We start from the raw sequence: 71435 nt of genomic DNA on the forward strand, positions 1-71435 counted from the left end.
ACTTTGCAAGGTCCATCCTCTCATCAAGGTGGGATTCATTCTCAACACACCCCCTCACGTGTGGTGAAATTTCAAGTCTAACACGTGGACAACACAACTCAAGTGGCATGGAGTATGTGTGGCCGTTAAGCTTCACACGTGACAATCTACTCTGTAACCATGGAAAAAAAAGTCACCGGAATTGTTTAGTAAAAGATTTGTATTTAATTTGTAATTCCTTTTTTTTGTTGTGAGCCTTATTAGGTTAGAGATTTACTATGAGAATGCTCCCGTGTATATTGTACTATTCAGATCAATGAAATTCATTCATTCTCAACAATGTTCTAGTCCAATAATACAAATATTATTTGCAAATCTTTTAATTCTCAATTCTCATTACATAATATATATTATTGAACCGAAATGTCGCCGTCCCTTCCATATAAATTGCTTCTTTTCAGTTTCAATGATAATTCATTAATACAGTGAGCAGTTAAAAAGATCCAAAGACAATTGTCCCAACTCACAAGGGAGCAATTGTTTGATACTTTTGCATGAATGCAAAGTGGAATAAATCACAACCGTGCCTCTCTGTCGACCAATAAAAACAGAATAATGCTTTCACTAACAGATAAATATTTTGGTACATTCATGCAATACTCCAAATTCAGAGGGCCTTGGACGCTCAACCACTCTTTCACAAGGTGGGATCCATCTCACGGGAGGCCCTCCAACAATTTCCAAGCCAACTGTTTATAACTGAAAACGAAAACAATTCAATTAACTTGTGTAGTACCATATGCAGCCAGAAGGAGCCATTCTTCCTAACACATGTGCACATTTTCCACTTTGTGCTCATGATCTACAGGTAAAAAAGAATGGCTCCTTACAGGCTTAAGCAAAAGCCGAGCTAATCTCAGCATTCGGGTGTTTGTGTATGGTCTCTCTTTGGATCATGGCAATAGTCATAGACCAAGTAGTTCCGCTGCACCCACTCCATGGCCGAGTACTGCTGCTGACTCAGCCCCGATGAGCCGAACGGTGAGGCGGAGGGCGGTCGGCATAACGTAGGGCTATCGGATTTACACCCACCAAGCTTGAAATTGTTGTACTTGCCAATAAATGGTTGGTACTTGTAGTCGGCTTTGTATTTTCCATCCTCTGTGGCCCATGATGATGCATCCCATATCGATCCATATGCCCACATCGGCCTCAATGGAAATGTGGCATCACTGTCTCTCTGGTACCTTCTTATGGGCACATCATCCACCAGGAATCTGCAAATTAATTACATCATGTAAATATCTATAGAACATATTTAAGTCAAATGAAATTTTATGCCGCCTCACAGTTTAACATTGATTCTTGTACTATATGTATCAAACAATTTGGATTTGATGTAACAAACTCAATGAATATGAAAGATTTTAAGCCAAAAGGAAAACAAAAGGGTAATGCTAGGGAGACTATATAAATTTGTGGATTAAATGTTGCAAACTAAATGACATGAAAATTGATGATTGAATTATTACTTAAGTGTTAATTAACGTGTTTATTTCTATTGGTGATGCATCGTTTAGTTTACAAATTTAGTTTACAAATTAGTCTATCTAGTATTACCCAAAACAAAAACAAGAATATAAAGCGGGCCGAGTTTGATAATTATTTAGTTTTTTTTTTTTTTTGGATAGAAGTTTGATAATTATTTAGTTTTGTTTTACCTTTTGTGCATGAAATGTAAAAAAAAATGATTAAATACAAAAATGCATAATACAGAAAAAGAAAACTGAAAACAAAAAATCAAATAGATATGAGAGGAAATAATTGTGGTTCACAGATTCCCCTTCTAAACTACAGTGGACAAGACACTAGACAGTTTGGCTTGATGTTTACCATACCTAAAAACACATGTGACATGCCATGTACAAAGGTACAAGATTCAAGAATTTTGTGGCACTACTCTATACTCACATGATCTCAGTAGGGTTCCATAATATAGCGTAGTTGTGAAAGTCCTGTGTTGGATCAAACCAGAGATGAAATCTCTTCTCTCTTCCAATGATGTTTCCATCTCCACTTCCTCTAATGTACACATTGGTTTGCAGAGTATAGGGCTTATCAGGAGTTGTACCAAGGAACTCAATATCGATTTCATCGTGGTTCCCCGGATGTTCTTCGTTGTTGGAGAGCTATTAAAACAATTTAAAAAGTTAGACTTAAACACAATTTTCACTTTTGTATTCAATATAAGAATTTAACAATCCAATATTAACGTGTGCACAAGAAGTGATATCGATACACCCATTTTCTCCTCTACATACATGTTTATTCTACCCTTTGAATAGTATAAATGAGAGAAAGTAAGTGACAAATATAAGTAAGGTTGCACAGAAGGGAAAAAAATGTGTAGAAATCGTTTTGAATGTGCACTTATGCAAGCAACGTCTCACATACATAGAATGAAGTAATTACTCCAGCAGTGTAACCAGGTTGGAGCTTAACGGCTGCACCAAAATATCCAGAACGGTACGGATGAAGTGACTTGAACCCACTTCCTGAAATATGTCAAAAAAGTAGCAGAGAATAAAACAATCTGAGAAAATAAGCACAGAAAACACTTAAACTGCAGTACAAAAAAGCAAGAAAATATGCTGAAAAAAAAAAAAAAACAATTGAGGTATGGAGTGAAATCTTCTAATTTGATGAGAAGCCAAATCAAAACTCAAAAGCACTTGATGAAGGTATAAAAAAGCATGAAGCTTTGCTTAAAAACTAATGAGAAATGAAGTGAATCTTATAGGGTTGAGTACCTGAGCTACTGTCAAGCCAGAGTGTTAAAGTACCATGGTCTAAATTTTGATGTTGAGGACCCCAAAGGGTTCTAAAGCCCTGATCAAACCCTAGAGTGCTAATTTTAAAACTAGGGTTATAGCCAGGTGAGGGGGGACCCTGAGCAATGCTTGAAGAAATCATTAGGAAAAGAAGGATTAGGAAGATGAGAGGAGCCATGAAGATTGAATTAAGAAAAGGATAGAAGGAAATGCAGCGAAAAACAGAGGGGTGGGGTATGAGAATTTTGAAGTTAGGTAGGCATATGAAATGAGTATGGGATTACATTTGGGTATAAATAGAGTTATCTATAGGCTTCACATTGCAAAGGTGATAAGTTGGTTGATGGGGAAGTTATGCCTGTAGACAAAAAGTTTACCTAAAAGGATAAAACAATAAAGATAATAAAAGAAAAGAGGGTAAATTGACATTTGACTTCTGAACTATTATTCTAGTGAAAATTGACGCCATAAACTTTTTTTTTTTTTTGGGTAAATTAACCCTGAACTAATTGAAATCAACCAATTAATCTCTCGTCGTCGGATTCTATGAAATTTGATCCACTTTGCCGTCAAATATTGATAGAACTTTACCCTCAAGAGTGAATCACAAGTTGGTCACGTGCTAGTATTTGATGGCAAGGTAGATGAAATTTCATCGAATTTGACAATGAGAGGTTAATTGGCTAATTTCAAATAGTTCAGGAGGTTAATTTATCAAAAAAGAAAGTTCAGGGGGATCAATTCAACTAGAGTAATAAATTAGAGGGTCAAACGATAATTTACTCAAGAGAAAAATAGTTCAACATGTGGGATAGGGTTTTTGACTTTTCTCTCCTTTCCCCTCAAATAGATGTAACGAAAAAACTTCCATTTATGTCAGAAAATATTGTTAGTTGTAAGTCATTGTTGTTCCCTGAGAGAATCAAAGATTAACTGTTTAATTTGTTTGCTTCATGACAAGACTGCTTACCTTATAATTATGTCATAGATTTCGGAGAGAAATTTCCCAAAATAGCTTAAAGCTTGGACATGTATATATGTACATTCTTTGTGATCCTGACCAAGTATGACGGAGCTTTGTGGATGTGCATAAAAAGTGAAAGAGTGGGTGTGACATCCCACATCGTCCAGGAGAGTGATCCTTAAATGTATATTATCATCCCTACATAGCACGTGGCCTTTTGGAAGCTCACTGGCTTCGGGTTCCGTAGGAACTCTGAGGTTAAGCGAGAAAGGGGCTAGAGCAATCCCATGATGGGTGACCCACTGGAAAGTTGCTCGTGAGTTTCCAAAAACAAAACCGTGAGGGCGTGGTCAGGGCCCAAAGCGGACAATATCGTGCTACGGTGGTAGAGCGGGCCCGGGAAGTGACAATTTGGTATCAGAGCCTAACCCTGACCGCGTATGTGCCGACGAGGACGTCGGGCCCCTAAGGGGGGTGGATTGTGACATCCCACATCGCCCAGGGGAGTGATCCTTAAATGTATATTCTCATCCGTACATAGCACGAGGCTTTTTGGGAGCTCACTGGCTTCGGGTTCCGTAGGAACTCCAAGGTTAAGCGAGAAAGGGGCTAGAGCAATCCCATGATGGGTGACCCATTGGGAAGTTGCTCGTGAGTTCCCAAAAAAAAAATCGTGAGGGCGTGGTCGGGGCCCAAAGCGGACAATATCGTGCTACGGTGGTAGAGCGGGCCCGGGAAGTGATCCGTCCCGGGCGGGGATGTGACAGTGGGAAGTTATGCATCCCCGTGCTTTGGAAACTATACATTTTCAGGAAAAATGTATCGGGCAAGTTTACCTATTGAAATCTTGTTTGATCTTAGTTTTTGGTTTAAAACCAATTTTCTTTTGTCTTGAGGTCTCCAAAAATGGATAATACTTCGTTCATTCATTTGGAAGTAAGAATTTTACGTTTCTCTTAATTACAGTTTGATGACATGCGTCAAAAAGAAAATTTTTTGAGGTAGGAAATTCTTGTTTTGCGAAAGAGCCAAGTAATTTCTTCAAAAACTTTACTTGGATATTACATTCTGCAAAAGAAATGAAATATTTTTTAGCTTAATTAGTTAACAATTATTCCGTAGTAAGTACGTGTATCAAAATTTATTTGTATAAAAAGACAAAGAGGTTGGCTTTATCCAAAAAATAAACACTAACCTGCCAACAAAAAATAAACCCGCCAACAAAAAATAAACACTAATCTGCACTAGCCCTCTTTGTCCAAAATATCTCTTACCTTTATTAGGAAATGCATGCTTGTATGTATATATATCTCTCTGTGTGTGTGTAGGTCATGTTCTTTATTCATGTTGTCATGATGTTGATGTGGCCAAACATTGGATTCCGGAAAAGTGGCTATAGGTTTCGGAAAAGGATGCTCGCAGAATCCTTTTTTTGGAATCCTAGAAATTTTGTGATCGTAATCGTTCATCGTGTGGTAAAAAATTATTTTAAAATTTAAAATTTAAAATTAAATATAAATAGTACCTAACGAAAATTAATCACGCGATGTACGATGAACGATCACAATTATGATCATGAAATCTCTAGAATTCTTAGAAAAATGATCATTTTCCATAGGTTTCTATCGTCAAATCAATGTTTAGGTGATATGATCTTTAATTAGTGTTATTTTCAATAAACGTCTAGTTTGTGTAAGTTTCAATAAGCAAGTGAAGTAATCACTTTTATAATTTTGGAGAACCTACTCTAAACCCTAAACCCGATATATATAGAGATATACACACACAACTAAATGTCATTTTATATTGGTGCGATGGACTTTTGGAGAGCTTGCAGAGGTCAAGGCAGTTCATAAATCGTGGAAGTAGGTACTCCGATTCAGTATTTGATGAACAAACTGCCCTTTACAAGGAGACTTGACCAACGGCCACATCTCAGATATGCAACTTCCTTTGACTTGAAAGTTTATTCTGGAACAAAAACGTTGAAAATCAAATTGTTCGGTTGAATATCGCGTGGATAAACAGAAAAATGGCCACGGGTCGACTCCTTTCGCGTCAAATAGGGGTCATGCAGCATAGTAAGTTAACTACCAAGAAACTATACTTAGTAGAGAACAAAATATAATTATCGTTATGTAGGCACAAAGCAAGAAAACTGTATACCATACAATGACCCTAATCACTGCAGCTTAACAACGAATTACAAGTTAAAATAACGAACAAGTATTTAAAAAAAGCACTAAAATGACAATTATTAGACTTGATCAGTCCATCTATAGTTCGTTGGTTGACGACAACAAAGATGCTAATGCTTTGGCGCATAGATTGGTCAAGTTGACCTTGTATTTTGATTTAGATTTCTTTTAGATTTGGGAAACCTGAATTTAATCCGTGATACTTTATCAGTTGATTGTGTACTCATTAATCATCAATAAAATGCTACCATTTCGGTTTTCAAAAAAAAAAAAAACAAAACAAAACAAAAAACCCGTTTGAATTATCTAGCTATAATGTGGTTGGTCCCACAAATCACATTTTTTTGTTGTTAATGGATTGAAGCTCGCTACAATATCTTAAAACAATAAGAAAAATAAAATCGTAGAGGGTAAATAGTAAAAACTATGTAACTCATGTAAATTCATGCAGGCATGTGGCATAACAGTCTTACTCTCCTAAGGTCCTTATTTTGAGGATGTTAGAGTAATGTTAGAAAATATAAAAAATAGCAATATAATTCCAATGAAAATAATCACAAAGAAAATTACATCAATAGTATACAAGATTAATATAAACAACTAGGGAGAAAGTTAGAAATACTGATAAACTTGGAGATTAAGGCTTGCATAAATTCAATGTCCTAAAGACAGAATTTCGCCCATACTCTTGTGCTTGTAGTTCGGTAGGCGTCGGTTTCCCAGGATTCAACAATCTATAATCCGAAGTCAAAGCACTTCAATCTTCGAACTCTAGCAAACTTCATATATTCCGTACTTTCAAGACACGATTCGAAATTTGACTAACAAAAATTGAAAGACCTTGAAGAAAACTCTTCTCTTCATTCTATAAGTATACATCATTCGACAAGGGAATGCACCTAAATAACATAACCCTTCTAAGAAATATGGTTAACACTATTTTTCATTCAATTATTAAAATTATATATTACAATATTTTATACTATAATTGTTGACCCTAAAATCTACTAAGCCTACGTGGCGCGCAGGTCGAGTAAGTAATGAGCTAACTACGTCCTTCGGTTGATGCGGGGCGTGCTAACTCGTCGGCCGAGCTCGGCTGAGGAGTAAAATTTGTTGATGTTGCGTTGAACGCGCTACTGACTTCTTGATCTTGCAACTGGAGTTAAGGAAGGAACACGTCTCGGCCTTCGGGTTCTCAAGCCTGAAGACAAGGTTGCTAGTTTTGCGAAGTTCAATATCAAATTCGGCTTTCAATGTGCCGAATGTAGTAACTTGTAACACCTCACTTCGCCGAGATGGCTAATGAGATGACCTCTGCCAATAAGGATTCAAAAATCCTTCTCGATCGAGACTTGGATAGATAATCAGTCAGCCTCGACGCAATGCTATTTATCCAAACTGAAGGTGCTCCGGGAACGGCTGATTCTACGTGCTGTTTATCCAAATTGAAGATGTCACCGGTTGCCTTCACAATATTGTTTATCCAAACTGAAGGTGTAATGGCGGAAAAAGAAAATAAAAAATCTCAAGATGTTTGAGAGGTTTGCGCAGGGCAATTTGTGTGTTGAATTGGAGAGGGCTTCTACGGCGACTGCCGCTTGGTATTTATAGAGACCTGCATACCTAAGTCATGGAAAACAATCCCAATTGCACTGTGACTCTAAATCTTTAATTGTTGCTACTGGCCACACACTTATCCCATGCATAATCACAATAAATGAAACTCTAAAAACTTATCTTTAGGCCACACCTTAGGCCTTATCACATCAATCAAAGTTTAATCCCATCCTTATCATGACCTTCCTTTTCAAAGATCCAATCTAATTACGTCTTTACTATCATTCAAAATGGCCGAGATGATTTGTAGCAACCCGACGCAATCTGTGTGACTAGATTATGCCAAGGATATTTGGTGGTGCTACTTATCCCATCATCTCTTCATAAGCTTTATCCATGCATGCATATTAATTAAAATATCATGGTTGATAGTTTCGCATTATTTGCAAAACCAACTGATTTCATCACATCACCTCATTTTGATTACTCCAAATGGCATATCTACATACTGATCATCCAATATTAATTTCATTCTTGTAGTATTGTTCCCCATGGTTCGCATGCGGATAGGACTCTAATGTTGCACGGCATTTCACGCTTTAAGGATATGATCAAGATAATTACTATGATAAAAAACAATAGTAATATCAAGAAAAACCTCTAATCATCCGACGGCCTTGATTAATTGGGCCAATGGTGTAAATTCAGGTGTAAACAATAATATATAATTTCCAATAGAGGACTTGTGAGGTTCAAATGCATATTAGCCGCAAGATTATATGGTTTAGATCTAAAAACTTAAAATATTTGACTACCTAATAAAGCAAAACCAAATTAAATTCTATCAATCATAGAAAACTTATTTTCTTGTTTTGCTTTGTTAAATGATCAAATATTTTAAGACTTTAGATCTAAACTAATATAATTTTATAGCTGATATGCATTTAGTCATCAGAAATCATCAAAATGAAGATCTTAGAAGAGCAGCACTGTGTGGCATAAAATCGTGGAGCCTGGGATCCATGATTGAAAAGTGGAGTGGGCTGAACTTCTAAGCTAATTTGATTCTCAATCAAATTTTCAGCCTTCGTCTCTTTGTTTTTACAAATTTTACATATATAACCGAAGAAGCATAGGATATGTCATTTCATAACATCTATAATAAGATACGTCATTACAAATTAAAATGATTACAGTAATCCAGACTACTATTTTTTTTTGGACAAACGATATCATCTACATTAAAAGAGTGAGGAAGTGGACTAAGCGTCTTTCATATTCTTATTCCGACACTCTAATTTTGAGCCGTAAATCACAACATTAAATCCAATAAATTCAAAAAAGGAAACGCAGCGTTTTGACTATAGCTGCAGCCTTATAGTTACAGGTCGTCTTCTTTGTTAGGAAAAATATACGTTTGAAACCCTAATCATATTGCCCCGCTGTCCACTGAAGGCAGCGGCAGCGGCAGCTGTGAGGATTGGCTAATGGGTGAAGAGTGAGAAGACTAAATGGGAGCTGGGGTGGGCTGGAATTGTCTGCACAAATAGATTTTTTCTTTGTATCTGTTTTCGGGTGGGGTGTAGGGTCCGTGCCATTGCATGCTACATATGTAAGATATATATTTAGGTGGTGTTGATGTGGGGTTTTTGAACATTAGTCCTTGTAAAAGATTAAAATTTTATAAATATTTGGTGCTAGATTACATATTTAATTTAATCTCTTGAAGTGTACTTTTATCAAAATTTATATTAAATTTTGTTATTTAATGTGTATTTTTATTTGATCTCTCCACATTAAATTTTAATTTTATTAATATGCACATATTTAGTTCTTTAATTATAAATGAACATAAATGAGACAAAAATATATTAATACATAAGCGTACAAAAATGATTATGTCGAAATATATAAAATTGATTTTTTTGTACCGAAATATTTGTACATAAATGTATGTACCGAAATGTATTATATTGAATTAATGTACCTAAATGTCAATACCAAAATGTATGTACTGAAATGTATGTACCGAAATATAGTATACTGAATTAATGTACCTAAAAGAGTCAATACTCAAATGAGAGGTATTAAGTTCGAATGTTGTGGATGACGAATTCGATACCAAATTACCATTGTGTGGCTTAGCACATAACGAAATGCATGTATATGTTTGTATCGATAAATTAATGTACATATATGTTTGTATCGATGGATATACTGAACTATTCAAATGTATTAATGTACCTAAATGAAGAACATACAAAATTGTTATCGGACTATATATTATAAAAAAAAATTAGTTGCCTAAATGTAGACATAAAATATATTATGATAAATTAAATAAAAATTAAATTTAAATGTAATTAATACATTAAAATAGGAATAAAAAGATAAATAAAACATCATAATATAACTAATAAATGAGATGATTAAATGTACTAAGGACTAAAATTGAATTTTAATCTTACAGAAGATTATAGTCTAAAACTCATCTTTTTTAAAGATTGAAATGAAATTTTCTATATAATTTTATAGGAGGCAAGTATTTTCACAACGAATCATTTCAATCATTAATTTGGAGCACAGCAACTTTCAGAACCATGAATATATATTTTTCGCATTGATAACTTGCATGAGATTGGACAAATGAAAAGGGTGTGTTTGATTATTTTGGCCTCAGTGACCTACGTGATTGAATGCATGGCCCCAGTTGGCCGACAAATCCACAGCCTCTTATTATGTACGGTCGATAATCTTTGTTGTAATAAAATTACAGTATAGTCGTCAAAATATATTATTTTTCATAAGCGTAATATTATGTAATGTTCAAAAATAAATTTATTGTGCGACCTTTCCTTCGAAACCCTTTGGACTTAGTTTCTCAACTTTAATTCGAAGTTATACAATTTCTTGTGATTTTGGATGATCATCCGTTTTCAACCTTTTAGCAATACTAGGCTGAGCCGCTCATTCTATTAATTCAAGTTCCTGCAAATTATTTTCATGTTCTTTAATTAATTGCTTCAGTTTTAATGATTATATTTTTTGTAAGAAAAAAAAACTTACAACATGTCGATTATATGTGAGCCCAAGTTCAATATTGTGTGGAATTTGTTTAAGTTTGCTATACTGAATAAAAGATTAATCGTATGTGAGGATATTTCCTGCTGCTTTTGGTGGTAAATTTTCGCCATATATAATCCATCTAACTCGATTTACATAATGAAATCACTTACTCCTTAATTATCCATTTTTTAAGCTTAATGAGTTCTTTGTATTTGAATCGTCATCCGAATCTTCATTAATTTTATATTCTGTAGTTAAATATTTTGTTTATTAATATGTCTCTGGAAAGCTATCATTGTAGAAATTATATCAGGATTAGGACAAGATAAGGAGGTTTGGCCACCAATACTCTACTTTTCACGGGAATGAATTCAAGGGAAATCTTATACCAATCCCAGATAGGTAATTACATAAGTCGAAAAGTACATATATTGAGGTTCACTCTCATGGTTTATCTAACATTACTCTTTAAAGCTTGGCACAATTTAAAAACATCATATCAAATATTCTTGGTTTTTTTTTTTGTATTTTTTTTATCCTCATACCCTTAGGATGGCTGAATTAGACGTACTCCCCAACTAAAATGGATCCTTGATTTTTGTGATAATCATTTTTCATCGAGTCACAATTTTTCATAACTTTGAATGTGTGTGATTATGGACTCGTTGGAAATGTTTTAAAAACAACTAAAAGTGCCTTCAGTGAAAATATTTTTGGAAACAAACATTAGTAAAAATGTCAAGTAAATTCTGAAAAAGAAAAAATTTTTGAAGTGCTTTTCCTGAAAAAACACACTTCAAGTGCTTTTAGAATCCAAAAATGTTTTTTAAAAGTGATTCCCATCATTTTAAATATACTTCTAAACGAGTTCTAAGTCCACCAAGAAAAATCAAATGCAAAAATTGTCATGGAATTTTCCACACGCCAAATTTACAATCCATTATTTCTTTTAAGAAATCACTAACGTAGAGTCCGTTTGTAGCAAGCTAGAAATTAATGGAAATTTTTTTTTTCAACTAATACTAACATGGTGTTAAAGAATGCAATCACACATTAGAATTTGACCAAAAAAAAAAAAAAAAATTACAATTTAAGAATGACTCAACATCTGTCGGTCTATTTAAATGGTTAATTAAGAAAATATCGATTTGATTAATAGTGGACCACTGACTTGACTCTAAAATCTTGACAAGATTAATTATATAATAGATCCCACAAGATATGCGAATCAGATAAACAATGAGATAGGTCTTTGTATTTTTGCTTCCCTAAACGAACTTGCAATTCCACCACGTATTAAAACCAGTTTTGAGCTCTATCATATTAATGTTTAATCCATAATTTGGTTCACTATATTATTTTTTGAGTTGATTTGTGATCGATTTTTCTTGCTAAATACTTCGCTTTCACGTTATATTTTCTCCAGATTTTGTTATACAACCAGTTTAACATATAAGACAGACTCCGAATCTATAAACACAATATCCTACCTGCCCTATATGTCATATCTTAAATACTACAACTACATGCACACAGTTCACACACAACATATTGTATGGAAATAATTCGTTGGATTTTCCTAATCAAATATGCTCGTCAGCAGTCATTAGTCAGACATTTCTGCAAGACCAAAATTTTTCTATGGCACTGGAGTGGGAGGACGGGAGGGGCACGTGCTGATGTCTTGCAAGCAATCGCTTGCACGAGAAATAAATTAAGACCAACATAATTTCCACGACGTAGAAAAAGTGAAAAACTTGCGATATTAAGACCAACATTATGTCTCTTTAATATTTTGAATGAAATTTGGAATAAGACTAATATAGGAATAATTGAATTTGAAATTATAATACAACACTCAACTCATCGAATAGGGAACGTCCTACCGACAATATATATGCTCAATTGCCGGTGCCCTTCACTACAACGTGGTAGTGGTTACTCGATCGCATTCGAACTTTGTGGGGGCCTGCCTTTCATTTTCATCACACAATATAAACTTTTGAAACAATGAAGCCGTAGCATCAACCATTAGGGGAGTAGCTTTTCACGTATCATTTTTCTCTTCTTAAATATTTTTGATATTTTTAGTCATTGAATTAATGAATTCAAACAGAATCAACAGTTGAAAATAAAGGGTTTATAACAAATTGTTGACCCTCAAAACTACCAAGCCTACGTGGCACGCAAGCCGAGTAACTAATGAGCTAACTACGTCATTCGGTTGATGTGGGGTGTGCCAACTCGTCGGCCGAGCTCGGCCAAGGAGTAAAATTTGTTGATGTTGCGTTGAACGCGCTACTGACTTCTTGATCTTGCAACTGCGATCGAGGAAAGAACATGTCTCGGCCTTCGGGTTCTCGAGCCTGAAGACAAGGCTGCTAGTTCTGTGAAGTTCACAAATCGTCGGCACCGGGTTCGATCACGGTGATTATATTCGTAAGAGTATAAGCACATCAAACTGGCTCCAAACTATACGGACACAGGTACTCAAAAGAGATGTATGTCTTGATGGTAAATGTGGTTCGGCCGTCAGAATGCCGAATTCTAAAACTCACTTATGAGTATCCAATCATAAAATCACTCGGCGTTCAATGTGCCGAATGTAGTAACTTGTAACACCTTACTTCGCCGAGAAGGCTAACAAGATGACCTCTGCTAATAAGGATTCGGAAACCCTTTTCGACCAAGACTTGGATAGGCAATTAGTCGACCTCGACGCAGCGCTGTTTATCCAAACTAAAGGTGTTCCTCGATCGGCTAATTCTACGGCAACGTAGATGTTTGCGCAGGGCAATTTGTGTGTTGAATTGGAGGGAGCTTCTATGGCGACTGCCGCTTGGTATTTATAGAGACCTGCATACCTAAGTCGTGGAAAACAATCCCAATTGCATTGTGACTCCAAATCTTTAATTGTTGCTGCTAACCACACACTTATCCCATGCATAATCACAATAAATGAAACTCTGAAAACTTATCTTTTATGCACCTAAGCCCACACCTTAGGCTTTTATCACATCAATCAAAGTTTAATCCCATCCTTATCATGATCTTCCTTTTCAAAGATCCAATCTAATCATGTCTCTACCATCGTTCAAAATGGCTGAGATGATTTGTAGCAACCCAACGCAATATGTGTGACTAGATTATGCCAAGGATATTCAGTGGTGCTACTTATCCCATCATCTCTTCATAAGCTTTATCCATGCATGCATGGTAATTAAAATATCATGGTTGATAGTTTTGCATTATCTGCAAAACCAACTGATTCCATCACATCACCTCATTTTGATTACTCCAAATGGCATATCTACGTACTGATCATCCAATATGAATTGCATTCTTGTAGTATTGTTCCCTGGGGTTCGCATGCGGATAGCACTTTAATGCTACATGGCATTTCACACTTTAAGGATACGTTCAAGATAATTACTATGATAAAAAAAAAAAAAAACAATAGTAATATCAAGAAAAACCTCTAATCATCAGACGGCCTTGATTAATTGGGCTGATAGTGTAAATTCGGGTGTAACCATTGCCCCCCAATTTCCTTGAACTTCGGTTCGTAAGCCGAATGGTTAAGGAAATTAATTGTTCCTAGCCAACAACATTTTGTTGTGTTGCCGAAACAAATTTTGTTTCTCGATATTAAAATCACCTCTGTTCTGCCAATATTGTGATCTATCGCAGCTCTCAACTCCCGGGTGGAGAAAAAATTTAGAGTATCGATCGAAAAAACTAGGGTCTAGGATAAAGTGGGGCCGAGACTGAGAAGAACTGGAGTCAAGATCGATACAAACTGTTCATGGTGCTCGGCCTGCCTATATATACATATCTATATATAAAAGCAGCCTGATTGTCTGATGTGATCTGTCGGCCATGCAGTTGGCATATATATACAACATCCTGATGTAAGGCTACTCATTTTTCCTAGATTCCTCTGTCATGTAATTGCATATATACACAGCTGCCATGCACATACTTCTGAGCCTTCATTAATAATGTAGCCTTTTATTTTATTTTTTAACATCCGAGGCCAGAAAGGAAACAGGAATTCAGCCTTGCTGAGTACTAGCGCACTTGTCCCTTCCATGCACATGCATACTTGCATGCATTCTATTTAATGTAGAAAATGAGAGAGCTGCTGCAACTCTCAATTGCCAAAGTTGAGAAAAAATAAAAATTTGGAGGTCGAGAAAAATGTGGGCCGAGGTTGGGAAACAAACCATTCTTGGCAGCTCAGCTATCATCATTCAAAGTCACCGCCTGCTAATAATGTTGCCCCCTTATTTTCTTATGCATGAAAGGCCGAATGGTTAAGAAAATAATGTATTCATCCTTCTCTCTTTTTTTTTTTTTTTTTTTTTTTTTTTTTAGCAAAAGAGAATGAAAATAGCTAAATCATAATCAGGACGAGGCCAACGATGCTTTATTCCAAGCCGAGATCTTTTTACATCAAAATTTTCACTTGGAGATTTTCCAAAGTCGAATAAAAGATCATCTCCAAATATGTTCGGCTTAATGAAAGATTTTTTATCATCGGCTGTCGAATGTGTTGAACAATTATTATGCCCCCCAGGCATAATAATTTTGCCAATTTCGGCTTTTAGCTCAAACAACTTAGCCGAACTGGATTTCTCCATATCAGCTTTATCACCAATAATCATATCGATTGGCATGGCTTTTCCGACTAGGCCTATGTCTTTGCCTTGTTCGTCATTGGAGCACTCATCTGACGAATCATTTTCTAAGTCGATTTGTGGCTCAGAAACTTGAACTTTTTCTTCTAGGCCCACAATTTCAGTCTCAACCGAACAAACAAGTGGCCTAGGTTCTTCTTCGGACGTCTCGACAATCTTCTTAGGTTGAATTTTAATTGTGGCCGGAGAAAAAATTGCCCCCCTAAGTCTTTTGAGCCAACCATTCTTTAAATGGAATTGATTTGAACCCAAATGACGTTTTCTTATCGAGCCACTCATAAAATCGAGCTCTATCTTCATTTAACCATTGATCTTGTAAGCTGTGATAAACCTTCACCTTTATCATTTGAGAGAAATATTTTTGCCTTTCTTCATTCGCTTCAACGATCCGGTCAAGGAGTTTTTGTTGCTCGACAATTTCCTTGAATAGGCGATGGATCTCATCCTGATCGTGATCTTGATATATTATGTGAACTTCGTAGTTTTAGCATTGGGTCCCACTGGGGGTGCCAAAATGTTGACCCTAAAAACTACCAAGCCTACATGGCGTGCAAGCCGAGTAACTAATGAGCTAACTACGTCATTCGGTTGATGTAAGGCGTGCCAACTCGTCGATCGAGCTCGGTCGAGGAGTAAAATTTGTTGATGTTACGTTGAACGTGCTACTAACTTCTTGATCTTACAACTACGACCAAGGGAGGAACACGTCTCGGCCTTCGGGTTCTTGAGCTTGAAGACAAGGCTGCTAGTTCTGCGAAGTTTACGAATCGTCAGCGTCGGGTTCGGTCACGGTGATTATATTCATAAGAGTATAAACACGTCGAGTCGGCTCCAAACTATACAAACATAGGTACTCAAAGGAGATGTATGTCATGATGGTAAATGTGGTTCGGCCGTCAGAATGCCGAACTCTAAAACTCACTTGTGAGTATCCAATCATAAAATCACTCGGCATTCAATGTGCCGAATGTAGTAACTTGTAACACCTTACTTCGCCGAGAAGGCTAACAAGATGACCTCTGCCAATAAGGATTCAGAAATCGAGAGAGCTTCTATGGCGACTACCGCTTGGTATTTATAGAGACCTGCATACCTAAGTCGTGGAAAACAATCCCAATTACATTGTGACTCCAAATCTTTAATTGTTGCTACTGGCCACGCACTTATCCCATGCATAATCATAATAAATGTAACTCTGAAAACTTATCTTTTATGCACCTAAGCCCACACCTTAGGCCTTATCACATCAATCAAAGTTTAATCGCATCCTTATCATGACCTTCCTTTTCAAAGATCCAATCTAATTATGTCTTTACCATTGTTCAAAATGGCCGAGATGATTTGTAGCAACCCGACGCAATCTGTGTGACTAGATTATACCAAGGATATTCGGTGGTGCTACTTTTCCCATCATCTCTTGATAAGCTTTATCCATGCATGGTAATTAAAATATCATGGTTGATAGTTTTGTATTATCTGCAAAACCAACTGATTCCATCACATCACCTCATTTTGATTACTCCAAATGGCATATATACATACTGATCATCCAATATTAATTGCATTCTTGTAGTATTGTTCCCTGTGGTTCGCATGCAGATAGGACTCTAATGTTGGATGGCATTTCACACTTTAAGGATATGTTCAAGATAATTACTATGATAAAAAAAAACAATAGTAATATCAAGAAAAACCTCTAATCATTCGACGACCTTGATTAATTGGGCCGATAGTGTAAATTCGGGTGTAAACAAAAATATAAGAATTCTCTGCAATCTCACAATTCTCAAATACTACTTCAATACTTTATTCTTCTCCATAAGGAGGTACTTAATTATAAGATTACAAAGGAGCAATACTAGGAAATAAATCAAAACAATCATTTGTCAACAAGACAAGAAAATCTAGACCAAATCAAATCATATCAAACCTAATTAAGTAATACAAAATCACTAATTAAATCATATCCCTAAAATACTTTCCCTTTTATTTTCCAAACTCCCCCCCCCCTTTTCAAATTCATGGTGTGGAATCATGAGTTAGTCAAGAAGGAAATCTTCATTGATACGCTAAAACTAACGCCAATCTTTTTGAAAGCTCAGGAAATCGCAATTGGTCAGAACTAACGCCTCTTTTCGAATGCTCAGTTGAAACTAGCGCCAATTTTTTCGAAAACCCAACTAGAACAAACCTTTTCGAAAGTTCAACGAACAAATCATAATTCTTGAAACTAACACCTATTTTCAAAAGCCCAACTGGAACTCATGCTAATCTTTTCGAAAGCCCAATTGGAACTAACGTCTTTTTTCGAAAGCCCGATACATAAATCTCTTGATGTTGGAACCAATGCCTCTTTTTTAGAGTCTAATTGAAACAAACACTAATATTTTTGAAAGCTCAACTGAAGCTAACAACTCTTTTCGGAAGCCTCAACCACCAAATCTCTTTTTTCCTGCAATTCTTTTTTCATTCTTCTTGTTTTTTTTCTTCTTCGTTTTCTTCCCCAAACTCATAACTAAACTAAATTAAAAAATAAAATAAATAACACAAAACCCAAAAGCCTTCATGATAGGAAACGGATCCGATCTTGACAAAACTTTTTATTTTTTCTTTCTTCTAATCTCTTCTACAAGGTAGCGAAACCACAACTTTTTTCTTTCTTCTTTTTTTTCTTCATGGCAATAGAAACCATTCTTCTTCGTTTAGCAATAGTAGATAATCTTCACCCTCAAGTTCATGGCATATGGGTGAATGAAGAAAATTAGCTTCATGCACCCATAGGGAAGTGCTAACAACAAAGTTCAACCAAGAATCGAACTTTGATCTGAGTTGAAAACAAAGGGTTTATGACAAATTTAAGAATTCTCTACAATCTCACAATTCTCAAATACTACTTTAATACTTTATTCTTCTCCATAAGGAGGTACTTAATTATAAGATTACAAAAGAGCAATACTAGGAAATAAATCAAAACAATCATTTGTCAACAAGACAAGAAAACCTAGACCAAATCAAATCATATCAAATCTAATTAAAACATATCAAATCACTAATTAAATCATATTCCTAAAATACTTTCTCTTTTTATTTTTCAACATCAACGACAGTAGTGGAGGCAAAATGAAGTCAATGATTGTGCATGACCTCAACAAATTCATAATGTTTCTTGTGTATTTTGTCCTTGACCTTAATAATAACTTATTAAGAACCCAAAATTATCATACATACATACATACATATATATATATATATATATATGAGTTTCTATCGCAAATGGTCAATGAAATTGGACCACCCCATCAACATGGTCATTGAAATTGAAAATCGATAAATGTACATAGTTCCTGAAAATGGGTGTTCTGTTATGTGCTAATGTGGCACGTAAATGAGTCCCACAAATTTAAATATTATTATGTGAATTCAAAATATTTAAATAATAATAATTTTTTTATTTTTTTATTTTTTTATAACTAAAAACTTAAAAATAAAAAATAAGAAAAGAAGAAGAAGATGATTAAACAATGTTCATCATCTTTTTCCCCACCCTCCCTCCCACTACAGCCCCTACCATATTCCCCCCCTCCCGCCGCCCCCGAGTCTCCCACGAAGTTGTGTGTATCTTTAGAGTGCCATCATCAGACTTGTGGCCAAGTTCCCGGATCAGTTGAAAAATCTTGGCCGCACACATGGACATGGTGGGCATTGGATCCTCCCACCCCACCCCTCAACCTTCATGTGACGATCCTAAAAAATATAAACTTAAAAAATTAAATATTGTCATGGGAAAAAGATGATGAACAGTTTCCAATCATCTTTTTCTTCTTTTATTTTTTATTATTCAAATATTTTTATTTTTTATTTTTATTATTTAAATATTTCTGATCACATAATAATATATAATTAAATTTGCAGGACTCATTTAAGTGCTACATCAGCACATAATATAATTTTTTATGGAATTGTGATGGAAGGAATTGATTTGCGACACTCATTTCAAGGACTACATTGATCGATTTTCAATTTCAGGGACCATCTTGATGGGGTGGGCAATTTCAAAGACCACTTGTTCTACATATATTTGAAGTGTGTTGATACTTCCAAGACTACACCCAACCCTGGGCTAAAAGTCAAAATACCCCACTTATTCCCCCATCCCCCAAACCCAACCCAATCTAAGCAAAATCTTTGGGCTAAACGTCAAATGTCAAACCAAGGCCAAATACCCCCAAGATTTAGCCCACAAACGCGTGGACTCGCAGAAAGTCCCCACTCTCGGCCCGTTCACTCTCCCACTCGCCCCACGCGGCCCATGAGCCTTCAACACTCGACAAGGGGGGCCCACTGTCAGGGCCGCTGTCAGCCACAACCCAGAGCCCAACGACTCTTTTCTGCATCCAATCGTTGGTTGATCCAGTGGTCCAGATTCAAATTTTGTTTTTTAAAAAAAATGTTATTTTAAAATACATTGAATCCAACAGCTGAGATCGAATATAATCAAATCTAACAGTTAAAAAAAAAAAAAAAAAAAACTAACGCCCAAATTTAAATCCAACAGCTGAAATAATTAAAAAAAAAAATTTAACTCAAAATTTACCCAAAAACTCTAAATACCTATGTATTTGTTCAAACATCCACACAAAACTCAATTTTCTCCTACAATTCTTCCAAATTTTCTTTCTACCATTTCTTTCCATTTCCAAATTGTTCAACATGGCAAGTGAGCATATTAGAGGTCGTAATTGGACCTGTGAGAAAGATGTTGCTTTATGATTGGCATGGCTTTCTATTAGTGAAGATGGTGCAGTTGGCATGAATCGATATAAAAAAGTTTTGTGGGATAAAATCATTGAAAAGTTTCATGAAAACTGCAACGGCTGCGGGAGGGACAGTGGTGGTGTTTACGACCGGTGAAAAACTATCAATAAAGCATGCACTTCATGGAAGGGAAGCTTAGAGAGAGCAGTGGTTGGCATGGCTAGCGGAAGGAGCACCACATAAATTGTGAGTTTTTTTTCTTGATATTTTGTGTCATGTACATAATATTATTTTGCAACTAATTGTTTTTATGTATTTTTTTGCATAGGGTGACAAAGCAATGAAAATTTACAAAACAAGAGTAACACTGTTTTAAGTTGCAACATGCTTGGGACATCTTCAAGGATTGTCCGAGGTGGGAAACCGATGCGGACCAACAATGGGGAAAATTATTTCAATGTGAAGTTGCACCGACAAATGTCGAAGATGAAGGTGTTGATGAAATGACCCCAACTCTTTTTTTTTTGCAAGGCCCTCGGGAAAAGATAAGCAAAAGGAAGTAAAGAGAAAAGGGAAGTCTCAAGATCTGATGAGTGGACACATTGCTACTGGAATTGCATAATTGAGCAAAACCTATAGTGCTCGCCAAGAAGAAGCAGCCCGAATGCGTTTGCAAATGAAGGAAGAAGGGGATAGGGAGCAAGATAAGTTTGAAATTAATTTCATGATGGAGGACCTCAACAAATACACTCCAGAAAGGAAGAAGTTCTTACGTGGTAAGTAAAAGGAAATTTTACCAAAGTATGCCACAAGGAGTATATTTCAAGATGATGAACCATCTCAACCCTATATCCTAAGTCCACCACCAAGTCCATCACCAGGTCAAAATGGTGGATATCATTATTAACTTTATGTAGTGTATGAATTATCGGTTGTATTAAGTTTATGTGGTTTATTAATTGTCGTTTGTATTTATTTTATGTACTTTATTAGTTGTCGTGTGTATTAAATTTATGGCTTATTAATTATTATTTCTATTAATCTAGATGCCTTCAATAATTATTGTACTTATTATTCCACACTTTGATGTAGAATAGATGCCTTCAATAATTCAACCCCCATTGATGAGATATTGACGATTTTTAGGAAACAAAAACACTTTGAAAGTTGAAAGATTGGTGAATATAGAGGATGATTGAAGGTTGAAAGATTGTGTGATCAACTGATATTAAACTTGTGTTTATATAGAGGATGATTGATGAAAGTTGAAAGATTGGTGAAAATTGAAAGTTTGATGAAAGTTGAAAGTGTTGGTGAAAGTTGAAAGCTTGCTTTATGGAAAGATTTAGTGATTTTTCAATATTTATCGGAATTTAAATATTTTATATTAAAATGTTTATAAAATTAATTTACAATAGTCTACATAATTTTTTTTTTTTTAAAGTTAATTTAAGAAAAAAAAAATTAGCCTAAGTTCATTCTTTAATAATATCCGGCTAAAATTTTAGACCAAAAGAGTTGGAGCAAAAAAGGTGTTTCTGGGCTAAAAGTTAAATTTTCTGGGCTACAAAATTTGACTTTTAGCCCAAGAGTTAGAGATGGTCTAAGGGCTTTTGGCTAAGTTTCAGACATGTATTAAGCTCATAAATTAGTGATTATGTTCAACTCAAATAGTTTTCTTATATTTGTTTGTGATGATTCTTTTGTTAGAATATAATTGATTTCGTTATCTAATATTGTCTTGAACTAAAATTGGTGGAGGCATGAGAGGTAGAAACTATTACTTACTTGTAACTCAAGCATTGATTTTACATGTTGAGAGAGATATATGCATGTTCGGTGGGTATAAGCAAATTGAGGTTCAATTTTGTGATGATGCTCAAATTGAGGGTTTTTTTTTTTTTGTTTTTTTTTTTGGATAAACTTTGACTGTGCAAGAGGAATTTTATTGATAATAAAAAAAAAGTTACACTTAATCATGGGGACATAAACCTACCCCTCATAATATAAGAAAAAAAAATACATGAAAAAGAAGGGGGGTACATAAAACCTTACCCTTCTAGAAACAAAAACAATAATGGTATAGGGAAAAGAGGAGGGGGGCATGAAACCTAACCCTTCTAAAGCCAAACCTAAAAGTTGTAAACCTGCAAAACTGATCAAGCAACATCACAGGTTAAGAAAAGAAAATAAGAAAGTCAGACAAACCTATATACCGAGATGCACATTAATTTGAGAAGCAGAAACCAAGAAAGCCAACAAAGTTTGAAAACAAAGCAGCACGAGCCGCCACTAGAAGGGAATTAATTATGTCATACCAAAGTTGGAGAAGACAAGCCCATGTTAGGAAACTTATCCGCAACAACGTTTCCCCTCGCGATATATGTCAGAGGTGTACAAACCCATGTTAGCTCAGATTAAGGTTCAGTTAGGTGGGTGCGGCATATTTGTGCTTTGTTGGGTGAGACTGAGAAGAGAGAAAATAGAGATAAATTTCAAGTTTAGTAATTTTTAATAGTGAATACATTTCTATAGTGAATATTTTTTTTAATCTGAAGATATTTCGCACAAAATGCAAATGACATTTTGCACTACTATAGCTCTTCGGTTTTCCTGCTTTCTTTCATGTTTTCTTTCTATTCCTCGTCTTCGATAGCCTCTTTTATTTAATGATATTATGCTTTGAGCTTTAGTGTCTTAGTTTATTTTGAGCTCTTGCCTCAATTTGCTCTTGAGTTTTATCTCAGTTCAAGATGCATCTTTCCTCCCCAATTGTTGTTCCTTTTCTCAAATTCTCTATCATCAACCTTGGCTAGTCGTTTCATCGGATGGTTCATCCAAGATTCTCCTTTGGATGAGTGCTCTGGCATTTGACGGTTTTTAAAATGCTTTTTGCACTATCTGGTAGGATTATGGGAGCACTTATTGTGCGGCGGGCTTGGCCACCCTATTTTCTGTTCGTCCATTTGGTTCCTTAATTCGGCTTCTTGATAGTGTTGGCATTGTGAAGGTGTTGCAACTTGCTTGGAAGAGGTGGTATTTTTCTTCTTTTAGATCTAGGTTTTCAGTTAGAGTATGTTGTGGTCTTTCTCTTGTTTTGGCATATGGTCTTTATGTTCCTATTCTTTGTATTTTCTATTGTGTTGGACTGTACTTTTAATTGTTTCTTTTGGACTGCCTCTTTTTTGGGATGTTCTTCCCTTGTAATAGCCTTCTTTATTAATGAATTTTATAATTTTGGCCAAAAAAAAGCTTTGAATAAATGTGCATACTGAAAAATTAGTCTGTCTAACTTTCAATTTCTCTAATCTCCATGGATGTTCTGGCCATCAAAACGGTCTATTTGAACCATTGAACAGTTGCAGTATTTTCAGAAGTAAAAATAAAAAGAAATGAAAAGGTGAGATCTTTTCATCAAGTTCTGAATGGTATACGTTGTTAATTAATATTGTTCAGATTTGATTAACTTTACCCATAAACTCCCCGCTCTAGGTTGTTGTCCCCTAAAATGCGTCTCATTTGTGTCTCCTTGGTAATATATATATAGCCACCCTTTTAGGAACCCCAGCACCAGTACAACAAGAGTCTATTCCCGACTCTTCATCGGCCCTCGCCATTACAAACAGATTTACTCCCTTATGATCAACAGTAGGAAATATCCGACCAAATTACCAAACGGCCTTAGCCACCCCTTATGATCCTTACTCTTCAGTTCGTTCTCCAACACCTTCACAACCTAAAACACCTAGCTATGCTAAAACTTCTCCACATATCCAAAACCCCACTACTGAAAAGCTTTTTTGCATACCTCTTGACATTGATAAAAATCAACCTCCAGAACGCATCGCTAAACTGCTTTTGCCCCCAAATTCTCACTATCTCCCAGCAACACCATACAAAAGCCTCAAATACTACCAGGTCATTCTCTCTGAGACCGAAAGCATTGCTATTAAGCCAATTTACAGCACCACTCACCAAAATAAAATTTTATACCATTCACTTCATATTGGAAAATTTATCATTGAGCAAGATTGGGGTCTTCCTCTTTATCATACCAAACCCCTTCACACCCAGCATGTTCTCATACCAAACAACAATTATAATTATTATGATTACATTCAAGCTTGGACTAATATTTTTCTTCATCAGACGGAAGATTTTAGTCATTCATGGTTCGTGACCTTTGATAAAAGTTTCAGATTAAGATTCCCAGCATGGTTTCCAGACTGGTGGGCTACTCATGGCCCAAATATTTCCCTTGTCCCTGATGACCTTCGTCAAGCACTAAACAATAGTTTCAAGACCGGTTTTGACCGCAGCCGTTTTGACAGCAGGGTTTCCCTATTCTCTTTATTCATGGCCAAATACAAAGTTCCATGGATCTTAAAATGGAATTTCTAGTTAGATAATGGAGGAATTTTCAGGGCCCGGTGGGTAAAATGGTGGGACAAATTCAACCACCAGAAGATTATTGATCTAGTTCGAGCAGAATTTCCCCAGAGTTCAACCCCAGCAATTGCTGCATCTTCTTCACAGGCCTTGCCAGATACTCAGCAATTTCCTGAACTCCCGAAAGCTCAAGAACCAGTTCAATCTCTATCAGACATTAGTCCATCCTCCTCCCTCAAAGGAAAAACCAAGTCAGCCAAATCCTCTAGCTCGAAGAAAGAAAAATCTTCAAAGACTACCCAGCTTCTGGACTTGGCCCAACAGCTCATGGCCGAAGCAGCAATGCTCCAGAAAAAGAAAGGTTCCGACTCGGACTCTGACGCTTCTGATGCAGGGTCTCAGCCTCTCGCCAATTGGGCTGATCAAGTGGACCTTCAAGACGCACAAGATCCGTTCGATTTTTGAACTGCATTATTTGCTCATGTGATTGTGCCAGCCAAACAACATCATCAGCAGTAGCTGCTATCATTTCTTCCACAAGACAAGGCACTATTCTTCAACAGTGAAAAACAAAAAAGTCACTGTTCATCCAGCTTTTGTAAAAGTAACAATGTGATTCCACAGTAAAGGCATCATCAACAGTGAAAAACAAAAAAATCACTATTCATTTAACTTTTGTAAAAGAATCAAAGCATCTTCACTATTCATTCAGCTTTTGAAGAAGAAACAACGTGATTACACAGCTTTGCCAGCCTTCTTCAGAGGACAGCGGGATTCCCAGATCTATTTGGCAAGCCTCATTCAGTCTCCTCGCTCTTTATAAGAAGGACTCATCTTCAGAAGAGGGACACAATTTTAGAACTCAAGAGCTCAGTTCAATATCATCTATCTGCTCATCCACAAATGACAGAGATTATTTTCCAAACACTTGTAATACCTATATTATTCAGGATGCCTGCGAGCTCCACCTGGTTTACTTGTTTCATCTGCCATTAGGCAACATCTGTTTGTAATCTGCATTGCAGTAAGTTTTCAATAAAATTTATTTTCAAAATATATTTGCATCATTACATTTAATTCATTATTTTCATGGAATTATCTTCTATGATTAATTTAATTCTTTCTTTTCATGTTATTATCAGTCATCCATGGATGTTTCTTTTCAATCAACCTGAGTTCTTTTTAATTCAATATATTGATATGCTACTCTGTTTTTATATGTTTTACTTCCGCACTTTAAATTCTATGGACGGCTTTGCCGCCTGCTGTTGTTAGTTCCGCCCCTCCTTTTTTGGTTTATTAAATCTTTCTAAAGTAGTGCTAAGAGAAATCTTTTGAGAAGAAGTTTGGCTAGTGCTAGGTTCATGAGAAGAAATCAAAATTTTAAGTTTTTTCAAATAAAAAGATTTCAAATCAGGGTCATCGACTTTACTAATTAATTCCATTAAAAACTCTTCTTGTTCTTCTTGCTTATTAAGCACTGAAATTTTATTGCAACAAGTGTCCGTGCACCCAAACTTAATGTTTGGCGAGGAGACGTCACTAGAACTGCTAGAGTCGGAGACGGAAAAATCGAGATTTTTATCAGATTGACTAGAGTCGGTATTTCTAATTTCTAAAGCCTGAATAAGTTGAACCTTTTCTTCTTCAGAGATTTTTAGTTGGTTAATAACCTTTTTAACTCTACATTCATTTGCATAATGACCAAATTTGCCACATTTGTAGCATTTTCCCTTTTTATTCTGAAAATCCTTTTTAGACTTTCGAAAAGATTTTTTGTTTGAAGATGGTTTTTCATAAAATTTATTTGTTTGAAAAGGTTTGTTGGAAGATCTTTTGCTTTTATAAAATCTGGATTGATGTTTAGAAAACTTGCTGGTTTGTTGGGCTTTTTTCTTTTTACTCGAAGGAGCAATTGGAGGTAAACCACATTGTTCACAAAATGTTCCAAGTTCGTATTTAGCAATAGATTTATCTTTATGAACTTGTTTCGAAATCTTCATGTCAATACACATTTTCAATCCTTCCTTTTGTATAACATTAACTATGTTACCATAAGTAAGGGTATGATAAGGTATGACACCTTCTTCGTTTACTAAAACATTTCGAATTTTGTGAGCAAAAAGATTTGGTAAACCATTGATAAATTTTTCTTTCCAAAAAGGTTGATTACTATCTTCCCGAAGCATAACTCTGGATATGAAAACATCTTTATACCATCTGAAATCACTTAAGGTTGGACACCTTAAATTACTCAGTTGGTCGTGAATACGTGTAGCAACGTTGCTGGGTGTTCCTATAAAGTGTTCTATAATCGTATAAAGTAAAGTATTTACTCCGTCGGGTATTCCCTGTCCTATCGTTTCGTCAAAAATGGGAAATCCTTCCTCATCTTTTTTGACCGCAAAGCGTATTTCATCTCTGGATTGAGAAGTTAAATGCTTTTCCCACCAGGAATGAAGCATTCCAGTGAAGCCAGTGACGAGGAGATCAACGATTTGTATTTGTGTAAAATTGTGATTTGAAATATAGCTATTAGCAACCATGGACATGTGTTGAAGTTTGTTCAAAAGTTCTTGTTCTGACAAGCCGTCTATATTCCATTCATAGAGTTTGTCAGCTGAAACCGAAAATTGATTTTGGATATTTCGTTCTTCAAATTGTAGGTCAGGAGGAGTCGGCCTGGGATACCAATTTTTTGTAAGAGAAGTAGGGTTGACCGAATGAGTACGAATACGTTTTAAATCAAAGGTTGGTTGAAGATCAATGTTTTGAAAAACATTTTCAATATTTTGAATAGCAGAACTAGTTTCTGTGTCCTGAGAAGAATCTGGATCAGATGTGTTTTCTTCTTCGACAGAAACATCATTGTTTTGCAAAACATTAACAACTTTCTCTTTTTTGAGTTCAGTGAGCATATGATCAATTTTTTGTAAAGTAGTCATGGATTTTAAAGCAGTGGAACTTGAAGAAGTATCAGTAAAATTTACTAAAGGTTTTTCTTTTTGAGAAGATTTTGGTTGAGACAATTTGTCGATTTTGGTTTCAATTTTGTCTAATTGTTTTCCAATAGTATGAAGACTTTGGTTCGTAAAATTATTTTGTTCAATGATAGGTTTAAAACCAGAATCCTCTTTTGGAATTTTGAAAGGAGTTGCGGGAATGCTGGTATTACCAGTGGATATTAAAATAGTTTCTTTGGGAGGATGACTAGAGGAAATCAAAGTTTTGTCTTCCTTAACCCAATTTTCTTTGGTAACAACCGTAACTTTATTTTTTGTTTCATAATGTTTTTCAATAAAATCAAAGAAAGATATTTCAAATTGGTATTGTTCTACAAAAGTTTTCCATTCAGCATAAATGGCTAGCTTTTCTTCATCACAATACTTTTTTCGAAAAATATTTCTTCTGGGGATGTTTTCCTCAGAAGCGATGTCAGCTTTAAGCTTCCTCCATCGGATTTTATGTGGTTTGTTTAAAATTGGTGATTCACTGATGTTGTTTCAAAATCAAAAGCAGTTGGAGAAGTGGGTTCTTCTTGGTTTGGAGGATGATAAACAGGATGTGCAACTTGTGAAGAAGTGTCGACAAACTTTAATTTAAGCAAATCATTGATTAAATCTTGTTGTGCAGCTTCCTGCTCTTTTAACTTTTTGTTTACTAACGATTTGATCAAATCTTGATCTCGACCCAGTCTATCGGTTGACGTGGATCCAGAAAAAGACTGTCTGCTAGGAGTAAAGGATTTATGTGAATGTATTGATTCACAAGATTTTCTTGCTGGTCTATCAAAATTGATTTTTACAGTGCCGTCAAAATATTGTTCAATGTTGTCAAGATTAACAAGACTGTTTTGGATGGAAACCGGCTTACTTTCATTAATTAAACACCAATCTGAAGGGAGACTGATGTCTGACCACCTAATGGTTCTTGGTACTCTTATGTTTACGCTTTCTTGGGTTGTTTGGATCAAAAGAGTGTGGTCGCGAGGACTTTTGTTCAAAGCTTGAAAATTCATGTTTGTGCCAGTGACTTTGTAATAAATTCTAAAAATAAGTGTCAAAGGTTGTGTTCCTTCCAGGACTTGGTACCCGGAGGTTTTGATATTAAGAGTAAGAGCTTTTAAAACATGTGGATCTGAAAGACTTATTGTGAGATCGGGAAAGCAATCAAAATGGATAGGTCCGTTGTAAAGACTAGATTCGATCATTCCGAGTATACTATCGTTGAAATCAGTAAATCTAGTGTCGCGTAGACATAAAAGGATAGAAGTGTTAAGACCTTTTCGTGTTAAGGGTTTAACTGCGATTTGAACTAAACCAATATGAAGATAGTTATGACCATTTTTACGATGCGCTTTGATTTGTTCTGGGGAAAATAATTGACAAGTCTCATGTTCTTTGCTAAGAGCATAAGCCTTCTCAACTGTTTTGACGTGATGTTCTGATTTAAAAGAGGTCAAAGACCATTTTTTCTTGTAAATATTTTGGGTTGAAACTTTTGGAATGTTCCAGTCAGAAAAATCAATACTTTCGTCTGTTTGAGAATCCAGTTTTTGTTCTTCATTGACAATGTCAGGTATAGTTCCTAAGTTGGATCTAGAGCTAGTGCTGGCCATTGAATTAGATCTAAATAATCTACTCATGATATGCACAAAACAAGTATACTATATGCAAGACTTAAAGGATTCACCTTCCTCGTATGTCTAGACTCTTCCCCCGCTCATGCCTCTCCTGGGACTTAATGTTTGGACCACGTCTTACTGTTTGGCTGGAAGAAAGAAGAACTGAGGACCGACGATTAAGAAATGCAGATGAGATACAAGTATGTGGATAGCAATGAACAGATTAGATAGATGCTAATGCAATTACCAACCACTTGGCTCTGATACCAAATGGGGCGGAACTAACAACAGCAGGCGGCAAAGCCGTCCATAGAATTTAAAGTGCGGAAGTAAAACATATAAAAACAGAGTAGCATATCAATATATTGAATTAAAAAGAACTCAGGTTGATTGAAAAGAAACATCCATGGATGACTGATAATAACATGAAAAGAAAGAATTAAATTAATCATAGAAGATAATTCCATGAAAATAATGAATTAAATGTAATGATGCAAATATATTTTGAAAATAAATTTTATTGAAAACATACATACATATATATGTATGTATGTATGTATGTATGTATGTATGTAGGCCCTTCATGCAAAGGGATTCCCTTTTTTTTTTTTTTTTTCAAAAAATGGGGATTAGGTGTGGGGCTCACTCCACATCGAACTTCAAGTCTTCAACAATACAAACAGTCTATTTTATAAGTCTCAATTCATGGATCATCGTTGCAAAAATTCAATTCAATTAGAAACCATTTACCTATTTAATTATCAAGATAAAATTTCATTGTTTCTTATATAACAAAGTATTCGTTAATTTTTTTTTTTAAAACCCAATTAGATGTCTTAAACATTTCCAATTTGGCTAATATTTTGCAAGGATCATCTATGAGGTACAACTTGAAAAATTGACAATTCGGATCGTTAAAGTTCGATGTAGTGTGGATCCCACAACTAATCCCCATTGTTATAAAAAAAATGGGGATCTCTTCCTTTTAAGATTTCACACACACACACACACACACATATTGAACCATTTATAATTTTCTTGCTGAAATATTCATATATAAATTTGACTCTTATATGTTGAATTTTTCATTTTTCCTTAAGGACGTGGACGGAGAAGATAATCTCAGTGAAGCATGTGAAAAGCCATATCTAAAATAGAATTCTTCAGTTTCTTTCCATGGGTGTTGAGCTTCCAAGGTGAACAAGGATTAATGAAGACAAAAATGATTCTAGCAGTTAAGGATTAATGAAGATAAAAATGATTCGAAGCGGCAGGACTACTGCTTACTAGGTAAAGAGTTGAGTAGGTGAACTGAGGGCTTTAGTAATTATTGATTGTGTGTATGTTGTTGTTGCTATTCTCGTGCAAAAAATACAAAGCTCCATTTTTCATTGCATACAAAACTAGAGTTGTAGTGCTCTATGTTTCAGTTTAAGGCGAGTGACATTATAACAAATATGAAATCATCATTCATAGTTGAGGTGACTGAGTTATACAAAACCAAAACTGTAGTGCTATATATGTCCTTTAAATGCAAGAACTTATTTGTGACTAGAAGAAAACTCTTGCAAGTGCTTGGTGTCAAACAAATTTCACTCTAAAAACAAAGTAAAATTCATTCTTTTCAATTAAACTATTTTATGAGTCATTAGCAAATCAGAAGAACCTGATAGTCACTACTTTCCAAACATCAAACTAAATAAGATGGATCTTTAATAAAAAGTAATAATTGAAGCTTTAGTCCAAAAAACAGAGTAAATTCCTTGAGCACTCTTCTCATAGCATCTTGCACTTTCGTATCATTATCATGTGTCTTCGTGGTGCTTGTCATTTGAGAGCTCATCAAAGCCTAATCCTTCGTTGTTGGTAATTGTAAATGCGCCTATATGCATATATAATGACATAAAATTACTCCTTCAAAAAAGAAATTATAAATGGAAAAAGAAGAAAGTATTAACCAATTACAAAAGAGTTACCTGCAATAAATTTATCGTGCTAGTTGGACAGTGTAGATAACTACTTGTAGCATTATGGATCCCTAAAATAGTATTGCTAATATACATATACAGAAGTGAAAAAAAAATGCGTATAAGTCAAACAATATATTTACGAAAATAAGTGGAAGCTTGTAGAAGTATAAGTGAACCTATATACCTGTGAAAAATCACATGGTTGTCCATGCATTAATTGGGCTGACCAACCTAAATTTATATAACCATCCAAAATTAGATGGAAGTCATCACTAAATGAAAGTAAAATAAATGTTCAAAACCATAAGTTTCAATGAATCCACATATCAAAAGGCTACATACTGATTGCAATACGAGAGTATGAGGTAGAGTTATTTGTGTAAAACCGGCAACGGAGTCCACAGTTGAACATTTTAGTTCCTTATTTCGAGGCTTTTTCTTTTTTTTTTTGTGGCTTTTTCTAGAGCATTACTTGGCCTCTTAGAACTTCCAACAACTTTTTACCTAGTTTTGATTCCTCTAACTTGATTGACATTATCATCAATGCATATAGTCTCATTGAGCTCAGATGCATTCACTTGAGTTGGTTGTTGAGTTGCTTTCTCCTTCAAACATGCATCAATCTCTCCCAACGTCTTGTTTAGTCTTGATATAGCAATTTCATATGCTTCCAACGACTCTGCTACTCGTGTTGCTCATTGAATATGCAATTGACATAGCTTTTTATAACGCCTTACAATGTTCACCTTTGGGTCATCATTATTTGAGATACTGAGAGTAACTCTTGCATTCCTAGACTTGATATTTTTTATCCATCTCTCCAAGACATACTGAGTTGGATGCTTGTAATATTTCTTGTAGAAAGAACCTTTAAAGCATGTGTGTAGACATCGAAATTTCAGTAAAATAAATGTTAACCAATGTATTAAAATTACAACATCCACTTACTTCACCTACAACCTTACACACTTACTTCACCCACAACATCCACTTACTTAACCTACCCACTTACTTCACCTACAACCTCCACTTACTTCACCTACAACCTCACACACTTACTTCACCCACAACATCCACTTACTTCACCTACAACCTCACACACTTACTTCACCCACAACATCCACTTACTTCACCTACACTTACTTCACCTACAACCTCACACACTTACTTCACCCACAACATCCACTTACTTCACCTACAACCTCCACTTACTTCACCTACAACCTCCACTCACTTCACCAAAAAAATGAATGGTGGTGATTCATTCTCAAAACCTATAAATAGGCTTCTCCATCAAGAAGAATGACCAAGGAAAACCAATTCACAAATACATTTCTCTACTCCCAAATTGGAAGAGAATTCCCCAAATCCTTGAAGCTTTGAAACTCCAAAGCTCTCAAGCATCCAAATTCCCAAGAAATCCCGAAGGATCAAGAAAGCACTCTTCGTTCTTCGTCAAATCCTCCTTCAAGATCAAGCCCCAACGGCCCTTGAAGAACTCCCACCAACTCAAGATCAAGCCCCGACGGCCCCTTGAAGAAAGTGTTCATCATTCATCATCCGTTCATCCTAAGATCAAGCCCCAACGGCCCTTTGGATCAACAACCTCAACAAATCCACACGTCCAATCGTTCTTCAAGACTAAGCCCAAAAGCCCTTTAAGAAATCCATACACCTATTCTTCAAGATCAAGCCCAACGCCCCTTGAAGATCCATTCATCAACTGTTCATCCTAAGATCAAGCCTCAACGGCCCTTTGGATCAACAACCTTAACAAACCCACACACCCATTCTTCAAGATCAAGCCCAACGCCCCTTGAAGATCCGTTCATCAACTGTTCATCCTTAGATCAAGCCCCGACGGCCCTTTGGATCAACAACTCATCCACAAACCTACACCCTACGAAGATAGAATCAGAGGACCAAATTTGAGAGAGATCGTAACCCCAAAATCATTAAACACAAAAATATTATTTTTGTACACGTATTCTTGTTTCTTGTTTTCAGGAATTTTTCGTGTTCACAAATTTGGCACGCCCAGTGGGACCATCTCTACCTCTCATCTCTGTCTCCGTTCAAGATATTCAAGCACAGTCCATGGCTTCAAACAAAGAACAAGTCATGACTATCGGCACTACCTCCATTGAAAAACAGCTGGTTCAGATGAAGGAAACAATGGCAAGGCTGATAAAGACTGCAGAGGAGAAAAACTTGCAATCAAATCTTGGAAAGAAGGTTTCAAACACCGTCAACGACAAAGATCGTGACCTCACCGAGACTCAAAAGAAGTTGAAGGAGCATGATTACGGAGTTGACAACAACAAAGCTGGACTTGGCTTCACACCAAATGCACCCGTGAAGATTTCAAGCAAAGTGAAGAAAGCTAGCGCTCAACACATCAACGTGAGCATTGAACAAGACCAAAAAGAGCCTAAACCCGCCCCTCGGACGTCGGTCTTCGATAGGATGAGCCATTCAAGCTCCAGAATTTCAGTGCTTAATCGCATTGGTAGTCAAGACCGAACCTCTGTCTTCAAGAGGCTTAACGCGCCAACATCCCAAAGCTCTGTTTTTGAAAGGTTGTTAAAGCCTAAGAAACAAAGCAACACAGCTATCTCTCCTCTGCAACGATCAGCTTCAGAAAGATTTGAAGATAATGAGAAGCCTTTTGGAAATAGGAAGACAACACCAAAGGAAGAAAAGTTCGATGGGTTAGCAGAAAAAGGCGATGTTCGAAGCTTGATTCCTTCAAGGATGAAGCGCCAAGCAATCCTAGAGGTCGACACAAAAGGACCACTGAAGGTAAGGAGGCGCATCATCGTCCACACTGGCAAATCTTCATGCCAACAAACCCAAGAGAACGACACTGAAGATGAAATCCCTAAGAAAGATGTCATTTCTGGCTCTTTCGACTCAAAGTCTTCACTTCGACTGTTGGGGGCATGCTCCAAGTCAAGTGAAATTGAAGGATGGACTCATGTCACTCCGAAGAAACTGCACGAGAAACATATGTCTTCTCCACAAGTGCACCAATCAGAAAGGAGGGAAAGTAGCTTTCGCCAACCTCCAAAACAATGTGAAAATGTTAAAGATAAGAAAATTTCAACACAAAGATCATTCATGCGGGATCTTTTCTTCCTCGAAGACTTATTCAATTTCTCGATCAAGGCTCCTTGCTATGAAGATTGTGAGGAATGCATTTCGAAGATCGCTTCGAAGAAATTGGACAAGCAGCAACCATCTTGTCCACAAGTTTATCAGTCGAAAAGGGGGCAAAACAGCTCTTGTCAACCTCCAGAACAATGTGAAAGTGTTGGAGATAATGAAATTTCGACACAAAGATCGTCCATCCCCATCACAATGTGCGACCTCTTCCCAGAATACTTCTTCAATTACTCGGTCAAGGCTCTTTCCTATGAAGATTGCGAGGAACGCCTCTCCCAGATCGCTTGACAAATCCACAACAACAACCAAAAGCTCCTCGTTCGCACGAGCCTAAAAGGTGACAACCAACGCTTCTTGCCTGCATGAGCTGAAACTGCAAACGGCACCAAAAGCTCCTCGTTTGCACGAGCCTAAAAGGTGACAACTAACCAAAAGCTCATTGTCTGCACGAGTTGAAACTGCAAACGACACCAAAAGCTCCTCGCTCGCACGAGCCTAAAAGGCGACAACAAAAGCTCCTTGCCTGCACGAGCTGAAACTGCAAACGGTACCAAAAGCTCATTGTCTGCACGAGTTGAAACTGCAAACGGCACCAAAAGCTCCTCGTTCGCACGAGCCTAAAAGGTGACAACCAACGCTCCTAACCCGCAAGAGCATACACTGTGTACGGCAAAATCATTATCAAAATCACCAAAAAAAAAAAAAAAAAAAAAAAAAAAAAAAAGAAAGAAAGGAAATAACACATCTTGGTGATATATATGTTTTATGTGTATTTAGCACAATACACTGAATAAAATAAGGCATATCCATTGATCTCCGAGAAATTACAAGTGCGTACAAAAAAAAAAAAAAAAAAAAAAAAATGGAGCATTCACAAATGTTGTTCACGGGAAGCCCCACTACTTGGCAAAACTCTAGGAGCGGGAGGCATCGAAGATAGATCATTCAAGGCCTCAATACTTGGTGGAACGCTAGATGACGCAGGAAAAAGGTGCCTCTGGAAGAAAGCCGCAAGCCTTTGACGGTCACTTTGAATTCGACCTTCAGATTTTTGCAGCTCATCAAGCTTCCTCTTCATGCTCGTCGAATAATTATTTGCAAGCACGTGCAAACCTCTATTCTCGCGCTTAAGCTGTTGGATCTCTTGTTTAAGATTTTCCACCTCCGCCATCAATGATTCAACTTGACGGGATCGAGCAAGTAGGCGTTGGCCCATGTTGGACACGGAGCCCGCACATTGAACACTGAGAGCTAGGGACTCTTGAACGGCCAACTCCTCGGACCGTCCTGAAAGCAGCCTACTATCTCTAGGAGTGAGGAGGTTCCTAGCTACTATTGTAGTTGTTGTTGCATCCTTCATCACAGAGTCTTCACCTGTAAGAGGACCACTAGAAGATAAGAAAGACGGGCACCATACATTACCCTGATGCGGCGCACCCGTATCACTGCTGAGACTCAAATCTAAGCAAATGTTAGATGGGTTAGCCATTTTCAAAGGTGTTGAAAGAGAAGGGTTGGATGGAGTAAAATCTCAAAAGGCCGTTAAAACAAAATACACCGGAAACGATTTTCACGAATGGTCAATCTTCAAAGTGTGCATGTTGGAGGTGATCGATACCTCTATAAAAGGAGAGGCGACACAACCACCGATTCAAAAAAATTGAAGAGACACCACTCTTCAAATCTTAAAAGCCGGATTTTCCTGCGTAAAGTTCGGCAACGCTCTTCAGACACAATCTCGGCTTTTCAGATAACACGTGCAACTTTGTCAAAGATCTCTGACAAAGTTGAAAACGCGTGGAGGTCATTATCCCAACTACCACACTTTCGCCAACCTCAAAAGCTGGGCCGCTTATTCAAGGATCGAAGAGTCATCACTCTTTGAATTTCAAAAAGCCGGATTTGCTAGATCAAAACTTGTCAGTACCTTTCACATGTAACCTCAACTTTGCAGACATTACAAGCAACTTTGTCAAAGATTTCTGACAAAGTTGAGAACGCGTGAATCTTACTGTTTCAATTACCCAACAGTTGTCGACAATGGTAAAGGAACAGTACCACCACTTGCTATTGGGAAATCCCTATATATGTCGACCTTCATCTTTTATGGCAAGGCAGACCTGCAAAAAAAAAAAAAATGCCCAACTCTTCCTCACCTCTGAGGGCGCACTCCCAGCAAAGCCTCTCGAAATACTCAATTTTCTTCTTTCCCAAAGAAGATACCAGATGCATGGAGTACAGATGAGGCAGGAGGAAACGGTAGATCGAAGCAGGTGGAGACAAGCACAACAAATATATGTGCTGATTCATTCGCTGCTTCTTCAAAAGCAAAAGTATCTCATATCATCAAGGGCAAAAGCAAAGGTATCTCATATCATGCTTTTTCCCTGTCTTTTCCTTTGCCCTTGTTCTCACCTGCCAAGACAAGAACAGAGAAAGCAATATGTCGGAACCTTCCCTCAAACTTGCGCTGCCACCAAGAAGTAATGGTCCATTCAAATGCAAGGTTTGCATTCCACTCCTGTATCAGAGGACAAATACTACAAGAGAAGATGTCAAACCTGCATAAGGAAATACCACTTCTGCAAAGGGAGCAAGTAAGGCAAGTGAAAATGATACATCGAAGCATGTGGAGACAAGCACAACAAATATATGTGCTGATTCATTCGCTGCTTCTTCAAAAGCAAAAGTATCTCATATCATCAAGGGCAAAAGCAAAACGTTGCTCTCGAGTGCTCGTCTTCAACTGTTGTTGAGTCTTGAATTCCCTCAGTGCATACTTCAGGACAGGCGACGGAGTGTCGGCTCTTTACACTGAAGCTGCCAAGCATAGATGAATTGCTGAGAAGTGATGCCTTGAAAGACCATTCAAAGGCAAAGGGTTGCGCACCACCTCGGCTATGTAAAAGAAACAAGCAGAGAAGAATGCGGTAGGAGCTGGAACAAACTGCTGGAGCACGACGCCTTCCCCTGCAGCACCATCCAGACAGAAGAGTTTAAGTCAAATCCAAGCTCGACATCATTGTTCTAATCAAAGAGCTCGAGAAGCCTCAACAACCCTCCGCTGGCGCAGTCACCAAAGAGCAAAGCCTCGCCGCGCGACGCCGTTAAATCGTCAACACTTCTTCAAAAAGCAAAAGTATCTCATATCATGCTTTCTCCATGTCCTTCCCTTTGTCCTTGTTCTTACTCGCAGGGCAAAGAGAAAGAGAGCAATCAGCCGGCACTTGGAGTCTGTCTTCCGATCTGGAACCGACTACCTGGAATCTATTCCCTGGTTGCTTACCTAGCGTTGCTCTCGAGTAGTCATCTTCAACGGTTGATACACTTCCAGAGAAGGGACCACATCTTCTTGGAGAACAGCTAAGACGAGTGACAATGAAACATCAATCTTGTGGATCGTCAGCAAACGCAACAACTGCATATGCTGAGTCATCCTCTAACCCTCTTCAAATATGAATTGGAAAGATTGAACAAAGAAACAGGTCATCACCTCCACCTCGTGCTTGCCTGCCATGTGTCTGAATCCTGAAACCGCTCATGGTCCTATTTTCACTCAATATCAAGCCTCGATGGCCCTTGAAGAAATCACAAGTCCGATTCAAAATCAAGTGTTCACCACCCTTGAATCAAATTCAACTCCAGATAAAAGGAGTTAAGTTCAGACCTTCGAAGGAGACCAAAAGAATCCTCCAGCCCAGTTCAAGATTAAGCCTGTGGAAAATCAACGATTGGAGGAAACTAGAAAATCTTCCAGTCGAACTCAAGATCAAGCCTCGATGACCCATGAAGAAATCACAAGTCCCATTCAAAATCAAGTGTTCACCACCCTTGAATCAAATTCAACTCCAGATAAAAGGAGTAAGTTCAGACCTTCGGGGGAGACCAAAAGAATCCTCCAGCCCAGTTCAAGATTAAGCCTGTGGAAAATCAACGATTGGAGGAAACCAGAAAATCTTCCAGTCGAACTCAAGATCAAGCCTCGATGGCCCTTGAAGAAATCACAAGTCCGATTCAAAATCAAGTGTTCACCACCCTTGAATCAAATTCAACTCCAGATAAAAGGAGTAAGTTCAGACCTTCGGCGGAGACCAAAAGAATCCTCCAGCCCAGTTCAAGATTAAGCCTGTGGAAAATCAACGATTGGAGGAAACCAGAAAATCTTCCAGTCGAACTCAAGATCAAGCCTCGATGGCCCTTGAAGAAACCAAAAGTCCGATTCAAAATCAAATGTTCACCACCCTTGAATCAAATTCAACTCCAGATAAAAGGAGTAAGTTCAGACCTTCGGGGGAGACCAAAAGAATCCTCCAGCCCAGTTCAAGATTAAGCCTGTGGAAAATCAACGATTGGAGGAAACCAGAAAATCTTCCAGTCGAACTCAAGATCAAGCCTCGATGACCCTTGAAGAAATCACAAGTCCGATTCAAAATCAAGTGTTCACCACCCTTGAATCAAATTCAACTCCAGATAAAAGGAGTAAGTTCAGACCTTCGGCGGAGACCAAAAGAATCCTCCAGCCCAGTTCAAGATTAAGCCTGTGGAAAATCAATGATTGGAGGAAACCAGAAAATCTTCCAGTCGAACTCAAGATCAAGCCTCGATGGCCCTTGAAGAAACCAAAAGTCCGATTCAAAATCAAGTGTTCACCACCCTTGAATCAAATTCAACTCCAGATAAAAGGAGTAAGTTCAGACCTTCGGCGGAGACCAAAAAAATCCTCCAGCCCAGTTCAAGATTAAGCCTGTGGAAAATCAACGATTGGAGGAAACCAGAAAATCTTCCAGTCGAACTCAAGATCAAACCTCGATGGCCCTTGAAGAAATCACAAGTCCGATTCAAAATCAAGTGTTCACCACCCTTGAATCAAATTCAACTCCAGATGAAAGGAGTAAATTCAGACCTTCGGAGGAGACCAAAAGAATCCTCCAGCCCAGTTCAAGATTAAGCCTGTGGAAAATCAACGATTGGAGGAAACCAGAAAATCTTCCAGTCGAACTCAAGATCAAGCCTCGATGGCCCTTGAAGAAATTTCCAGCCCAATTCAAGATCAAGCCTCGACGGCCCTTGGGTTGACATCTACATTAAGGGACTTCAAAACGCATCTTCTACACGTGACAAACACATGTCTACGACGCGCCTTGAAGTTTGGGCATTTGTAGACATCGAAATTTCAGTAAAATAAATGTTAACCAATGTATTAAAATTACAATATCCACTTACTTCACCTACAACCTCCACTTACTTCACCTACAACCTCACGCACTTACTTCACCCACAACATCCACTTACTTCACCTACAACCTCCACTTACTTCACCAACCTCACACACTTACTTCACCTACAACCTCCACTCACTTCACCAAAAAAATGAATGGTGGTGATTCATTCTCAAAACCTATAAATAGGCTTCTCCATCAAGAGGAATGACCAAGGAAAACCAATTCACAAATACATTTCTCTACTCCCAAATTGGAAGAGAATTCCCCAAATCCTTGAAGCTTTGAAACTCCAAAGCTCTCAAGCATCCAAATTCCCAAGAAATCCCGAAGGATCAAGAAAGCACTATTCGTTCTTCGTCAAATCCTTCTTCAAGATCAAGCCCCAACGGCCCTTGAAGAACTCCCACCAACTCAAGATCAAGCCCCGACGGCCAATTGAAGAAAGTGTTCATCATTCATCATCCGTTCATCCTAAGATCAAGCCCCAACGGCCCTTTGGATCAACAACCTTAACAAATCCACACATCCAATCGTTCTTCAAGACTAAGCCCAAAAGCCCTTGAAGAAATCCATACACCCATTCTTCAAGATCAAGCCCAACGCCCCTTGAAGATCCGTTCATCAACTGTTCATCCTAAGATCAAGCCCCACCGGCCCTTTGGATCAACAACCTCAACAAACCCACACACCCATTCTTCAAGATCAAGCCCAACGCCCCTTGAAGATCCGTTCATCAACTGTTCATCCTTAGATCAAGCCCCGACGGCCCTTTGGATCAACAACTCATCCACAAACCTACACCCTACGAAGATAGAATCAGAGGACCAAATTTGAGAGAGATCGTAACCCCAAAATCATTAAACACAAAAATATTATTTTTGTACACGTATTCTTGTTTCTTGTTTTCAGGAATTTTTCGTGTTCACAATGTGCACACAAGAATTCTGCAAAATCATACTTCTTACAACTACATAATGCAGTCTGTCAAGTCAAATGTGACTATATAGTGCCAATTCTTCATATGAGGGATGATTTCATATTTGCTGACGCTTCCAATCTCACCATTGAAGATCAAGACACAAATATGAGCTTTACATAATGTGTTTTGAAACCATTTAAGCACTACTGGTGTATAAATACTTGTTGCATGCTTTAATATTTATACTGGAAATGACAATGCATGAGAACTTTGACTTGCTTTAAATTCAGCTCTCAAGTCTTGATATCGACAATCATCAACCAACCTTTCAAAATGTTTAACAAATCGTAACAAATCATATTTGTAGTTGACATACTTCTTAATAGCACTGTTCATACTTTCATTGCATTGAGTAGTAGTAATATCAACACAAAAAGTTTGCCACCCATAAACTAATGCCTATTTCTCTTTTATGGCAAACAATTGATTCAACCAATCATCGTCTGTAAGGTTATATGCCTGCAGCGTGTTATTCCAAGCATCTAGAAAATCATCTTCGTCCTTATGGCTGTATATGCAACCACTAAAATCCTTGGCAAAATCATTAAAATTCTCAAAAACACTTTTAAGTTGCTTGGTTGCATTTTGGTATATGTGCCAAATGCATAAACGATGACACGCTTGTGGCCATTTCTCAAACCATGATTTGGCCATTGCTGCATCTTGATCAATTAGAATACTTTTTTTTTTTCCATAAATAGCCTTGGCAAAAGTATCAAATAACCAACTGAAAGTTGCATCTGTCTCCGCATACAATAATGCAGCACCAAATGCAACCATTTGTTTATGATTGTTGATACCAACAAACATCGCAAAAGGCCTTCCTTTTTTATTTTTTTCTATATGTGGTATCAAAACATACAACATCACCAAAATAATCATAATCCACCATCATCCTTGAATCAACCCGAAAGATATTAGTAATCAAATCATCTTCATCCACTTCTATAGCATAAAAGGAATTAGGATCATTCAACTGCATTTTTTGTAAATATTCCAACACTCCGCCTGTATCACCTAACTTCATCTCTATTGTTCGCTTGGAATGCAAATAGTTCTTATAGTCATCATGAATGAATCCAAGATTTGACGACCACCAGCTTGTTTACTCATAAATTTGACACTTTCCCTTGGTGCAATTTTTAGCCATATTAGCTTCAACTTTTTGTGCAAGAGACATGTTCCTATGTGACCTAAAAAAATGCGTCTTACTAGGACTTGATGTTGGATGTGTATGATCAGGAATAAATTTAATAATCTTATAGTTCTTGTCGATCGACCAAACTAATTTGCATCCTTGCTTGACATCCAAATCTTGTTTTAGCGTGATGAGATTCAACATTGGGATCACGCTTTTTTTTTTTTTTACCATGCCCTTCCAAAGAGCAATCTATCCGTCAACTTGCCACCCTCATTTTTATGAGCTTTACTTTTTTGAACACTGAAGCCAACGGTATAAGCATATGCATTGTAAAATGACAAATACTAGAACTCATTCTTTCCAAACATCATTTTTTTTCTTTTCCAAATCTACTATTTCATTGTTTTCACAATCTATAACAGAATTCAAGTCAATACCTATTTCATAATTCAAAAGTGACTTTTCATATGCTTCTATTTCATTGGCTTCACTGGGATTATCTTCTCCGTCCATGTCCTTAAGGAAAAATGAAAAATACAATATATGAGTCAAATTTATACATGAATATTTCAGCAAGAAAATTATAAATGGTTTAATAAGTGTATATATATCCATACATGATTCATATCTTTGGAAAGAAAGTTTGGTCACCGTTCAGTTAGGTATCGTTTGGTATGCAGACGGGACGGGACGGAACGGAATGGGACGGGACAGGACGAAACGGAACGGAGCGGGAGCAAAGATGCCCTCGGATGGAAACAAGGAGGAAGAAGAAGGAGACGGAGAGGTTATAATTTTGTGTTCCACAGATGTGGAACGAGTCGTTCCAGGGGGTGAGGTGGAACGAAAATTCACCCAAAACTCGTCCCGTGGAACAGCTCGTTCCACCCGTTTTAGGCGCACCAAACGTGGGACGGAACGCCTTGTCTCACTCTGTTCCGTTCCGTCCCACGTACCAAACGGTACCTTAGGACGCAGAAACTTGTCTTCATTAATCTCATTGTCTACACAAAAGGTTAAACAGAGAAGTTTGTTCGCCCAGGCAACCCAACAACCACATAAAGAAAGTGAAGAATCTTATTTGGGTTTGCTCACCTTGTTAACCCAACAATTTCTTATTATTTTGGATTTTTTTTTAATTTAAATGTTAAATAAATAAAAGACTTAGAGTACTTGAATCTAATAGAAGAAGTGACACAAAACCGAACGCAATGGCGTTCTAGGATTCATATAGCTGACCCTACTTGGTGGGAAATGGCTTTGTTGTTGTTGTAAATGTTAAATAAATAAAGTTAACAAAGTAAAATTTTAAGTTAAGTTAAAAGACATGCGTCAACATATTAGCAAGGAGACACAAATGAGACACATTTTAGGGGACAATAAACCTGGAGCCTAAACTCCCACCACCGTTACCCTTCCCACCCCACTATTGCCATCACGCAGTGGCGGAGCCAAGATTTGTTGTGAGAAGGGGCATCAAACAAGTACAGGATTTCTTATATTTTAATTGAGGGTAGGCCTAAGACTACTGTAGCCCTTAACTGCCTCCACCAATACCACAACGCATACCCCACCACACTAACCACCGTGCCACCATCCCCCATCCTCGTTGCAACCGCAACATCATCCTCATCACCACCTCTCACCGTCTTAAAATTTATTTATATAATCATAAAACCATCACCCGCAAAATGTGCAATTTTAAAATGGCAAACGTTATACTTTTTTAAATATAATCTCCATATACCGCAATAAAATAAAAATAAAATAAATCTTTCTTTGGGTTTACAAAACTATTTTTGGGCTGTAGTCACTTGATCCACGCTAATTGATATTAAACCGGTCACACAGACCCAAAGAATATTAAGGGTGTATGGGCTTAAAAACCCAGATAAGTTTTGCCTTTTTCCTTTTTCACAATTTAATTTTAATAATTTGGAGTTCGATCATCGTCCTCCTCGTCCTCGCTTCAAAATCAAGCAAAGCATCGCAGAATTTAGTTCCTTACCAGCAATCAGAAACCCCAACTTTTCAAATTCGAAAATTATAATAATAATAATAAAAATATGGAGAGGGTGATGAGCATAATAAAGCCAAAGCCAAATCCACAGCAGCAATTGAGAGATTGGCAGCGCAAGCTTCGCCAGGAGTGCCGCAACATCGAACGACAAATTCGAGGTAAATTTTAACTTACCCAGCTCTAATTTTTACCATAATTTTCAATTTTCTTCGAAATTTTGGGTTGTGGGTTGATTTACATGATGATTTAGGTTCATGGATCAGGAAATCGGATTAATGGGTAGTTTTAATTTTGGTTGTTCTGCAATGGGTTTTCATCAGATATACAAAGAGAAGAGAAAAGTGTACAGAAAGCAATCAGAGAGGCTGCCAAGAGAAATGACATGGGTTCTGCAAAGGTATTATTTTTTCCCCTTTTAAATTTGGTTCTGAGCCAAGGCTTTGCACTCCAAATTCTCCAAATTTGTTTCGATGAGTTTGTCGTCTGTGAATATCCTTTGATGTACACCAAATCATAGTATTAGTAGGCTCTACAGAATACATGTTGCGGTTAATTTGAACGAAATCGAAATGGGATAGAAATGTCCAGTCCAGCCATTATAATATTGCTCTGCTTTTTCTACTCGGACCGTGAACTTATACAACTGAACTTTTCATTCTGTACTTATAGCCATTAACTGTTAATGAAGGGAGATGAGTGGCTGTCAATTTATTATGATCCCTGCGATCGGTTTCTGTGTTGTATGATAGTTCATAAATTGACAGAACTTATCTTTGATTAGTTTGTTAGTTTAATTACCGGCTGTTGTTTGACATTCCATGCGGTCATCCGTCTTCCCTTCTGTATATTCAGTTATCTACTCTGTGTTAATTATTTCAGTCACTTGCTAAAGAAATTGTGAGATCTAGAAGGACAGTGAACCGTCTTCATGAAAATAGGGCACAACTGAATTCAATATCAATGCACCTTGGGGAGAGTGTTGGTAAGTATGTAATACGCAAGCATATGGTTCAGTATGGTTGTATACATTCCATCACCATTGGAAGTGCTGCTTTAGTAATAACCTCAGATTCCCGTTATCGCATGATTACCTGTTTAAGTAGAGTAGTTTATTTTGGATTTTAAAACTGAAATCTTATTGTAGAGCTTGAACATAGTAGCTGTATGCGATATTATAGACTAATGTCATTACATGTCTTAAACTAGAAATCTCTTTAGGTTGTTACGTGCTAGTGGATTGAAATGACAACTGATGCCTTCTTAGAGAAGATGATTCTTAGACTAGCGCAACCCTGCAACACAATGGGAAGTTAGGCCTCCTTATTGGAGGTGATTCTTAGACTAGCAACCAGGAAACACAACGTGAAGTTAACTTGTAACAAATTTGAAGATGAACTATCTTTAATATAGGAAAAGTTAAATGTTCTGCTAGGAGGTGTTGGTAAAACTAGTGTTTTATATTGAGGGGGTGGCAAGAGAAAACTTTTTTTTTTCATTATTGTGGTTATGATTACTAATAATTTACAGTTTCTTGTTTTATGGACTGACTCAGTCTGGTCTCATTATGGTTTCTGATAATATATTCTTGGAGTCTTTTCTCTTTTCCTTTTTTCTCCGTTTGTTAATATGCTTAATTGACTCAGAGCCGAGTGCAATGGCGTTCTAGGATTCATATAGCCGACCCCACTTAGTGGGAAAAGGCTTTGTTGTTGTTGTTGTTGTTGATATGCTTAATTAATCACCACCTTCCGAACGCTTCCTTGTTTAACATGAGTATGGGTGGTTGGTTTGATCATTTTTATGTTTGTCATTGATTCTGCAGCTATTGCCCGTACAGTGGGGCATTTATCCAAGAGTTCTGAGGTTATGAAGCTTGTCAATAACCTCATGAAGGCTCCTGAAGTGGCTGTTACGATGCAAGAATTTAGCAAGGAGATGACCAAGGTACTCCGTTATTTGTCTTTCACTTACACAGAAGCACAAACATGACAGTCTTTCATTTTGTTTGTCACAGTTTTATCATACTCATAGCAACATTATTTTTTCTATAATGTGTATACAGAATTGCATTGGCATTTGGAAGTTTGTTATTTGTCCAAATATTCTTCCTCTTCTCCCTTTTTGTCCCAGATGAAAAGTTTTGGGAAAATGTAACCGCAAATAATAGGTTTTGGGAGAATAGTTTTCTTAAATTATGGCCTCTGTTAGATCTATTTGTTTGTCAACTGTATATAGATGTTTCCTGCTGGAAGAATTAAATGTTATCATCACTTATGTTTGTTGCTTTAATTAGCTTTTCATCAAGTTGTTCCCATAGTTTATTTAATGTCGTAACTCGTAAGGTATTTTGGTCAACAAGCAATGGTTATAATGTTTATTTGTAGGCAGGAGTAATTGAAGAGGTGGTGAATGATAGTCTTGACACAGCACTAGACTCCGAGGACATAGAAGAAGAAATAGAAGAAGAAGTCGACAAAGTTTTGACTTCTATAGCTGGTGAGACTGCTGCCCAGCTTCCAGAAGCGGTCAGGAAGGAGAGGTTGAAGCAACCTGCTACTGCACAAGCTAGACAGGAGGTATGTGTGACGTGACTATCATGAAGTCCCATTTCCAGTCATAAGTTTATACCTTTCAAAGAAGCCGAACAATATGATACATCATTTTGCTTCTGCAGGAAGAGGCAATAGCTGAGGTTGTCGATGATGAGGCAGAGTTGGAAGAAATAAGGGCCCGGCTTGCAAACGTTAGGTCATAAGATAAGTTGAAGCCCTTCAGCCATTCTCCTTTATCTGACCGGATTCTGCAGTAAAGCCCGTGTTTACCACTGACAGAGGACACCAGAGATGTATCGTCTGCTGTATATTAAATTGAAGCAGCTTCCGAAAGAGTTTACAAGTAAGCCGTTATTGTGCAATATTCAAATGCAACTCATTTCGTGAAACTTGCAACCAAACTAGTATCACTGTGTATTGCGTTGCGTATGTTTTTCTATCTTTGGTAACTGCGGCTGGAGCTTCGATCTACTTTCTCCGTGTATTTACGCTCAATATCTGTACTCAAAACGGATTGCAATTTACGCATGAAAAGTATTGCACTCATGCATCATCCGTTCTTTTTACATCTTATCCGTTCTTTAGCGATAAGGTGATGATAACGCATGAATTTTGAACCTAACATACGGACATGTTGTCGTTTCAATAACCACATTTAGCTTTAGCAACTTGTGGTTGTATCAGATTTCTCCTATCATTATCAAATTCTCCTTTTTAGACTTTATGGACAAAGTAGGTCGTCGTAGTTGGTCGTAAAAGCAAATTGGGTAAGAATTTTGGTTGGGATAGTGCTTCGACAGAAGTACTTATTGTAAAAGCCGTGGTTCTTGGCTATCACAAGAAGCTGGATCCATATTCCAGATTCCAGAGTCAAACTTAGCGTCCAATAAATTGGAAAAATCATGTTCTCCTTTAACACATGATTTAACTGACGTAGCTGGAAATGCACCTTAATAATCACGCTATCATGTTAAGCAATCATGCAGCAAAACAAATTCATTTGCTTTTCAACTAGTCAACATATAATTAATTAAATTCCTGCATAAAATGTTGCTGCCTAAAATACTTGGCTCTTTCCCTTGCAATTTGGCACGCATGCAAAAGTTACTAATTCCATGAATATTTTATCTAGTTATTTCTATCAAGAATGCAAATGTTTTAAACTACTCTAATATACGGAAAGAGGCGGGTTCGAACTCAAGTGTATGCAAACAAACTATATCACCCAATTAGCTTAACTCACATCTGTTTTACTCTGTTGGGGAGAGAGAATTTGGGTTAAGCCACATAATGACTCAATCACAACTAGTTATTTACACTAAATTGGTTGCAAACTCGCCATTCCCGTTACTTGAACCTAAGATTTTCTCATTTACGAGTGAAGATGAATACCAACAGACCGTAGTACTAATTGTTAAACTCATATCTACTTTAATTAGCTATTTCTAATTTTTGTTGTTTTTTTTTTGGTCGACTTCTTAATAGATTACCATTATTTAAAACCACTCCAACATTTGGGATGACAATTTCTTCAAAGCATCGTCCTTCTATTTGGGGCTTTTTAAAGAATTTTCTTATCATTATATTATGAAAACACATTTTTGGCGTGCAGGCAAACAATGCCTTACACGCAAGTACGACAATTTGGTAAAAGGCCACTTTTTATTGTAAGAAACAAATTTATAATTAATAAGCTTAGCACACATTTGTAAACTTAGAACTATTCGAAATTGTATTTGCGAAAAAAAAAGTATAAAACAAAGTAGTTGTCCACGGAATATCAATTCATAAACTTAGAGTCTGTTTGATTTGCAACTTGAATTCGTTTTTTTAAGAGAATTTTAACGAAAAATCCGCAGTACCGTTCATTTTAAGGAAAAACCACATTTTTACACTAAAAAGTCAAATATGATACTATTCACTTTACTCTTTATTTTGCCATTATCGTTAAAATTTAAAGTTTTCAAATCTTTTCCATTAGTTTTCTTTTTTTTAATTCAGCAACATTTTTTAAGTCTCAAGTCAATCATTCTTGTTTAGTATGACTATTACACATGAACATTATGAGATAATATGTATCTATCGTCTCTCTCTCTCTCCATCCTTTCTTTCTCTCTCCCCTCTCTTCTTACCTCTCTGATTTCTCTCCCCTCTCTCTCTCCCGATTCTTTTCCTCAAGCCTCAGCTTTCCTTGTATCTATCGTCTCTCTCACTCCAAAATCTCTCTCCATTCTCTTTCCTCTCTCTCCCTTTCTTTCGGTCCTCTCTCCCTTCTCTCCCCTCTCTCCCTTTCTCGTTTCTTTAATTGCTAAGATTTAAAAATAATTTTAAATTTTAAATCAAATAAGTTTTTTAATCTTAAAAAGAACTATACTTAAGAAATGATTTTTCAATGAATACTTTTGAAAATGAAAAAAAAAATTTAGGGCTTGTTTCGTATCCTATTTAAAATTTTTTATAATTTTTCAAAACATTTCTTAAAATTTTTTATAGAAAACAATTTTTTTTATGACTCAAAAACTTGTTTGGTATGTGATTTAAAATTTTTAAATTATACAATTTAAACTAAACAAAAAGATCTAAAAAGAGAGAGTCGAGAGAGAAAAAGGAGAGAAGAGGAAAAAAAGTATGAGATGATTGGAGGAAAGAGAAAGAAGTGAGAGGATCGGAAGAGATAGAGAGGAATGAGTGAGAAAACCAAGAGATTGAAAAGATCAAATTAGAGCAGAGACGAAAAAAGTAAAAGAAAAAAAAAGTAAAAAAAAAAAAAAGAAGGGGGGAGAGAAAGAAGAAAACAGAGAGATAGATTTGAAGTGAGAGGGAAGGAGAGAGAGAAAATGAAAGAGTGAGTTTAAGTTTAAAAATTCTAAAAACATTTTTTATTTTATTTATGTTTTTAGAGAATTAATTATATTTTTTTAGTTAATCTTGAGTTTAACTTTTGAAAATAGTCCTACCAAATAAATTTTTAAAGTTTAAAACTTCAAAATTATTTTTGAGTTTAAAAAATTAGATTTAAATAAAGTATCTAACTGCTTAGACTTTTTTTTTCTTAAAGGAAAACGCGTGACAGCTGGTCCTTAAGTTCCTATTTTCTTTTTTTTACGTCTTTCCTTGTCTTAAAGCCCCTTCTTTCTTTCGTCGTTGACGGGGTCTGATGATTTCTTAAATCTCCATCAATTATTCAATTCTCAACAATTACACATGAACATTATAAGATAATATGTATAAAGTCCAGCTAACATGAATACAACTACGATATTTATATTTCTAACGAGGTCAATTTTAAGTTTTGACTCACAGTAACTTATTATGACGAGTATTAGATAATAAAATATATGATTTTTGTAAATCTCGTCATTTGTCAATTAATTTTTTTTTTTATCAAGTATCATCTAATCAATCTCATTTAAACATACTATAATGAAAACAAGGTATCATCTAATCAATCTCATTTAAACATGATATAATGAAAACAACAAACAAAGAGAACATTAGAATTTTAATTGAGAGGTTTAAGAGTTACTTCCCTTTAAAGCAATAATCTCAAAAAAACAAAATAATTAGCTGTTTGATCATTCTTTAACCGCAATTAAATGAAGATTTACCAGCAAATTTATTATAATTATTATTATTTTAACAAACAATAATATCAGGTGAAAGAGTAGGTTAAGCCTTACAATAAGTCTGCCATAATAATACGGTTCAACATCGAACCTAACACTTCTCACTTACAAGTGAAGATGAATACTACTATATCGTAATACTAAGTGACCCCAGAATTTTTTTTTTTTTTTTTTTTAAACAATTTTTCTTTTAAAATATAATAAATACAAAGGCCGTTACCTACGCCACGGGTTGGACATTTCGTACTCCAGAGTCCATCCTTCATGCCAACTCTGTTTTTTTCCTTCTTGTTTACATCGAACACTATATATTCCCTCCAAACCCCACACTTTTCTTCCCATACAAAACAAACCAACAACAATGACATCTCCTACTTTCCCTCACATTTCCCTCTCTTCTCTTTTCCTTCTCCTCCTCCTCCCACTTTTATCATCTGCGTCGAACCCCGCCAGCGACCGCCTTCGCTTGGCTTCCCCCACCCTCTCCGCGAAACGCCAAGCGGAGAAGTTCATCAGAGCCCTCAACTTGTTCCCAAAGCATGATATCAACACTTTACCCCACAGGCCTTTATTGGATGCTGAGAGTGATGCTGGTGCTAAGATTGTCGAGAAGCAGTTCCAAATGCACTTTCTTGACGCCGCTTTGGGTCCTTCTGTTAAAGAGCTTGGTCACCACGCCGGCTACTACCGCCTTCCCCACTCGAACGCTGCAAGGTAAGAGCAAAAGGGTTGATCTTAAACTGTATTTCAAATCACATTTGATTTGGGAAACTGGAAACTATGAAATTCTGGACTGAATTTTACTCGAATTGCATTATTTTTTGCAGGATGTTCTACTTATTTTTCGAATCGAGGACCAACAAGAACAATCCTGTTGTGATATGGCTGACTGGAGGGCCGGGATGCAGCAGTGAACTGGCTTTGTTTTATGAAAATGGTCCCTTCCGCATTCAAAAGAACTTGTCACTCACTTGGAATGACTACGGCTGGGACAAGGTACTGTAATGGTCCTTGGCCGAGGTGTTTTTTCTTATCGTTTATCGCTTGTTTGTGTTTCTGAACGAGTTCTTGTTTGGCAGGCATCGAACATTCTTTTCGTTGACCAACCCGTTGGAACTGGTTTCAGCTATAGTACAAATTCGGATGACATTCGTCACAACGAAGAAGGCGTTAGCAACGATTTATACGACTTTCTTCAGGTTCTAATGATTACTTTCTGTTAAACAGACATGCACTCATCGTTGATGTATACGAAATCATCCATCATATGCATCAACGAACGATAATCATGATAATCATTCGCGCACGTGTGAACAACTGTCATTAAAAATGGCCTTCATAAATACATACGAAGGCACTTCATCAACATTGCAACTCAAACAAGTGAAGTTTTCCTTTATCAATCTTAGAGACCTTGAATTTACCAGCTTCTCTTCATGGTGACAGGAATTTTTCACTCAACATCCTCAATTTGCTAAAAATGATTTCTACATTACCGGAGAGTCATATGCTGGGCACTACGTTCCCGCGCTTGCTTCTCGGGTTCACAAAGGAAACAAAGCAAAGGAAGGGACTCACATAAACCTCAAGGTATCTGTAATAGTTACAACAGGCTGACTGCATTTGGTTTATCTCCTATGGTAGTCCTGATCTGATCGGTTTATCTCCTCCGGTTGAACAGGGTTTCGCCATAGGGAATGGGTTGACCAATCCAGAAATCCAGTACAAGGCATACAGTGATTATGCACTGGAAATGAAGTTGATTACAAAACCTGACTACGACAGTATATCACAGAAAATTCCAGACTGCGAAGAGTCAGCTAAGACTTGCGGTATTTCCTCTTCATTTCTTCTGTTCTTCACATACCTGTTGATTACGATATCAAATGAGATATAATGGTTGTTTGAACAAGATTATCCGGCTCACGTACTTTTCTGATGTTTCAAACCGTCAGCCGCCTCTACGACTGGAGACGCTTGTGAGGATTCATTTAGTATTTGCAACAGCATAGTTAACCAGATAATGCATAGACTTGGTGATACAAATGTAAGAAAAAACGCAAAAATATTTATCATCGTCAGAGCTATAAGTTCTAAACAAACCTAAAAACGAGTTCAAGTATGCTGAGAATCTACCTTATTTTGGATATATGCAGCACTATGATATTAGGAAGAAATGTGAAGGGAGCTTTTGCTATGACTTCTCGAACATGGAGACATTCTTGAACAAGCAACTGGTTAGGGATGCCCTAGGAGTTGGGGACATCGAATTTGTTTCATGCAGCACTACGGTATATGATGCTATGCAGAATGACTGGATGAGAAATCTGGAAGTGGGAATTCCTGCCCTTCTTGAAGATGGAATAAAGCTGCTTGTATATGCTGGGGAGTACGATTTCATCTGCAATTGGCTTGGTGAGCTTCTTTGTTCCAGCAAAAAGTTCGTGTTGCAATGTATTAGAGAGGATAATGTACTTTAGATAATTTTCATATCATGACGTCTCTCTATTTTGCAGGGAATTCAATGTGGGTTCATGCCATGGAATGGTCTGGTCAGAAAGCATTTGGAGCTGCAGAAACTGTTCCATTTAAGGTTGCGGGTGCAGATGCCGGACTGCTAAAAAGCCATGGACCTCTGGCTTTCCTCAAGGTCTCTCTCTCCCTCTTTCAACTCTCTCTCTCTCTCTCTCTCTCTCTCTCTCTCTCTCTCAATCTGATTACAAATAGTAACTTCGGAAAATTTGGTATGTAACCAAAAACAGGTTCATGATGCTGGTCACATGGTTCCAATGGATCAACCAGAAGCTGCATTACAGATGCTTACAAACTGGATGCAAGGAAATCTGGCTGTGTCCGAGTCAGGCAAAAGAGTTGCCCCAGCTGATACCCTCAATCCTAGCCTGCCACCACGCGGTTTCTAACCCGGTGTCTGTTGGGCAGGCAGAATTATGAAATACTTGTTCATAACTATAGTTACCATGCTTGCTTTGACTATTTCACCTTTTCCAACAGTGTTTCTTGTCTTTTGGAAGTTCAACTTATCTGGTAATTGCAAAGCCAGCATATTCTTTTAAAAGTTAACAACCATATATTGCAAAATTGGGTAGGTGATTCTTTGGAGAACTATGAAAAAGGGCATGAGTCCGTGCATCATTGCTAGACAAACACACCTAACTGGTACCGTTGGCTTAGTTTTTCCTAGTATAAGGGCAGGCAATCCAAATACCACCCACGGATATATGGGCATAAATGAGTGCTATACCTAAAGTGTTCAAAAAAAGGTTAAGTGCTTTGAGAACGCAGAGAAATTCAATATTGATGAAAACAAAAAGGACAATCAGTTGTATTTGCAAGCACACAGCAATATACAGTAGATGAAAACAACAGTCAAGAGCTTCTTACTCCATACAATTCCCTCAAGCTCACAATTGCTGGCTGAAAACCAGACCTCAATGGAACAACTTGAACTGCTCGCAGATGTTGTGCATTCCCATTCTTTGGTTTGGATAGTGTCATTTTAAACATCTCTCCGTCCAGAATTCTGCTAGCATTAACAGCTGCAGAAAACATCCCAAAACAGAAACAAATTAGGCAAAAAATCGAGCCACCCATTAATGCATGCCATTACTGGAAAACGGTGACATATTGTACAAGTTGAAAACGAAGCAAGTTTCCATAAATAATCAATAAGAAAATTTCTTGAAGATGAACTTAAAAATTCAACCATGGGAGAATACAATAAAGCTACCAAAAAGCATATGGCTGCTAAAAAAAGTTGCATTAATTTTAGATCATAAGAAAATTTTACTATATTCGTATTTCTCCAAAGAAGCACACCACATTGCAATTGATTACGAAAGCATCAAAACATCAGTCAAAATGGGAACATTAAGATTAAATTTTGAGTGGCAAATGTCAGCTTTAGGCCAGTTGGACACGGCATCGAAGCTTGAATTCCCCTACACGTAATTTTTTTTGAACAAACGATATCATCTATACTAAAGAGGTGGCCTACAATAATTTGATTGAGAATCAAACCTATGATTTCTCACTTAGTAGTGAAGAGGACTTGCACTAGACCGTAGCACTAAATGGCTCCACGTAATTAGATTAGCTTAAAATAGATTTATCGCATTGTCAAAGCAAAAGATTGAATTTTAAGTGGTGTTTATTCCTGAACAGTAAAAGCACACAAAAATTCACATAAATGGGATTATGGGTATGAAAATCTGAAGTGGGAAAGGGAGATTTACCAGCAAAAGGGTGAAACTTGGCGAAGTCAAAAAACTCCTCAGCAGAGCAACCAAATAGAACCTTGGCAGCCCTATCAAAGCATATCACATTAAGCACTTTTGTATCTGAAGCTATTGACATCTGCCAAAACAACCCAAAGAAACCCAATACGAATCAGCAGAAATGAAAAGCACTTTTGAAATGGGCAAACAGCCTTCCAAGAAAAGGGTAGGGAGTTACGAGAAGGCGAAAGAGGCGTTTGGTGCGTGGAAAGCGGGGGTTGAAGGCATTGACGCTGCAGAACTTGCAGAGGGAAGAAGGGTTGTCGGGGAGAGTCCGCTCGCAGACGGAGCAGACTCTGTAGGAGAAGCCGGTGGTGTTGTCTATTGCTAGCAATGTGCAGATCATCGTCGTTGGCTCATCGGCTTCCATCATTCACTCACGGCTTCACCTACTTCACTGCTTTTCTCAAAATAAAGTTGTGGGAAACTGGGATCGGAGGATCTTGTAATTGTATCTTGGTCATAAATGATTTAAAATTTAACATTAAATATAAATAGTATCTAACGAAATCTAAGCGTAATAATGAACAAATACGATCACAAGATCTTCCGGATCCTTAGGAAAAGAATCCTACAAGGATCATTTTACGAAAAGGGGAGCCAAGGTGCAAATTTAATAATCTATAGCTTCTTCTTTGAAAGAGGCACCATTTGGTGGCTTAGCTAGGTAATTCACTATTTTAGAAGTTGAAAAAACTTACAGAGCCATTTTAACTTTCCTGATCACCATCGTGCAATTTAACAATTCTAATAATTGAACCTAGAATATATAATTTTAAAATTCATCCTTAACTGCTGAACCATCAGTGACGGTTCTTACAATCTATAGGTAATGCATCAAAATTTTAGCAACCATTTGCAATCCAAGCCCAAACCCAAAACGTTTGACAACAAAAAAAGAATCCAAACCCATCATGGCCCTGAAAAATGTGACCTCAAATTGTTCAGGGTCGAAGCCGCATTGGGCTTTTAGCCAAGTACACCTCTCTAGTTCAGTTCTACTGTCGCCTCTCTTTAAACCTTGTCTTCCCAAAACTCAAAAGGTAAAATCATCGGTTCGGTCCACTTTATTCAGAGTTTCGGAAGACACTTTAGTTTCAGGTAATTTCTTCACTTGGACTTTGAGTTTGATCTTCTTTTTCTCATTCCTCAGGTGCAAAGTACAAAAAGAGTTTAAGATCGAGTTTAAGTTATCTAATTGGAACTGAAAGTGATAATTTTGTTCTTTTTTGTTTAATGTAAGGAAAGGTTCTTGCTTAATTGCACTGAAAAGCTCAATTTTTTTCTTGATTATTATGGTAGGGTGGCACTTCAATTTGCTTATTTGAGTAGGGTTTTCAGCTCTGGAATATCAATTTTTCTTGGGGAACATTGTAGCAATCAAATGGAGCTTGACAGGTATCAATATTATGGGCAATCTTTACTATTTAATTGTTACATTTTTATATAAAGTTTTGAAATTTTTGGATTTGTTATTAGAAAATCAACATACTTGTGCAATTCAAAAAATAAAACCTTCCGAAGGGTAATTGTTTGTTAAAGGTGGTGCGATTTTGTGCTGCAGATTAAACTCGCCCACCACGTTTACAATGAGTTTGGAAGTTTTGGGCCATGACTTACAGTTTGCTCAGGTTTGTTCTCTTCTCCCTTTTTTGCGTTTGTTTTTTTTTTTTTTTTTTTTTTCGGATTATTGTTACGCGCTAAGAAAGATCTTTGCAATCAGAAATTGTTAAGGTTAGTGCTTTTGGAAGGATCCGCCCTGTACTTTTCTGTATGATTATTTTTGCCATTTACCGTCTACCACGGCTTGTAGGTATCCTATGTTCTGTTTCATGAGTTACCCGTTATCAACTTTAATACTGGCTTTGTGATCATATATGTCCTAATAACTTCTTCCCTGACCGTGGAATGTTTTATCTTTTCCGTAGGATCCCAATTCAAAGCATTTAGGAACTACAGTTTGGGATGCCTCATTGGTTTTTGTCAAGTTTCTGGTAATGACTGTTATCCCCTCTAGACTCTTGTACAAGTTCCGATCTTTTTGGTTTCCACAATTCGCAAAATACGCATGGGATATAATGCATGTAGGTGACTTTTTATCATTGATTTTAAACTTTGTTAAAGTTTGAGGCCTTTGCACCTTGTTGAATGTAATATTTGGATATTTTAGGAACATCAGGGCTGTTCATACTTAAAATAGATGTGTTTATGCAATATGCATTGATGATTTTGAATTTGATCAAATGAAAGGAAATGAAAAACAACCAAGGCGTTTAGGTAATGTGATCTTCCAACTCTTTCATTTTGGTTCCTAGGAATATCAAAGGATTTTCAACTCTTTCATTTTGGGTCAAAGGGACTGCAATTATAGATCAAGTTTTTTAATCGAAAGAGGCTTTAGATGCCCCAGCTGCTCCGTTGACTAACAAGGGGGAGCAACCACATGGACCCTTCGTTTATGTTATTGCCATCATTTTCCTGGGCAGAGCCGGAGATTATTTCTCAGAGGAGCTGGCAATCCCTAAGGCTGCTACGTTACTGAGTTGGCTGAAAATTTTGATACTCTGTCCCTGTTGATAAAATGATTTTTGTGCTCTAGGTATAGATTTTTATGCTGTCGGTGGTGTTAGCCTATCCCTTTTGGTTAGTTATTGGATTCTCTTTGGATCCTGAGCACATCGTTTGTTCATACATACTGTACTTCCATGGCAGATTTTTCTTTATGAATGTAAATGTGACATTTTTGGTTATTCCAGGAAAAGAATTGCAGAAAGGGAAGGTTCTCACCACCTAAAATGAAAGGAAAACGTGCCATTGAACTTGGAGCAGGTTGTGGAGTAGCTGGGTTTGGTGAGTTCCTTTTTTCTTATTAAGTTTATGTTAAATTTTATCTGTATGATTTTGTATGCTTTCCCCACTTGAATTTGGTATTTTAATTTTCTTTCTCAAGTGTTATTCATCTGTTTTATCTGGTTTTTTTTCTTTCAGGCATGGCATTACTGGGGTGTGATGTGGTCACGACAGATCAAGTGGAGGTTTTGCCATTGCTAATGAGAAATGTTGAACGGAACACTTCAAGGATCACACAGATGAATTCTGGTTCTAGTTTGCTTTGAATCTGCTGAAATTTTTTTAATCCTTTGTGCATGTACTAGCTCTCATAAATGTGTGCGTGCATGTGAGTGTATTTATATATATATATACATGCATTTGGTGTGCCCTAGTGCGGTAATTAGTAAACTATTTAGCTGTCGGAGGGCATTACTTTGAGTCTTGGAGCTACCCATACATCAATAAAATTTGGGTAGTTATACTACTTGTATCCATCAAAAGAGGTATGGGGCTAGAACTGGTTGTTTTTGAGAGATTTCACCAAAAGAAGCACCATAACAGCCTTGATTGATTGTGTGTAAGGGAGGGAGGGATGGAGACCATAACATATTTATATGTTAAGATTTGATATGGTGTAGAGCAGTTAGGAAGATAATTACAGTAAATTGGACCAATATTGTTTTCTGACTTTGCGTGCGATTAAATGTTTTGTTTATGTCCAGTCTGTTCCGTGTAGGAAGTATAAGTCTTTCAACACTCCCAACTGCGCCAATTGGTTTTGTTGTTTAAGTTTGGATTGGTTTAGTCAATTTAATTGCCCTTTTTGGCTTTTGCTCACAACTCATGTAAGCTATTTTGTTTAAGACTCATTTGGGTCGATCCAGGCAGCAGAGTTGAGCTGGGGAAATGATGATCATGTAAGAGCTGTTGAACCACCATTTGACTACATCATTGGAACTGATGTTGTAAGTTCGTTTGGTTGCAGCTGAAAATTGAAACTTCAAATTTCTTCAGTAGTTTATGGACCTACAATGGCAAATAGTTATATCTCTAGTATTTATCATGACATGATAGTTTTGGATTTCATTAGTATTCAGTGGGAAAGGCTTGTAATGAATTACATCTGAGTAAGGCTGGAGTCCCTGAATGTACGGAAGGTTTTAAACAGAAATGACCCATTAATTGGTCGACCAAACCATGTCCTTTTCACCAAGATGAAGAGTAAAATCTTTTCATTCTTTTAGCTTTCATTTCCCAAGTATAATGGAAACGGAGCATCATGCCCAGATATCCAGATTGAACTTCTATTTTTAGGGATTTAAGTAATGGCTTCTTTTTAGAAAGAAAAATAAAACTTTCATATGTGAGTAACTCAGTCGCACTCTTTCTTGATATTGATTCTCGAATTCATTTTACGCACTTGCTTTAGGATCTGATCACCAAAGTCTTCTTTCCTCCTCCCATTTCTATTTTCCTTTTGTTCGTTTAGGGATTCCAGAATAACATCGGTCCTTAAAACATCATGTATGATGTTATATTCCTCTTTTAACATTGTTAATTAGTATTAACTGATCTATTTTCTACTTGGTTGGATTTAAGGTCTATAAAGAAAATCTGTTGGAACCATTGTTGCAGACAATACATGCATTATCAGGGCCGAAAACTACAATTTTGGTATGGTACTTCATACGTTTTAGATTTATTTTTTAATTTGTACTTTCTAAACATTGTTATTGATGCACTGGTTTGCTTCAATTTTGGGAAGATGGGGTATGAGATTCGGTCTACAAGTGTCCATGAACAAATGCTTCAAATGTGGAAAAGAAACTTCGAGGTGAAAACTGTTCCAAATTCAAAGGTACAGCTTAGTTTCTCTAACACAGTATATAGATCCAAATAATTATCAGTATTTACATTTTCTGCATGTGGTTTGCAAGTGAAATTCCTGGTTCCTGTGACATGTAGTTAATATCCGAATAAGAGCTATGGCGTTGATTACATTTGATGTTAGTATAAGGATTGAATTATTGATATTCTTAGGGGCTAACTTATTGCAGGGTCTTGTGTCATTCATGATGCACCACATATGAGATTGAGATTGGGAGAAGGTTTACTCTTACCTTTGTTTGATTTTCCTAAATACAAGGTGTTTTTTGTTTCGAACTCCTGCAGATGGACAGTACCTACCAACATCCAGATATTCAACTTTACATTATGACATTAAAGCCTCCGGAGGGTTACGCAGAAAACGCAGCTGAGGTGATTGATCAGAATGAGGATGAAGTGGAGGGTGGTGCAGAAGAAGTGGATAAGGTGATTGATCAGAAAGTTGATGAAGCAAATACAAGTGAAGAAAACGCAGTTAATGTGATTGATCAGAAAGTTGATGAAGCTGAGAGCCGTAAGGAAAAAGGTGACACTGGTTCCTTCGATGAAAATGTTGAGGAAGATTGTGAGCCAATGACAAGGCTTCAGAATGATAAACTTACTGATTGGGAAGCTAGAAGGTATGGTTCAATGGCTGCGCGCCTTCTTCACGACATCAAAATTACCTAATTATGAGGTTCGGTCTTTGTGATGTCATGAGGTGCCTTGCTGCTTGGATTGTTGGGTTCAAATACTAATCTAGTTTCTTGCCTTAATTTTAGTTATTTTAGACGTCGATACGTACTGTTTAGTACTTCAATCACTTCTTTTTTGTGGAATGCCATTCTCCAAAAAGATATGCAATGTGTTGTGCTTTATATACAGTGCAATCGCCGATGATCTTGATGGATTCCTCACATTCGGTTTCGTAGCTTGATAACTTTATTTGGGCTATGCGGATGTTACTTGTGTGTAAAATCAACAACTTTTCATGGTCATAAAGTTCGAATAAACAGGAAGACAAATACGATCAAGCATTATAGGAGGACGATGAAATGGGCACGGACTAAGCATACTTCGTCATAACCCCGGTGTAGTGTTACGGCGTTACCTCCCTTTCAGAATCATGCCATGTCTTTATTTTTTTAAAGAGACGATAGTAGATTTCTTTTCATCAAAAAGAGTAGAAATGGTGTACAATCTTTGAATCAATACCTAACACATTCTTCTACAAGTAGATCAATAAGAAAACTTGGAGGAGAACCATGCCATTTACAGCTTTGGCTCAAAGAAAGTCCAGTCCGTGCAAGGCGACGAGTGACAAAGTTCGCATTGCGGCGAGTATAGGCAATACTAGCTTCAGTGATTGATTGGTGTAGTGCTTTGATGTCCAGAAGATAAAAACAAGTAGAATTGTTACCAATGCAACTATTTAATGTAGCCCATAAGATTGAAGTGGAAATGTCTTACCATAATTCCAAGAATCCTCCTCGACTACAGGGAGGAGCGTCAGGGGTAGCAGCGGCGTGGTAGGAGGTGGTTGGGAGGTGATGTTTTTCAGAATCAACATTATTTAGGAGTGCTTCGAGCCCTATCTCGGGCCTACAAGCTTACCTATTTTTTACTTCAGTACTTCTCACTTCGAAGTTAGTTGACTTCGGAAAGATTGTCGGATTAACTATATTCCGTGATAAGGAAGCAAAGGATGAAAAGTCCCCAAGTGTTTTATTCTAACATGTTTAATGACTTGAGTAAAATAAACTTAACAAAATATTTCTTAAGTCATCCAAGTCCTTCCAGGAATATATAGGCACATTCCGTCTAGCATCCAGCTTTTCAGCTATGAATCCAGAACTCCGACTAGGGGAACTCTGATAGATCAAATCTTTGAAGAGACAAACAAGTAGGACTAGCCAGATTTGGCTAGCTCCTAATCAACAAAAAGTTCAAAAATCATTTTGATACTGTTTGGGCCCAAAATATTATTGTTGGGTCGAGCGGCAGGATGTGCTCGGCCCAAGGGTATGATAAATACTATGGGCCGAATAATAACTCCCGGGCAAGCTAGCAGGGTCAGCCAAGTCTTATCCCAAGTAGTCTGGGTGAATAGAAAAGGGTCGGGGAAGTCCTGGTGCAACCAGGATGCTCGACCGGCAAGGAATGGAGTCCCGAAAAGAGGAAAATTCAGAATCCCAGTGGGAGTAGGTTTGTTCGAGTTAGAGTCGAAATGGGACAAGGACTCCCAATCCAAATCAGAATTGGTTTCAAGGAATGGGGCACTATAAATACAAGAAATCATGCAACGGAAAAGGACCTTCACAATCAGCATACAATTGCCCTGCGCAAAACCTCTCAAACACCTTGAGATTTTTCCTTTTCTTTTCCCCGCCGACACACCTTCAGTTTGGATAAACAGCACTGTGGAAGCACCCGGCGAGCATCTTCAGTTTGGATAAACAGCACTGCTGCCGCAGAATCAGCCGACCGAGAAGCACCTTCAGTTTGGATAAACAGCACTGCGTCGAGGTCGACCGGTTATCTATCTAAGTCTCGGCCGAGAAGAGTTTACGAACCTTTATTGGCAGAGGTCACCTTGCTAGCCTTTTCGGCATAGTCAGGTGTTACGAATTGCATTGCTCGGCGTACAGGACGCCGAGTTATTTTATGATTGGATACTCGCAAGTAGGTTTCAGGGTTCGGCATTCCGACGGCCGAACTACGTTTACCATCAAGACATACATCACGTTCGAGTACCTGTGCCTATACAGTTTGGTCTCGATTCGACGTGCTTATACTCTTACGAATATAATCACAGTGACCGAATCAGGCTCTGACGATTATTGAACTCCGCAGAATTAGTAGCCTTGTCTTCAGGCTGTAGAACCCAGAGACCGAGAGTGTTCCTTCCTCGGTCGCAATCGCAAGATAGAGAAGTCAACGACGCGCTCAAAGCGATATCAACAAATTTTACTCCTCGGCCGAGCTCGGCCGACGAGTTGGCACGCCCCGCATTCAACCGAAGGACGTAGTTAGCTTACTAGTTACTCGGCCTGCGCGCCACGTAGGTTTTGTAATTTTTAGAGTCAACATTTTGGCACGCCCAGTGGGACATTTGTGCTAAACCTTCGGAGTTCATGCCCGTTGAAACATGGTCTACAAAGAAGAAAACAACCATGGGAAAGTCAACAACTGACTTGCCAGTGCAAGGCCTTGGGCAGGATTTGCACTCTACAAAAAATCTGATCATTGTTGCACCGCCCGAGGCCACAAGTGTAACACGCCGAGAGAATGAAATATGTCTCGGCAGGCAACCTCACAACCCAACAGTCCCGAATCAAACGGCTGGAATGTTTGTGGAAGGGATTGTGGAAGATTGTGATGACGATGGTGGGGAAGGTTCCGATCCACCAACTAGGACATTCCTTCGGAGACGACTGGATGAACAATATCGTCAGGTCGAGCAGTCGATTGGTCAGAAGATGAATGATTTGCTAGACGCAATACGTAGTAACAGCGATACACAGACCAGAATGCTCGAACTACTGGTTAGTAAAGCCTTCGAAGATGGCCAGGTCGGCCAACCTCGGCAGCTCTCGACGAATGTGCCCATACCAGCCGAGAGAGGGTCCGCTCGGCCGCAACCAGTCCCCTTAGAAAGAAGAGGACCAGGAAATAGATCTGAGGGACCAAGCCAGGGAGAAGAAGCCGCGTCCATAAACGTGACCGAAGTCCAAAGAATGATTGATTCGGCCCTAAAGAAAGGGTCGAAGTTTCCAAAATTCATTCATCCATACCCGACTTATGTGGAAAGGTTTGAATACCCACGAGGATTTAAGATCCCTGATTTCAGCCTCTTCGCCGGGGAATCATCTTTATCCTCACTAGAACATGTGGCTCGGTTCACAGCGCAGTGTGGGGACGTCAACAGCGATTTCTACAAACTACGGTTGTTCAACTTTTCACTGACAGGCTCAGCTTTCGCCTAGTACATTAATCTTCCACCCAACTCCGTGCAGAGTTGGGAAGAGTTAGTCGAAAAGTTCCACGAACAATTCTATCGGCCGGGGATGGAGATGTCCGTATCATCGTTGGCCAGGATGGCTCAAGCATCTGACGAATCCCCAATGGAATACCTAACAAGGTTTAAATCGGCCAGGAATTGGTGCCGAGTGCCACTCCCCGAAGTGGAATTCGTCAGGATCGCCCTCAACGGATTAGACGTGGAGTACAAAAAGAAGTTCCTGGGGGCAAACATCCGAGATATGTACGAACTTGCTCAACACGTTGAGCAATATGATTATCTGCTCCGAGAAGAAAAAATATCAAAGTCACCATCTCGGGGAACGCTGTATAAGAATCCCACGGTTAGCTACGCATCGGCCGAAAGTGAAGACCCTCAGTATGCTAGTGTAGATGCGGCCGAGATAGTAATAGACAAACCCTATGTTTGCAAGGCCTTGGCGCAGGTGAATTCCAAAGACACCAAAACCCGTTTGGCCGCCGAGGAAATGAGTAAGTCATCGAAAGTATACACTTTCGATATCACCAAAGCTGATGCAATCTTCGATCAATTATTGGCAGCAAAAATCATCAAGCTTCGGCCGAGACATAATATCCCTAAGGCCGATGAATTAAAGGGAAAGATATACTGCAAGTATCATAATTCTAATAAGCATGCAACCAATAATTGTGTTGTGTTCCGAGACACAATCCAAAGTTGGATCGAGAAAGGAAAGTTGAAATTTCCGAAAAAGCAGATGGCGGTCGACATCAATCCCTTCCCTTCAACAACAATCGGTATGGTGGATGCTCATATTCCTAAAAACAAAGGGAAGGCCGAATACGTCCCGATACAACATATCCATCAACGGAATAGTCGAACAAGACTAAAGCTTGATTTGTTTTCAAATGCACCACCTGCGGAACAATCAGGGCCACCCGTCGATGATCCTATGACGAGATCAAGTCCCGACGGAGCTCATAAATCAACAGTTTTATGTGATCATTGTAAAACATCAGTTGAACCTGGGAAGAAGATATCTTCAACACCCCCCACGGCCCCTGTAACATCACCTAAGGGACTTGGTAACGATCCACGACGTCAAGTGTTTGATCGACTCGGCCCACAAGTACGGCCGAAAGACCAGACCTCGGTCAGACGGCGGCTGGATTTCGACGCACCTTTCTACAATGAGGATTATTACTCGCGCAATACCAACAATTCGGGCTCACCAGCCGATCGCAAAACTTTCAAACCACCCAGGACATCGGATCAACGCTGGTACAGTTACAATTCTCCGACTGGCTTATATACGGCGCTATCCAAATCACAAAAACGTCGTCGTGAACGGGTAGATTGCATGGCTCGGCGACGAGAAGCGCAGGCCAGTCCGGCCAACCAATGGCAACCCAAGAAGGCCGTGGAAGACATTAGCGAACGGCCAACCCCGACTATCATGACCGAGTTAGCCGGAGGGAGGAAAGTAGCAGCTACCGGTTTCGAAACCACCATTGAGGAATCTGAGAAACGTATTAAGATCCTTCTCCGGCCTGGGGAAACGAGAGCTTGTCTAGAGTACTTCCGACAAGAGGCCGAAAAGAAACTTTCTCCGTTACCCCCGCGCGAGCCGTTTATTAAAATACGGCGCAACTTACACCCTCCATTCCTCGGTGAATCCCTGGAATACATGCGAGAGTTTCATAAGAAATACTCCGCCAATGACTTGTACGGATTACCCAAGGCGTGTCAGGAAGCCCTCGACTTAGCTTTAACTTGCCCTGATACCGAGCAAATTATCCAGAAAACTTCCGACCCAGCAATTAAAGCTAGGTTCCAACATATACGGGAGGCTCGGGTCCTTGGTTTTGAGGTCGATCCTTATACAGACATCGACACCGCCGAATTACCCTTTTCGCTTGAAGACCTCCAGCATTTACGCTATCATTTCGAAGTTTTCTCGGCTGTATCGCTTTTCGGCCTCACGGCCGACGAGGAACAACGGATAACACTGTTGGATACATATCTAGACACAAGGAACGCCCATATTGCCTATGAAGAACGAGCCCGTGTAACCAAGGATCAACGTAAATCTTCGCCAGTCAACATCGTCGAGGGAAATAGCCCACCCGCACTCGATTTGGTTCCCACGTCGCAGATACCGGCTCTTACCAAGGAACTCAAAAGTTTAATCGAGGATGTTCCGCCAACTACTACTGAGGTTAGTTCTGCAGACGACGACGACCACGATCCAATGGGTCCCTCGGTCCTCGAACATATGGAGATCAGTATGGTCCACGTCCTACCAGCTGAATTCCAGCCAGGTACCCACCAGTCGAATTTCTTGGACGGGGACGTAGTTGCCGAGGAAGCAACGCAAGTAGACTTCGTCGCAAACGACGACAATAGAGAAAACCGAAGCGGGGACAACCTTAAGGCAGTTTTGGCCGAGCTATTTCCCCGTTCCCCCTCAGTTAATCTCCAACACCTGAAGCCGTTGTATGTCACGGCTCACATCGAAGGATTTCCCATCTCTAAAGTGTTTGTCGACTGTGGAGCCACAGTCAACATTATGCCGATATCCGTCATGAAGGCTTTACGCCGTTCTGATAATGAACTCATTCTGTCAGGGATCACTATGAGCAGCTTCGTTGGTGATAAGTCTCAGACCAAAGGAGTGCTCCCGTTGGAAGTTAGCATTGCCGGCCGTCAACACATGACGGCATTCTTTGTCATTGATTCGAAGACCGATTATAACGCGTTACTTGGCCGCGACTGGATCCACCAAACCAGTTGCATTCCTTCATCACTCTACCAAGTCCTCATCTTTTGGGATGGCAAATCGGTCGTAGTCCACCCAGCCGATAACCAACCATTTGAAACTAACATGATTCAGGCTCGCTACTACGATGATCACGTCGGCTACATTACCCTCCAAGGCCTTAACGAAGATGGCCGGCCGACGAGAATTTCGATACAGAAAGTGATTGAGGTCGGCGCCGAGACTGTCCAACAGGATTCAGCGAGACTTGGTTTGGCAGATCTAGTCACCAATGTCGATGATTGAGCACACCACGCAAGAACGGCGTCAAGTCGCGGTTTCATCCACAATGGAACGTCTGCTGGCCCATTGGTACGCCATTACCAAGCAACCACATTCTGGCATCAATTTAATCGAATTTCTGGCCGAAGCAGATAACGGCCCCGTTCTATCTTTCGATAAAGTTCAGGCTGCGCCGGCCGAACTCGAAGACCATCGGCCTCAAGTCAAGGACCCGTTAGAAGAAGTTAACGTAGGCACGGCCGATGATCCTCGAACATTGTTTATTACCGCGTTACTCCCACCGTCCATGAAGGTCGAACTCCGGAAGTTACTCCACGAATTTAAAGATTGCTTCGCGTGGAGCTATCATGAAATGCCAGGCCTCGACCGAAACCTTGTAGAGCATGAGCTACGCATCAAGGAGGGGTGTAAGCCTTTTCGACAGCCTCCTCGCCAATTTTCGAACGAAGTACAGCTCGGCATTAAGGACGAATTAGTTCGGCTTCTAAAAGTCGGGTTTATTAGGACCGCTCGGTATGTCGAATGGTTGGCCAATATCGTCCCCGTGTTAAAGAAAAACGGTGCCCTTCGCATTTGCATCGATTTTCGTAATCTAAATCTGGCTACTCCCAAGGACGAATATACAATGCCGATCTCAGATTTATTAATTGATGTCGCAGCTAATCATGAGCTGCTATCTTTTATGGACGGTCATGCGGGTTACAACCAGATTTTCATCGCCGAAGCTGACGTCCACAAGATGGCTTTCCGTTGCCCGGGGGCACTTGGTACTTACGAATGGGTAGTCATGCCTTTCGGCCTCAAGAATGCCGGCGCCACATACCAACGAGCCATGAATATGATTTTCCACGACTTAATCGGTACAATCGTCGAAGTTTATATCGATGATGTGGTCGTAAAATCCAAACGTCGTCAAACACATCTGGACGATCTGAGGCAGGCGTTCCTTCGCATGCGCAAGAACAACCTCAAGATGAACCCGGCCAAGTGTGCTTTTGGTGTTTCGGCCGGTAATTTCCTAGGATTTTTGGTGCACCATCGCGGCATCGAGGTCGATGAAAATAAAGCCCGCGCCATCATCAGCGCCCCACCTCCGACGACAAAGAAACAGCTCCAGTCGTTACTCGAGCAGATAAATTTCCTCCGTCGTTTCATCGCCAATTCAGCCGGTAAGATGAAAGCATTCTCTACACTCCTTAAACTGAAGGAGACCGACCGATTTGAATGGCGCGAAGAGCATCAAGCTGCATTTACGCAAATCAAGGTGGCCCTTTCCACCCCACCTGTGCTCGTTCCACCTTGTCGCAACAAACCCCTTAAATTGTACATTTCGGCAGCGGCTGAATCCATTGGATGCCTCCTTGCACAAGATAACAACGTCGGACGCGAACAAGCTATCTTTTACCTTAGCCGAAACCTGAATTCACCAGAGCTTAACTATTCCCCTGTCGAAAAACTTTGCTTAGCGTTGTTTTTTGCCGCGTCCAAGCTTCGGCATTACATGCTCCCAACAGTTACGCAGGTCATCGCCCAAACAGACGTAATTCGTTACATGCTGACTCGGCCCATTGTCAAAGGCCGAATCGAAAAATGGACGCTCGCCTTATCCGAGTTCAGCTTTCAGTATGTACCCCAAAAGGCCGTCAAGGGGCAAGCCCTCGCCGACTTCCTGGCACAACACCCTTCCCCTTATGGTTTTGAGGGAGGCAAACGTCGACATCGGTTTCGTTACCACCCGCGACACCCATTGGACTATGCATTTTGATGGTTCCAGTACTTCGACCTCGGCGGGTATCGGTATCGCAATTCAGTCGCCTGACCACTGCCGATGGTATTTTTCTCTCAAGTTAGATTTCAGCTGTACCAATAATCAGGCCGAATATGAAGCCCTCATTATCGGCCTCCATGTTTTACACGATCTGCGAGCCCCCCGCGTTCTCGTCCTTGGTGATTCCGAACTTGTAATTAACCAACTGAACGGCGTGTTTCGTTGCATGAGTTGTACTTTAGTTCCCTATCACATGGTCGCTACCTACCTGGCCGAGTCGTTCGAACGGATCACCTTTGAACACATCTCACGTATCCACTGAAGGAAAAATTTTGTCCTAGCTAAGAACATGTAAGAACATTTGAATACATATGCAAACTAATAACACTTTAAAGTAGGCATGCATTCAAAAACAATTCATAAAACCCATGACTTTCAAAGCCTAGTATATGGTGAACCATAAGACTCTTTAACAATATTAAAGAGAATAAGAATTTAGAGATTCTTTACCCTTGAAGCTCATCCTTGATTACACAAGGGATTCACCCAAGTGGAGGGCCTTCAAGTCACCTCCTTGCTCCTTGGATCTTCCTTGTGATTTCCTCCCTTTTAGTGCTCCTTTTCTTCTTTGAGGATTTGAGGATTTGTTCTCCAAAACACCAAAAGTTTGGTGTCTCTAAGTCTCCACACCAAAGATGTTGTGTGAAGATGAAAAATGGATGACTTAGGGAAGAAAGATTGCTAGATGTTCCTCACCTAAGGTGGCCGGCCTCTTAGTAGAAAAATGAGAGAATATTTTTCACCCAAATTCAATTAGAAAACCCCTTAATGTGAAAACCAAGCTATAATGTTGATTTTACACTTCATTTCATGTGAGTGGCAAACTTGTAATTAATACAAGTTTGCTACCCCTCACCCTTATGGCCATATGTTGTTATTGGGCTTAATTGCCCATTTTGTTTTAGTTGTCATACAACTTAAACATAATGGGCCTTGTGGACCAAAACGTTTTTGTGCCCCGGAGCCCAAAACTAACTTAAACGCCCAATACGAACGTTTCGTATAATTAATTAACTATTTAATTAATCTTGACCATTCTTCAATTAAACCATTTAATTGCTTATCCATTTCATATAATTTCTTCACTTATATCCTTACTCGATGTACGATCCATTAGGTTCCAATTAGCGAGGTAGTGGGCGATGTTACTCTTAACGATCGATTGTGAATTGAAACCACATTTCAATTCTCCCTTAAAATTAGTGTTTGCTAATCTTTAGGGCTTCCACAAACCATGGGTGACGCCTAGCAGCATGTCATGGTTACCCAAGCTAAGTAGAAGTGGTTGGAGAACCTATCCAGTTACAACTACAATGCAATACGGTCCTTCTCTAATACAATACTCTTAATCACATTGTTTAAGTGATAGTTTGTTTCATGTCTACTATCCAATGTGATACTTCTCTATATGATTCAATTGAATAAGATTTGGAACAAGCTTCCTTAGTCATATTCATATGCTTTGGCCAAAGACTCTCGAATCATATCTTAGAGTATTCTCCTTCCACCATGGAAGGTTAGAGATCCCTTGTTGTGCATTCATATGCCTACATGACTAGATAGCTTGACCCCAACAATGCCGTGGACACTCCAATGGAATGCCGTTGACATAATCAAAGCTCAAGGACCTAACCATTAGACATCAATGATGCCTCAGGTCAAAGGACTACTTTGCATATTGCAACTATTGAGTTCTCACATGACATGTATGTTCGAACTCTCGTTTGATCGTTGTTCAGTGTACTCGATTACTCTTTCGAGCACCTATGTGTTTGCCTTAGTGTCCAACACCAAATGACTTGAGACTAGTTCATACTCATGCTTGAGTCGACATAACACATACTAACCTTAGCGGATTGTCAATGCCCAATTGGCAATCCTATGGCTAGGAACGTTTTAGGAATGAACATAAGAGAAAGGTCTCGTTAATTTAACTAACTTAAATCACTTGTCTCTTAGATCAAATACATTCCTTGGATTCCCTTATTGCTTAAACACAAGATACTATAAATAGTGATTAACAATAAGCTTTGCCCTCGATTAAACATATAAAAGTTTAACACAATAAGTATTCCAAAAAGCTATTACATCAAATGAGTGGCTTTGTGGGCATACTTCCAACATCCACAATACCGACGCCGACGAACTCGCCCAGATCGCCTCCGGAGCACAACTCATGGGGGCAAACTAGGTCGAATTGTGGGAATTGCGACCACGGGTCAACGCTCGTACCCCGCCTTGATCAATCAGCAAACTCTCCAACGCGCGCACGTAATACGCACAAGCGTAATGTCGCTCCCATCTCTATTAGAACGAGGAGATCCCATAGAAGTTTGTGCCGTCGAAGTAGAACCAGATGATTGGAGAAAGACGATGTTACGGTACCTCGATAACCCCAATGGGAAACACGACCGAAGAACGAAGGTGCTCGCCACGAATTACGTGTCGTATCAAAATGAATTATATCGCAAGGGCGAGGATGGTTTACTACTATTGTGCCTCGGCCCACACGAGGCTGCCCAAGTAATGGCCGAGGTACATGAAGGAATTTGCGGAGCACACCAATCGGGACGAAAGATGTGCTGGTTGCTCCGACGACACGGTTATTTTTGGCCCAATATATTAAAGGATTGCATCGAATATGCACGGAGATGCGTATCATGCCAGATTCATGGACCCGTGCAGAGGGCCCCGGCCGAATTGCTACACTCGGTTACTAAACCGTGGCCGTTCAGGGGTTGGGCAATGGATGTAATTGGCAAAATCACGCCATCATCGGGGGCAGCAAAACACGCATGGATAATTGTAGCAACTGACTATTTCACTAAGTGGGTCGAGGCAAGGTCATACGCCGAATTAACTGCTAAAGAGGTATGCAACTTCGTGGAGGAGAATATTGTGACCAGATTCGGCGTGCCAGAAACGATCATAACTGATAATGGCACTATATTTACGGCCGATAGGTTTAGGGAATACGCGGCAAGTTTGAATATCCGACTCCAGCAATCTACGCCGTACTACCCACAGGCCAACGGGCAGGCCGAGGCAAGCAATAAAGTGTTGATCGGCATCCTCGAAAAGACGGTAAAAGAGAAACCTGGTTTGTGGCATTTGAAGTTAAATGAAGCATTATGGGCATACCGAACTTCACCTCGGTCGGCCACTGGAACCACTCCTTACGCGTTAACTTATGGACACGACGCCATGTTACCGGTCGAATTGAGTATAAGTTCGTTGCGAGTAATCGAGCAGAGTGATTTGTACAGTATTGAATATAGTCAAGCGATGCGACAAGAGTTAGAAGACTTAGAAGAAAGTCGAATCGACGCAGGTAACTTGTTAGTAGCACAAAAGAAAATTGCCGAGCGAGCGTATAATCAGCTTGTAAGACAAAAAACATTCGGTGAGGGAGAATTGGTTTGGCAAACTGTGTTGCCCGTTGGGATTAAAGACCCCAGATTTGGTAAATGGTCGCCAAATTGGGAAGGGCCATTCATCGTTCACAAGGTCCTCGGCAAGGGGGCATATCATCTAAGAGATCGGACGGGTTCAGTTCACAAATTGCCGATTAATGGAAAGTTTTGAAAGAAGTACTATCCAATTACATGGGAAATGCAAGAGTAAGACCATTGTATTGATAGCAAGACGACCATTGTATTGATAGCAAAATGACCATTGTATTGATAACAAAAAATCATTACAAGAAGAAATACAAATACAATGGTGAATTCCTAAGGGGTCGAGGGGAGGAAAGTCTCAAGGGCAGCTTTTAGCTCCAGCCACTTCGCTTCGCCCAGGATGATCTCAGCCTG

At 38.4% G+C, this 71435-nt stretch overlaps 5 protein-coding genes across 6 annotated transcripts; 3 read left to right on the forward strand and 2 right to left on the reverse strand.

Moving 5' to 3' along the window:
• Positions 1-538: 538 nt before the first annotated feature.
• Positions 539-3059, reverse strand: LOC137743819 (xyloglucan endotransglucosylase/hydrolase protein 31-like). The gene is made up of 4 exons (XM_068483756.1): positions 2790-3059; positions 2434-2534; positions 1951-2168; positions 539-1256 (listed from the first exon to the last, which is right to left on the reverse strand). The coding sequence occupies exons 1-4, from the start codon at positions 2986-2988 to the stop codon at positions 896-898; spliced, it is 879 nt and encodes a 292-aa protein (XP_068339857.1). The 5' UTR covers positions 2989-3059; the 3' UTR covers positions 539-895.
• Positions 3060-43465: 40406 nt separating this feature from the next.
• LOC137742432 (vacuolar protein sorting-associated protein 24 homolog 1-like) lies at positions 43466-46668 on the forward strand. The gene is made up of 6 exons (XM_068482298.1): positions 43466-43721; positions 43884-43960; positions 44443-44545; positions 45386-45507; positions 45948-46139; positions 46238-46668. The coding sequence occupies exons 1-6, from the start codon at positions 43610-43612 to the stop codon at positions 46316-46318; spliced, it is 687 nt and encodes a 228-aa protein (XP_068338399.1). The 5' UTR covers positions 43466-43609; the 3' UTR covers positions 46319-46668.
• Positions 46669-50021: 3353 nt separating this feature from the next.
• Positions 50022-52750, forward strand: LOC137741792 (serine carboxypeptidase-like). The gene is made up of 9 exons (XM_068481509.1): positions 50022-50455; positions 50569-50737; positions 50821-50940; positions 51188-51331; positions 51423-51573; positions 51697-51788; positions 51898-52156; positions 52258-52391; positions 52504-52750. Exons 1-9 carry the CDS (start codon positions 50103-50105, stop codon positions 52660-52662), a joined length of 1581 nt encoding a protein of 526 aa, XP_068337610.1. The 5' UTR covers positions 50022-50102; the 3' UTR covers positions 52663-52750.
• Positions 52751-52882: 132 nt separating this feature from the next.
• On the reverse strand, positions 52883-54452 carry LOC137743320 (uncharacterized). The gene is made up of 3 exons (XM_068483186.1): positions 54215-54452; positions 53995-54115; positions 52883-53298 (listed from the first exon to the last, which is right to left on the reverse strand). The coding sequence occupies exons 1-3, from the start codon at positions 54407-54409 to the stop codon at positions 53129-53131; spliced, it is 486 nt and encodes a 161-aa protein (XP_068339287.1). The 5' UTR covers positions 54410-54452; the 3' UTR covers positions 52883-53128.
• A 550-nt stretch (positions 54453-55002) lies between these two features.
• LOC137742386 (uncharacterized) lies at positions 55003-59627 on the forward strand. Of its 2 annotated transcripts, none has more exons than XM_068482240.1 (10): positions 55003-55137; positions 55339-55434; positions 55601-55667; positions 55965-56030; positions 56793-56886; positions 57025-57135; positions 57733-57833; positions 58468-58542; positions 58634-58726; positions 59041-59627. In XM_068482240.1, the coding sequence occupies exons 2-10, from the start codon at positions 55421-55423 to the stop codon at positions 59422-59424; spliced, it is 1005 nt and encodes a 334-aa protein (XP_068338341.1). In that variant the 5' UTR covers positions 55003-55137; positions 55339-55420; the 3' UTR covers positions 59425-59627. The 2 variants fall into 2 exon arrangements, with proteins under 2 accessions (XP_068338341.1, XP_068338342.1); XM_068482241.1 differs by having other exon boundaries at positions 57733-57785.
• The last annotated feature ends 11808 nt before the right edge of the window (positions 59628-71435 follow it).

Source organism: Pyrus communis, chromosome 8 (assembly GCF_963583255.1).
Source record: "Pyrus communis chromosome 8, drPyrComm1.1, whole genome shotgun sequence".
Taxonomy (NCBI): Eukaryota; Viridiplantae; Streptophyta; class Magnoliopsida; order Rosales; family Rosaceae; genus Pyrus; species Pyrus communis.

Excerpts from the sequence above, each read along its gene's own strand:
- LOC137743819 (XM_068483756.1), bottom strand. The coding sequence starts at position 2,988 with ATGGCTCCTCTCATCTTCCTAATCCTTCTTTTCCTAATGATTTCTTCA. Across the intron at positions 2,169-2,433 it reads GAGTAATTACTTCATTCTAT|CTCTCCAACAACGAAGAACA; the intron begins GTATGTGAGACG and ends TTGTTTTAATAG. Across the intron at positions 1,257-1,950 it reads TGGAACCCTACTGAGATCAT|ATTCCTGGTGGATGATGTGC; the intron begins GTGAGTATAGAG and ends ATTAATTTGCAG.
- LOC137743320 (XM_068483186.1), bottom strand. The coding sequence starts at position 54,409 with ATGATGGAAGCCGATGAGCCAACGACGATGATCTGCACATTGCTAGCA. Across the intron at positions 54,116-54,214 it reads AACGCCTCTTTCGCCTTCTC|ATGTCAATAGCTTCAGATAC; the intron begins GTAACTCCCTAC and ends TTGTTTTGGCAG. Across the intron at positions 53,299-53,994 it reads CAAGTTTCACCCTTTTGCTG|CTGTTAATGCTAGCAGAATT; the intron begins GTAAATCTCCCT and ends TGTTTTCTGCAG.
- LOC137742432 (XM_068482298.1), top strand. The coding sequence starts at position 43,610 with ATGGAGAGGGTGATGAGCATAATAAAGCCAAAGCCAAATCCACAGCAG. Across the intron at positions 43,722-43,883 it reads CATCGAACGACAAATTCGAG|ATATACAAAGAGAAGAGAAA; the intron begins GTAAATTTTAAC and ends GGTTTTCATCAG. Across the intron at positions 45,508-45,947 it reads TTAGCAAGGAGATGACCAAG|GCAGGAGTAATTGAAGAGGT; the intron begins GTACTCCGTTAT and ends GTTTATTTGTAG.
- LOC137741792 (XM_068481509.1), top strand. The coding sequence starts at position 50,103 with ATGACATCTCCTACTTTCCCTCACATTTCCCTCTCTTCTCTTTTCCTT. Across the intron at positions 51,332-51,422 it reads GGACTCACATAAACCTCAAG|GGTTTCGCCATAGGGAATGG; the intron begins GTATCTGTAATA and ends CCGGTTGAACAG. Across the intron at positions 51,789-51,897 it reads ATAGACTTGGTGATACAAAT|CACTATGATATTAGGAAGAA; the intron begins GTAAGAAAAAAC and ends GGATATATGCAG.
- LOC137742386 (XM_068482240.1), top strand. Across the intron at positions 57,834-58,467 it reads ACATCATTGGAACTGATGTT|GTCTATAAAGAAAATCTGTT; the intron begins GTAAGTTCGTTT and ends GTTGGATTTAAG. Across the intron at positions 58,727-59,040 it reads AAACTGTTCCAAATTCAAAG|ATGGACAGTACCTACCAACA; the intron begins GTACAGCTTAGT and ends GAACTCCTGCAG.